The sequence below is a fragment of the Panthera uncia genome, chromosome X, assembly GCF_023721935.1.
Source record: "Panthera uncia isolate 11264 chromosome X, Puncia_PCG_1.0, whole genome shotgun sequence".
In the NCBI taxonomy this organism is placed as follows: Eukaryota; Metazoa; Chordata; class Mammalia; order Carnivora; family Felidae; genus Panthera; species Panthera uncia.
In genome coordinates this window covers 94,433,928-94,505,701 of record NC_064817.1, presented here as the reverse complement: position 1 = coordinate 94,505,701, position 71,774 = coordinate 94,433,928, and the positions used below count along the sequence as shown (strand labels likewise).

The 71,774-nt window shown below is 44.0% G+C and overlaps 2 protein-coding genes across 2 annotated transcripts; one reads left to right on the top strand and one right to left on the bottom strand.

Moving 5' to 3' along the window:
* Positions 1-19,636: 19,636 nt before the first annotated feature.
* Positions 19,637-56,193, top strand: LAMP2 (lysosomal associated membrane protein 2). Its single transcript, XM_049644784.1, is given in 10 exon segments — positions 19,637-19,652; positions 19,655-19,873; positions 32,169-32,287; positions 32,930-33,143; positions 37,510-37,668; positions 39,639-39,826; positions 40,862-40,984; positions 43,643-43,706; positions 44,202-44,366; positions 54,765-56,193. Coding segments are annotated over 10 exon segments (1,407 nt in total). The 3' UTR covers positions 54,905-56,193.
* An 11,808-nt stretch (positions 56,194-68,001) lies between these two features.
* On the bottom strand, positions 68,002-71,021 carry LOC125931375 (testis-expressed protein 13D-like). The gene is made up of 2 exons (XM_049643283.1): positions 70,025-71,021; positions 68,002-69,104 (listed from the first exon to the last, which is right to left on the bottom strand). The coding sequence occupies exons 1-2, from the start codon at positions 71,019-71,021 to the stop codon at positions 69,055-69,057; spliced, it is 1,047 nt and encodes a 348-aa protein (XP_049499240.1). The 3' UTR covers positions 68,002-69,054.
* Positions 71,022-71,774: the final 753 nt, after the last annotated feature.

Here is a 71,774-nt window from a genome sequence, read left to right as displayed (position 1 = left end):
AGAGAGGGAGGTATAAAGGCCCGGTCTTGTCGGCCTGTTGTGGGACACTCTGATGGGCAATACTTGTTCCAGACCTCCCTGTGAAGTTGACCAAGACTTCGTTAGGCTGGCATCCCTGCTCAGCTTTTCCCTCTGCCCAAAACTGCCTCCCACCCATTTCTTTCCCAGATATTGATCTCTAAACATCTTGCACCCAAAATTCCACCTCAGCATCTGCTTCTGGAAAACCCAATCTGTGATACCCCACTTCCTGCCCTTATAGCAACCACAACTAAAGTACACAAAGTCCAGGGCGACACTTCAGCGCAAACTGAAATGCTGGCAATGACCTCAGTGGCCAACCCGGGTTTCCCACACTAGGCGTCCCCAAGATGCAGTACTTTGGCATGCAGGTTATTCTGAGCTGAAAACAAGACCCAAAGACTCAAGAAGAAACTTTTTCTGGGGGGGGGGGGGGGGACAAACAGAGAGGGAGAGAAGGAATCCCAAGCAGGCTCTGCACAGAGCCTGATGCAGGGCTCGATTCCATGACTGTGAGATCATGACCCCAGCTGAAATCAAGAGATGCTCAACCAAGAGCTGGACGCTCAACCAACTGAGCCACCCAGGGGCCCCTCAAGAAGAAACTTCGACCTCCTTCCCTAACTGCCAAAAAGAGTTTGGATAGAGGACCTGCTCCAGGAAGACAGCGATCACCATAGACAACTACTTCATATGATATTAGGGATTAGGGTGACAGACAGAAAAGAATTTAGTCAAGTCTGTTTGTTAAGATTCCTCTCTGGGTTCCGTTGTTTCTAGATGACCCAGCGAACACTTGTTTACCAAACATTTACTTTTTCAGCTTCCTGTGAATTGTTCTCCTTCCCTTTGAGGTTCCAGAACCCTACCCCCTTCTCCTCAGTTGAGGATGACACACACCTCATTTTGCCTGTCTTTGGAATCTCACGTTTGTGTGGATTCCCCACACTTGCATAAATCTTATTTTCTCCTGTTAATCTGTCTCATGTTGACTTAAGTCTCAGACCAGCCAGAAGAGCTCTGAGGGGTAGAGGAAAATCCACCCCACAATGCCTATATCCTGCCCCAGGGCCACAGGAAGGGCCACAGGTGTTGAGCTGGGGGACATGAAGCAGGGAAAGCCTCAGAGAGTAGTCTGAATTTGAGGTGAACAGTTCAAAGGAGAGATGAGCAGGGAGAGAACTAATACCCACTAAGTTTACCTCTTATGTCTCAGGCTATCTGCTAGGAACTTTACTTGTATATTATTCAGTTAATGCTCTGCTCACAATGATATTATGGGGTTAGCGGTTCCACCGCCAACAATAACAAAATAAAAATAAGTCCATCGATGGAGTACAGTACTCACTATCTATTGGGCACTGTTCTGAGCCTTCACATTCATTGTTATCTCACTTATGCCTCAGACATCCTCGAGGCCTGGGAAGCTTTCAGATTCTGGAGACATTCACCAACCTCTACCCTCTAGTTAGTACCAGGGTTCCATGGATTTCACTTAGGATTAACTTTTTTTAAAAGTTTATTTATTTATTTTAAGAGAGAAAGAGAGAGACAAAGAACATGAGTGGGGGAGGGGGTGAGAGAGAGAAAGAGAGAGGGAATCCCAAGCAGGATCCACACTCAGCTTGGAGCCCAACGCGGGGCTTGACCTCACGAACCAAGGGATCATGATCCGAGGTGAAATCAAGAGTCTGACGCTTCACTGACTGAGCCACCCGGGCGCCCCAGGATTAACTTTTGTGTTAACCATCCTACTAGCAATTCCACATAGTTTACTACCATGCAGCCCCCCAGATTTGAGGTCCCGCTAGAGCAGAGAGCCTGCAACCAAATGATCCCTCTAGAACGGCCCCTCCGCTGACCCTGATTCACTCAAGACTCTGTGAGGAAGCTGACGCTCAGAGACAATAGGGAGCGTCCTTCTGCTCCCACAGCTGGATGACAAGAGTTTCGGTTCAGACCTTGGCCAGCCTGACTCCTTAGCCTGGTTCCTGACCCTGGTGCTGTGTTACCCCTTACCGGGCAGTGATGTATCTTTTCTGTTTTGAGGCCTGATGATTTTGTGTCTTCTTAGGTGTCACAGCCGTAGTAAATAAAGTACTAATGAAGTGTCCTCATTTAGGAAAATCTTTGCATTTAAAACCATGTGTCTATATTCACAGAAATTTAAGGCTTTAAAATAAGTAACAGTTAACTCACCAAGAAAAGGCAGGAATGATTTTTTTTCACTACTCAGTGACATAGATAAAAGAAATATACTTTTGTATTTTATCAGTTCCTTAATTCTGATTACCATTTATTATTTAATTCTCTGAATTGTGCTCCTTTCTTAACATTTTAAAAATATTTACTTATTTTTGAGAGAGGGGGGCGGCAGGGGCAGGGAGAGAGGGGGGAAGAGGATCTGAAGCGGGCTCTGGGCTGACAGCAGAGAGCCCGATGGGGGGCTTGAATTCACAATCTGTGAGATCATGACTTGAGCCGAAGTTGGGAACCTAACGACTGACCCACACAGGTGCCCCTGAATGTGTTCTTTTTTAAAAGATTTGTTCAGGTATTATTGACATTCAATACACTATACATACTTCAAGTGTACAATGTGATGAGTTTTGCCATATGTATACGCATGACACGACTGGGGTGTCTCTTAGTTTGGAAGTTGACCATAGCCAACCCAGGAGAGCACTGGGCTTCGGTGCAGGTTCTTGCACTCACAAAGAATACTAGGTGAGTAATACACTGGGTAAAGACTTCAAAGCACCTACTGCCATTGAACTCAGAAGCACCAACTTTGGACATAAAGGAAGGCACTTTATTGTTCTTTCCACCAAGAGGCCATAATTAACTGGTAAGGACCGCATTCTACTCTTGGCGCCAAAGCCAAGAATAAAACAGCATCACGCGGCAAAAAACAAACTGCATTTAGAGGCTAGGCCTCCAGGGGGAGAAAGCTCCTGGAGAAATGCCTACAAAGCGGCAAAGCCTCCGGAGTCACTAGCTGAAAGTACAATAGTCGCTTTGCCGAGCAAGGTCTCCTTGACCGCTGGCAGCCAGCGCAGCCTCCCGCCGCTGCAGCCGGCCCTCCAAAGTTACCCAACGCAGGAGACACAAAAAGCCAATGTCTCGTCCAGATCGATGCGCTGCTGTAGCCGAAACGCTGACCCACAAGTGCAAGGGCGCGCCTGCCGGCCCAGATCCCCCTCCTTCCACCACCCGTCTCGCTCCGGCCGGCTCCCGGTGAGCCCAGTGGAGGAGCCTAAGGCTTGACTAAACCGACGCTCCCCGCGCCTGTAACAATACCAAGAGGGGGTGGGGAGGGGAGGGCTGGCTCACCACTACTGGTTAAGTTTCGTTTTTATTAAAAACTTCACGTGATTGCCCGACTCTTGACTCAGCGATTTCTCCAAACAGCCTTCTTTAATTTATTGGTTTGTCATCACCGCCTTCACCTTTTCTTTTACAGTCCTACCTACCGATTTTGAACATTGAAGCGGAATTCTTCCACTCGATACAAAGAGCGAATAAATTAGCTGTTAAATTCACTTAACCAATTCGTTTCGAGCCCGCAAAATGAGAAGATAGGGGTGGTGGATTAAATAATCACGTAAGTGATTCCTTCGTTCCCCACGGAAGCCACTGCCACACGTTTCATTAAAAAAATCATCAGGGTCTTGTTTTTCACTCTTTTACCAGTTCTGGATTATTACAGATCCATTTTTAAGTAGATGGGAGAATTAGATAGACTTAACAAACAATTGTCCTGGGACTTTTTCTCCCTTCCCCATAGATACATACCAATAATGACAATTCTGAAAAATTTTGTGCAAATTAAATTTTTAGAATACAAACCCTGAATTTTGTTTTTAAAAGTCTATTTTAATCTTTATGACGAAAATAATTAGCACTCATTGTAGAAAATGTGGACAATCAGACAATTCAAAAGACAAAAAGGATATTATTTACAATCTCAACACTTGGGAACAATTCCTGTTAATAATTTGGTGTCTTTCTATCCTCTTTATTATGGAATTTTGAAAACCATTTTAATTGTTGGAAAGAAAAATTTTTCTCGACCATTCAAAGATCTTTTTTTTGGTCTAAGAATTTTTTAAATTACAAAATTACAAAATTTAAATTGACAAAAGGCAGATTAACCCGAAAAAGTGAGACATCAGACAGATTAACGTGAGACAGGTTAACAGGGGGATCCATAAGAATACGAGACCCCTAGGCAGTTAGGCAATTGAGGTTCCTATGCCTTCTAGAGATAAGAAGAAGGGTTTAGGGTTCTTTGATCTTCAAAGGGAAGAAAGACAATTCATAGGAAGATGAAAAAGTGTAAATGTTTGGTAAACAAATGTTCGCTGGGTCATACAGAAACAATGGGACAGAGAGAGGAATTTTGACAAACAGATTTTAACACCGCTACTTCTTATTATAATGTAGGTATCTAAGGTGACCTCTCCCTTCCTGGAGCAGGTCCCCTATCTAAATTCTTTTAGGCAGTGAGAGGGGAGGCAGAAAAGAAAAGCTTTGTGAGTCTTCTATTTCTTTTAAATGTTTATTTATTTTTGAGAGAGAGAGAGAGAGAGACAGAAAGAATGCAAGTTTGAGCTGGGGAGCGCAGAGAGAGACAGAGAGAGAGAGAGAGAAACAGAGAATCTGAAGCAGGCTCCTCGCTATCAGCACAGAGCCCGATGCAGGGCTCGAACTCACAAACCATGTGATCATGACCTGAGCCGAAGTCAGATGCTTCACTGAGTCACCCAGGTGCCCCTTGAGTCTTCCATTTCTTAAAAAGAATCAGCTTAAAATAATCCACATGCCAAAGAGACACATTTTGGGGTGGCAAATATTCCTCTCCTACATAATTATACATTTTCCATTCCAACTTTCCCCCCTCATTACAGTGTTAGCATCTTCCTATCGTATTAAAAACATAACTTTTGGGGCGTCTCTGTGGCTCAGTCGGTTAAGCGTCTGACTTCAGCTCAGGTCATGATCTCAGGGTTCCTGAGTTTGAGCCCCGAGTCACGCTGTGTGGACAGCTTGGGGGCTGCTTCAGATTCTGTGTCTCCCTCTCTCTCTGCCCTCCCCCGCTCGTGCTCTGCCTCTCTCTCTCTCTCTCTCTCTCTCTCAAAAGTACATAAACATTAAAAGAAAGAACATAACTTTTCTGTTTTTAGCAGTCCACTGCATTAATGTAACATGCATCATCTAATCTTCCATTTGGGGACATTCAGGTTCAATATTTTCAGCTGAGCAAACTGTTTAAAATAACCTTTCTGTGGAGTGAAGCCTCTTTTGAAATGCAAATAGCCATTCTCAGACCCAATCTATTTTTAAACGTGTAGGAATGAAAAACTTTTCTCTTTTTTCCTTCTATGATCCTTAGGCCGGCCTAAGAATCACATTGACAGAAGACAGATTAACATTAACAGGAGAAAAACAAACAAAATTATGAGACTCCCAGGCAGTCAGGTACTAGAAGGTCTATGTCAACCTTGGCTGCAGGGAAAGGGGTAGCTAGCGGTCTGGGGCTTCAAAGGAGAGGAAGACAATTCACATGGAGATGAGAAGAACAAATATTTGCCAGCCATGGAGAGAAATCTTTCTGATAGAAAATGTTATCTCTGGTAATAGTTCTCTTCCCAATGCAGGCATCTTATCTAAATTCTTTTTGTTGGGGCGCCTGGGTGGCTTGGTGGGTTAAGCGTTGGACTTCGGCTCAGGTCATGATCTCACGGTCCGTGAATTCGAGCCCCACGTCGGGCTCTGTGCTGACAGCTCAGAGCCTGGAGCCTGTTTCAGATTCTGTGTCTCCCTCTCTCTCTGCCCCTCCCCTGTTCATGCTCTGTCTCTCTCTGTCTCAAAAATAAATAAACTTAAAAAAAAATAAATTCTTTTTCTTTAAAAATTTTTGATGTTTATTTATTTTTGAGGGGGGTGGGGAAGAATGAGCAGGAGAGGGGCAGAGAGGGAGGAAGACACAGAATCCGAAGCAGGCTCCAGGCTCTGTGCTGACAGTTCAGAGGCTGACAGCCTCTGATGCGGGGCTCGAACCCACGAACCACTGGATCATGACCTGAGCTGAAGTCAGATGCTTAACCAACCGACTGAGCCACCCAGGTGCCCCTATCCTATCTAAATTCTTTTAAGCAGTCGAGGGGGCAGAAAAGAGCTTTCCCTGAGTTTGCTGGGTTTTAATTGCCTTTCAGCTCCAAACATCCCGCATGCCAAAATGACACAATTCTACCCCAAGTATTGTATTCTGCTGCCGGCCATAAGTTTCTTGAGTTCTCATTTATTGGGTTTACATAAGGTAAAGCACACCTGGACTCTTTTTTTTTATTTGCTTATTTATTTTGAGAGAGACAGAGACAGTGTGTGGGGGGGAGGGGCAGAGAGAGAGGGAGAGAGAATCCCAAGCAGGCTCTGCACCATCAGTTTAGAGCCTGATATGGGGCTGGAACTCATGAAAATGTGAGATCATGACCTGAGCCAAGATCAAGAGTGAGACACTTAACTGACTGAGCCACCCAGGTGCCCCTGGACTTTTTGTTTTTTTAAGTTTGGGAGTGGTTTGAGGTTTTCCTATAAATGTATGTTTGCCAGCCCCCCAAAACTCTTACTCTAAATACCTTTTGTGTTTTTCCCAATGTGTTTCAATACATCCATAAGCACCTCGACCAGTGGAAGGAGTGATTTAGCTCCCTTCCCACCCAGTCCTTTCCACTGAGAAGAGGAGAGAAATGTGGAGAGAATGGGCAAGCCCGGAAGCACAATTAGCGTGGAGGAGGGGAGAAGGGCCGAGCGCCAGGGGACCAGCTGGAAGTGAGAGAGCAGCCGTGTCCCCAGCTGTTTACAGCCCAGCCAGTCAAAGGGAAATCAAACCACCCCAGGATCTGGCCTAGCACGAGGGCAGAGAAGAGAATAAATTCATTCACTCAACAATAGTTAGAGTATCTACTGTGTACCAGGAGCTGTTCTTGGTGCTTAGGCTGTGTAAGGCAACATAAAAGACATAAAAGCATTTTAATGGGGGGAAGAAGGACCCTAAACAATAAATATTATAATAAATAGATTATAGTTTATATTCGGAGGAGACAAGTGCTGTGAAAAAAAATGGGCAGGAAAAGGGAGTTTGAAAGTGTGTGTGTGTGTGTGTGTGTGTGTGTGTGTGTCTATTAACTAGGGTAGTCAGAATAGGCTTCATTAAGAAAGTGGCAGGAGGGGCGCCTGGGTGGCTCAGTCGGTTAAGCGTCCAACTCTTGATGTCGGCTCAGGTCATGACCTCACAGTTCATGAGATTGAGCCCCCATGTTGGGCTCTGTGCTGACGGCGTAGAGCCTACTTGGAATTCTCTCTCTCTCTCTCTCTCTCTGCCCCCCCTCAAAATAAATAAACTGAAAAAAAGGGGGATGCCTAGGTGGCTCAGTCGGTTAAGTGTCCAACTTCAGCTTGGGTCATGATCTCGCAGTTCGTGAGTTTGAGCCCCACACCCGGCTCTGTGCTGACAGTGCAGAACCTGCTTCGGATCTTCTGACTCTCTGCCCCTGCCCTGCTCACTTTCTCTCTCTCAAAAACAAATAAATTAAAAAAAAACTCTCTTTATTAAAAAAAAAAGAAAATGGGAAGTAAGACTTGGAGGAAACGAGAGAGTTCATCATCTAGGTATCCGAAGAAAGAACATTCTGGAGAACATTCCAGAGAAAACAGCCAGCATAAAGCCCTGGAGTGAGACTGTACCTGAAGAATGGCAAGGCGGTTAACATGCACGGAAGGGAGCAAGTGAGTAAATGGCTAGATTACAAAGGAGGGTGTCAGCAGGTATGAAAACACCACCCACACTGCAGACGGGAGGTATGAGGGCCGGGGAAGCTGCTGAGTTGGAAAGAAGGGATCAGATGGAGGTTCTGGGCAGGCTTCCTTGAACTTGAGTGGTGGAAGGTGGGGGAGGGCGGCCAGGGTGCATAAAACGGAGCCACGGCCTCGAGCTGCCCTACAATCATTGTCAAGACTTTCAGGTTCTAGAGGGCTAGATGAGAGATCTGTCTCAAGCCCACCGAGAACTGGCCTGTGCTCTTATTCTGGGGCTTTTAAGCAGCAAAGGAAGCAAATAAACCACCGCAAACCCCAAAATAACAATTACATTTTCCGCCAGAATCTTATAAATGCCAACTTCAGGGGCAGAGTACTCAGGGACCCACCTCTCCTTCCCTAAAATCTGCTAGTCTTTCATACAAGGGTGGTTTTCTTAGTGTTCTATTGCTGCTTTGGCAGATCACCACAAACTTGGTGGCTTAAAATCGCAAATATTTATTATCTTATAGTTCCATAGGCCAGAAGTCCCCAAATCAAAGTGTCAGCAGGATTACGTTCGCTCTGGAGGCTCTAGGGGAGAATCTGTTTTCTTGCCTTTCCTACTTTGTATCGGCTGCCCACGTTCCTTATCTTGTAGTCCCTTTCCTTTTATGATGTTGTTGTGCTTTGTATTTTCGTTCATTGTAAATTCTCTCCTTGAACAACTACTGAGGCACAAGGAATTTCCAAAAGCTGTGGGATCCAAGTCGATAGAGCACTTAGAGGTCATCTTATCTCATTTTTCTTTCAGTTCTGAAACTCATTCTGCATTTTCTGGACAACTGCTCATTTAGCTTCTCTTTTAAACACTTGCAGTGACTCAAAACAAGTCATTATGAGTTAGTACTTATTAAGGTTGAAAAGGCTTCCTACTGAATCGAATCCTGGCTGGCTCCTTGTAACTTTAACCTTTTGTTTGTTTGTTTGTTTGTTTGTTTAGAAAGAGAGAGAGCATGCGAGGTGGGGGGGGGGGGAAGGGGGGCGGGGGAGGGAGAGAGAGAGAGAGAGAGAGAGAGAGTGAGAGAGAGTCTCAAGCAGGCTCCATGCGCAGCATGGAGCTGGATGCAGGGCTTGAACTCACGAACTGTGAGATCGTGACCTGAGCCAAAGTCAAGAATTGGACGCTTAACCGACTGAGCCACCCAGGCGCCCCTGGCTATTTTCTAACAATGCAGACCCCTGGGGTGTCTGGCTGGCTCATGTAGCATGCAAGTCTTGATCTCAAGTTTGTGAGCTCAGGTACCACGTTGGGTGTGGAGATTACTTAAAAAATTTTTTTTAAATAAGATAAAAATAAAAGTGCAGACCCCTGGGCCCAAGTCAGACTCAGATTCTCCAGTAGTGAGGCTCAGAAATTATCATTTGACATTAAACCACAGGTTATTCTTATGGACACTGGAGTTTAAGAACCCTGCTTTAGGACTTCAACACAGTGATCTACAGCAGTGGGCCTTAACTTTTAAAACCTCTCATGTCAAGACCACACCTCCTATTAACTCAGAATTTCTGGGGGTGGGACCCTAGTATCTGTGTGCCGAAGAAAGTTCCCCAGAGGATTCTCATGTGTAGCCATTACTGAGAAACACTGATTTATATGTTCTACAGTATAGATCTGAGGGTAAAATAATCTTTAACAGCTTGTCAAATCTCAAGAAAAGCCTTTGAGCTCATAAAATGTCACCTGATTACTTTGGACTTTGAGTTAGTTGTCCTAGAGTAAAAATGAACTTATTGTGAGGAGAGACACGAGGTGCCTCTTATTCAGCACTAAAAATCCCAACAGTAATTGCCATTATTATTATTCAGATAGGAGGGGTTGATGACTACGGAATGTGCAGCGCGGGGTTCGGCACTGCTGGGAAGGCTGGGGATAAATAAGCTAGTAGAAGGCATGTTCGTCAAGGACCTTAGTCTAGTTGGACAGTCAAAGTGAACGTGGGGGAATCTAGAGTGAAAAGTTCTATAAAACCTCATCATACTGAAATATCGAATGATAGAGCACACAGTAAACACTGGTTCAGAACCTTAAGAGGGAAGGAGGTTGGTAAAGTCTACAGGTAGCGTCTGAGCTGCGTCTTGAAAACATTTCAAGATTGGAATTGATGGTGAAACAGATGGACGGTTTCCCGGACGAAGGATATGACTTCAGGTGACTTCAAGTCAAGCAATAAAGTTCCCCAACTAACAATGACTTAAGTTTATTATTTATTTTATTTTTTAGATTTCCTTTTTTTAATGTTTATTTTTAAGAGAGAGGGAGAGAGAGAAACAGAGTGCAAGTGGGAGAGGGGCAGAGAGAGAGAGGGAGACACAGAATCTGAAGCAGGATCCAGGCTCTAAGCTGTCAGCACAGACAGAGCCTGACGCGGGGCTTGAACCCATGGACCACGAGATCATGACTTGAGCTGAAGTCAGATGCTTAATTGACTGAGCCACCCAGGTGCCCTGACTTAAGTTTACACGGACATTTGTTATCCCACTTAACAAGAAGTTGGGAGGTGGACAGTCCCAGAGAGGATTATGTAGCAACTCAACGATATTAAAAATATTTTTGTCAGGGTGGCTCAGTCGGTTACGCGTCTGACTTTAGCTCAGGTCATGATCTCATGGTTCATGAGTTCGAGCCCCATGTTGGGCTCTGTGCTGACAGCTCAGAGCCTGGAGCCTGCTTTTGAATTCTGTGTCTCCTTCTCTCTCTGCCCCTCCCCTGCTTGCGCTCTGTGTCTGTGTCTCAAAAAGTGAATAAGCATTTAAAAAATATATTTTTGCCTTTTCGCTCCGACATCCTCAGCACGATGAAGTCTTCCCTCATGGTTCCAATATGGCTGCCACAGCACCATACATTGCACCCTATCTCTCAAGCAATAGGTCGATGGAGGCCTTTCCCAAGTTCATCTCTTTTTCAGAGAAGAAAAATCTCTTTCAGCAGCTCCTTCAGGGTCCTCTTCATGTCTCATTAGCCAGAACTAAGTCACTTGGTCACCTTTATATCCGTTATTAGCACAGGCTTGCATGGCTGGCTTAAAGCAACTGTGATTCATCTCTTGGAGCTGAACACACTGTCACCTGTAACATAAGGTTCTGTCACTAAGGAAGTAGGAGGAATGACTCTTTGGTTAGGCAACAAGCTATGGCTGCTACAGATGTAATGAACATTTGCCATAAATGAATGAAAACTTATGATAACTCATTACAGCAATTCAAACTGACAGAGATGTGCAAGTTATGTCACCTTTCTGGGCTTCAGTTTCCTCCTGTGTAAAACAAAGGTAACAATGCCTGCTTTATACGGTTGTGAGAATTACATCAGATAGTGCATATGAAGGGCCTACCACAGACCCTGGCTTATAGGACATCCTTGCTATTATTGCTTTTTGGGTGTCACCAGATTACAGATGATTCTAGAGGACTGCCACAGACATGCTCTTTGAGTGTTCTTGTTTGAACTTCTATTTTTAGAACAAAATCCACCAGAATCTTTCATCATCAGACAGGCCCATCTTGGAAACTCAGAAAGAACCTAGAATTTTAGACTATTACAGCTGAAAGTGAACATGGCGATTTCCTAGTCCAATGTTTCTGGTAATTTTTTTTAGCCACAGAGCCACAAAAACTCATGCTCTAAAACAAAGAAAACTGGAGTCATTCTCTTCCTTACTCGCTGTGAGATACCTCCCCTGAACCCGAGGACTCCATGGAACACACTTTGAGAAACACTGGTGTAGTTCAAACACTTAAACAGTATAGTGTGATTAAGTGGCCAACGATATTAAGTGGCCTGAATAAGCCACAGAGTGAGAAGTGGACAAACTGGGATCGGAAACCAGCTTTCCTAGCTTTATGCTGAGGAGGGTGAGCGAATGTTTGATGTGAGCGGGGGCTTGATGTGGTATTATGGTGGAACTTCAGTAGGGCCCTGCGAAGCCCATCCCTTAGGTTTTGTCTGGAGGGCTGGTGTCTTCATCCCGCTTTACAGGCCTTCAGGCGGATGTGTCTACCTCTGGAAGCCACCCCGGCTCCCAGAAATCACTGTGTCTGGGGAGAAAAGATGGAGAAGTGTGGCTGGAAAGAAAGGGATGGAATCAAGTGATGTGCACTTATTTTTCTCGACTTCTGTCACATCCCTAATGAAGGGATTGGCTGGCTGGACGGTCTTCCTTCAAGCCCACTGTAAAGCCAGAAAGTGCTTACGTGAACAGTCTGCTGGAGAAGGGGATAAATAACATCTGGAAGAGCGAGGTTGTCGGGAAACTCGCACGCTTGAGTTCGGCAGAGTGCTCGGCTTTCCAGCCGATGAATTCGGTACCAGAACGGAACACAGCCCTCATTGTTTTCCCGGCCTTTCTCACTGGCATGGAACTTTTAATGAATGGGGCCTTTTCGATTACGGAGTTTGAGCTAACCAAGAGTAGAGCACTAGATAAGAAATACAGAGGTGAGAGTTCTAGTCCCATTTCGGCTGCCTACTTGGGCAAGTAACTTGAGGTCTGTGGGCAAAATGAAAAGGTTGACGCAGACAAGGGCCCTTGCGATTTTAAAATGTCCATTATTCCATGGGGCGCCCGGGGGCTCAGTCGGTTAAGCGTCCAACTTCGGCTCAGGTCATGATCTCGCGATTCGTGAGTTCGAGCGCCGCGTTGAGCTCTGTGCTGACAGCTCGGACGGAGCCTGGTGCCTGCGTCGGATTCTGTGTCTCCTCCTCTCTCTGCCCCTCCCCCACTTGTGCTCTGTCTCTCAAAAACAAATAAATGTTAAAAAAAAGTAATAAAAAGTGTCCATTATTCCATATCTCACACCAGAGAGCTGGCCGGGGCCTTCTCAGTAAAAATCTGCAGAGCCAAGTTATTGTCATCACCAATACGGTCCCAGGGAGGGCGGGGGAGTAAGGATTTCTGAATCTTAACACTGTCCTCCAAACTCCTACTGCAAAGGAAGGGAAATGTGACATTATTTCCTAAGTGATACATCATTTCACAGTTTTGTGGGTCATAATGTCCTGGGATCACTCTCCTATATAATCTATCGTGTTGAAAGAGAATGTGGAGATCACAGGGGAGATATAAGTAAGGTAGGCTTGCAAGTGTGTGTATGTGTGTGTGTGTGAGAGAGAGAGAGAGAGAGAGAGAGAGAGAGTCTGAGACTTAGAAAGACAGAGACAAGGAGAAAGTGGTCAAAGTCAGAAGTTTGTCAATGGTCAGCTGGCCAGTCCAGTGGAAAGAAGGCATATAGCCAGCCACTTTCCCTCGTGTGACTCAGATGGAAAAAGCTTGGGAAATATTCTGCTGGGGAGACCATTCCTCCAGCTCGACATTGACGTCATGTAGTCTCCAAAAGCCAGGACCTATTCTTAGATCTGTCATTCATTCATTAATTCAAGAAAACATTTCCTAAGCACTTATGGCAAGAGATTGGTGAAAAAATGGCCGTGTTTTCCACCCTAAAGAAGCTCCCAGGCTACTATGGGGTCTCGGCCAGTGAACAGACGATAACAGCATGACAGATGCCATGATGATGGAAGTCCAGGATATTAGAGGAGCACGTTGATGAAACCCCCCCATTTCAGCCTTGGCTTGTTAAAGAAGGTTTGTTAGGAGAAAGCCACGTTATTTGAAGGAGAAGCAGAATCCAGCCTCGTGTTGGAGGAGGTGGGAAGAGAAGGAATGTTGTAGGCAGAAATAGGACTACAGGTTATTTTAATTTTTCTCTTTGTGCTTAGCAGTGTTTTACAAATATTCTTCACTGGACATGGATTACATTTATATAGAAAGAATTTTAGAATTTGCAGGATAGCAACAGCCCTCCCTTAATCAGTGAGCACCAACGAGAACTTAGGTCTGTGACACACTGGCAGGGAGAGAGGGGGACACGACAATGACCACTCTAATCACAGTATTAGAAATGTTTGTTGAGTCCTTTCTATATGTCAGCATTTTCCATGTTCCTCACTTAATCCTTACCATAATCCTACGTGATAGATACCATTGTTATCATCTCCATTTTATGGCTGGGGAAACTGAGGCCCAGAAGTCACACAATTAGTAAGTGGAAGAAGCAGGAATCAAATAGAGCCAGAGCCCTGGCTCTCGACTACTAGGCTAGACTGCCCCTCTTTAAGAGAGTAAAGCCAAGCAATACACACAGGAGACGAACTAGCGTTTTAAACTTCGCCCCCTTCTAAGAAGCAACTTCTTGCCATCATCTATGTTTCTGTGTCCTCCACGTCAAGGTAAGGGGAACAGGGGCGAGTCTTCATTTGGGCGTGGGCACGGATATCAGATGCACGATGCGTGAAGTGATTTTCCGAAGATTGCATGATAATCTGATGGCTGAATGGGTTCCAAAAACCCACTTCAGTATCACAGCTGCTGGACCCCACGTTGCTCTGGCCACATCAGCAATGCTTATCTTGTGGTAAGTTTCCAATTTTCAAAACTGCGACTTCAGTCAAATGGTTTATTAAAACTCCCATATATTGATGTTGCTCTATGATGCAATTCCTATGTTAACCACAAGGTGATGCTGCAGACAGATGCAGGGATTTGTTTGGAAAGGAGAGGTTTAAGCATATTTGTATTTTGATAAATTATGATATAGCTACACAATGAAATATTAAGCAGCCATTTGAAATAATGAGGTAAAGCTATATGATTTCTAGGAAACATCTTTAAGATATGCCAATAACTGAGAAAAACCAGTCTGTAACAAAATGTAGAGCATGCGCATATTTTTCTAATTAAAAAAAAAGAATATAAATACGTATGCAGGTACATGTATCATTTTTTCCTGAGAGTATTAAAAATAGTGCTAACAGTTATTACTTTGAGGAGTGGGATTGGGGTCTGAGGGAGGGGAAAGGATGCTTCTCCTTGATTTTATCCCTTTTTAAGTTATTTGATGTTTTAAATGATTTGCACTCATTAATTTAAAAATCATTATCACAAAAACAATCCAATTGCTGTAAAAATTTAAATACTGCAGAAGTTAATCAAAGTCCCTCTCCCGTCACCTCTTAATACCATTCCCCAGAGGACAGGTAACCACAGAAATGAGTTTGGGACCTCACTACTCAGGAAACTCAGGTTTCCAGAACAGCAGCATCAGGAACATCTGAGAAGCTGCTAGAAAAGCAGATTCTTGTGTCTCACCCCAGATCTGCTCAAACTCCATAGTGGGGCCCAGTAACTGGTGTTTTCAGAAGTCCTTTTGGTTATTTTGATGTGTACTCGAGGCTGAGAACCACTTCGTTTTAGCAGGTTAGACCATATCTTTTGCGGGGGGGGGGGGGTGTGTCGAGAAAAATCTTGTGAGAAAACTAATAACTCAAAACGGCATGTCTCCATTCACCCAGAGAGCTCTAGCTCAGAGGTTGACAGCCTCTTGAGGCCACTGTGACCTCTCTGCTGGAGTTGAGTGATGACATATTGCCACGGTTTGGAAGCATTATCCAGAAAGGGGGACCTGCTAGAGTGAGAAACTTAAGGGAGGAGGAGTAGGGAAAGGAAAGATGGTGCACAGAGGATGCAAATAAAACCACCACATGATGGCAAAGAGATGACACCAATACCTCAGGGCCACTCAATCATTTATTTCATAAGCTTTTTTTTCCCAAAAAAACGTATTTCTTTTTACATTGACGTATCGTTGAGACACGATGTCACATTCATTTCAGGTGTACAACATAGTGATCGGACAAATCTATACGCAATGCTGTGCTCGCCACCGTCTGTCACCATACAACGCCATGACAATGCCATCGCCTGTATTTCCTATGTTTCATAAACATTTATCACTTTCCCATTCTATATCTCTGTATCATTATGTCCGTTTCCTTGCTCTGACCCACACATTTCATTGTCCGTCATTTACCAAATCTGATAGGGTCATTATTTCTCACACCATTCGGTGTGTTCACATTCAGGGATGTGTTTGCCAGTGATTCCCTGCTCCCTGGCCAAAAAGTCATGAACTCTCAAAGCTGCTCAAAAGAGGAGCGCCAGGGGTGACTCGGTCGGTTGGGCGTCCGACTTCGGCTCAGGTCATGATCTCACGGTTCGTGGGCTCGAGCCCCACTTCGGGCTCTGTGCTGACAGCTCGGAGCCTGGAGCCTGGAGCCTGCTTCGGATTCTGTGTCTCCCTCTCTCTCTGCCCCTCCACCACTCGCACTCTGTCTCTCAAAAATAAATAAATGTTTAAAAAGTTAAAAAAAAAATCAAAGCTGCTCAAAAGAGTCATAAACAGGGGTGCCTGGCTGGCTCAGTCGGAGGAGCAAAACCCCTCTTGATTGGGGGTTGGGAGTTTGAGCCCCACGTTGGGGGTAGAGATAACTTAAATGAATGAATAAATAAAAATTTTAAAGAGTCATAAACTCCCTCTGGGGGTAGAGGGTACGGAGGGGGTGTGCTGAGGAATTTTGCACAGTGGGGAGGGTTGAGGTACGGTAGGAGAGGACGTGTACGTAAGCGCACTCGGGATATAGCAGTTTCAACAATGAAGCCACCCCATCTGAAGCTCAGAAGAGAGGGGATCTCACAGGGTTCCCCAACACAGATGCTGGTCCCCATGCACCGATCTGCCTCCGCCACAGAAGAGCTTGGGGCCAGAGCCTTCAACTGGGGGGCAGGGGTCATGGGAGGCTGCCTGCAAACGGGAGTCGTTCTCAGTGTTTCACATGAGAAGACTGGGAATGTGGAAGCTCAGACCAGCCTAAGGCTCGGGAATGTTTATTGATTCTACCAAGATGCCCCCCATTTACTAACCACTTCAAACACATCGTTGTGTCTCATGAGGTACCTGTTCCATTTACTCACCACTTCAAAGACTTTGTTCTGTCTCCTGACGAACTGCACCCGTTCCCAGTCGGGGAACGAGCGTTTGTTTTCTGGAAGGGGAAAAGGTTATAAGGGGTGGGAGTTAGCTTATAAGGCTGTTCGTATCTCGCTGTGTTCCATTTTTGTAATTTGATGGCACCTGCAGAATGTTAAGGGCAACCATTTATTAAACTGGACATTTGACTAATCGTGACACTGTTTCCTTCTATTTTATTTTATTTTGCTTTATTTTATTTTATCTTATTCTATTTTATTGAAGTTTATTTATTTATTTTGAGAGGGAGAAAGAGAATGAGTGGGCTGGGGCAGGGAGAAAGGGGGGCCAAGGATCCAAGGCAGACTCTGTGCTGACAGCAGAGAGCCCGACGCAGGGCTTGAACTCACGAATGGTGAGATCACGATCTGAGCCAAAGTCAGACGCTTAACCGACTGGGCCACCCAGGCGTTCCCCCTCCTTCTATTTTAAATAAATGAGCATTTACTCTTATAGAGTCTTAGCTGGGGCCACCTTCGAGATGGTCTCTGGGCCATTAATATTTTCTTGGGGAGTCTTGAGAAAAATACAATGCCCACGCCACACTGCATACCCACCGAATCAGAATCTCAAGGGGTGGGACCAAGGTGCAAGGCTAGTTTTAAAGTCCTACAAGCTATTCCAACGCAGCCAGGACTGAGAAACTGCTCTAGTCTCACTATTTTGTTTTATGGATAAAAATACAGAAGTTAAAGAGATGAAGTGATTTGCCCAAGGTCAAGCTGCCAGTAAGTAGATCTCATCCCTAACTTTTCTGACTGCCCATTCACTGTTCCTTCCACTGTGCTCTCTCGTCTCTTCTAGAGCTTAGAGTTTTGCTGAACATTGCAGTTAGGTGATTTTTTTTCTTTCAAGATTTTACTAATTTAACTAATTTAAACTCAAGTTAGTGAACATATAGTGTAGTATTGGTTTCAGGAGTAGAATTTAGTGATTCATCCCTTACATTAATACACAGTGCTCATCACAAGTGCCCTCCTTAATGCCCATCACCCATTTAGCCTATCCCCTCACCCACCTCCCCTGCAGCAACCCTCAGTTCATACTCTGTATTTGAGCCTCTTATGGTTCACCTCCCTCTCTGTTTTTATCTTATTTTTCTTTCCCTTTCCCTATGTTCATCTGTTGTGTTTTTCAAATTCCATATATGAGTGGAATCATATGGTATTCGTCTTTCTCTGACTGATTTATTTCACTTAGCATAATACACTCTAGTTCCACGCACGTCATTGCAAATGGCAAGATTTCATTCTTTTAGATGGCTAATACTCCATTGTGTTTGTGTGTGTGTGTGTGTGTGTGTGTGTGTGTATACACTTATATAGCACATCTTTATCCATTCATCAGTTGGTGGACATTTGGGCTCTTTCCATAATTTGGCCATTGTTGATGGTGCAGTTCGGTGATTTACAGTTGAGGGAGAAGGGACAGAGTCCATCAGTTAAAGATGGGTGGGGAAACATCTAAGGACTCAACTCAATCAAGGGTTCTCCAGGACATGGCTCCTGTCTAGTCTTATTGGTGGTGGGACAGTTGAATGAACTTTCATTGCTAAAAGCAGTACCTAATACTATAGTATATGTTAGCTCCTCATAGAGCAAGTCAGTTGCTCCTGACTGAGTTTCACCCATGAAAGAATACATTCATGAATAAGTGTTCTCACGTTCAGGAATTAATCATGCTAAAGCAAATGATAGGGTATATCAGTGATTGTTCATATTTGAGCAGGGGTGGGTGTTAGGGTGAGGACTCACAGGTTCCATTCGAGAATTTGTAAAAGCTATAACATGCTCCCTCTCCCTGAAAAATCCACATACATAAATGTTGCATGTAATTTCTGGAGATTCACAGACCGCCCCCCCCCCCCCCCCCCCCCCGGCCAGTTCATCCATGGTCACCAGATTAAGATCTCCTGGACTAGAAGCTTTTGAAGCTCTATTTTTTTTTTTTTAGTGTTTCTTAAAGTGTAGTTCAGGAACCACAGAAATCAGAATCACTTGGGGGTGCTTGTTTAAAAAAACGGATTCCAAGGACAGCCACAGAACTACTGTTTCAGAATCTCTTACGAATGAGGTATGGGAGTTTGTATGCTAGTAAGCTCCCTGGATGATTCTTTGGGACACTAACATTTGAGAATTAGTGCTTTATCCCAACGTGAGATTTTTACAGTTTTTGAATGCTTTCATTTGTTTGCTATTTTAGGTTTCATCTATTCAACTGTCAAGATACCAAATAGTATGCTTAGTCTGAATTCATTAAAGAATAGTCACATGTGGATATGCATAGGAAAAATAGCTGGAAGGGTAGATCAATAACCATCTCTCTCTGGGTCTTTATTTTTCCCCTTTACCCTTCTATTTTATTTTTTTTATTTCCTATTATCTTTCTTTCTGTATTCAAAAAAGGTTTTTTCTCTTTCTGAGTTTAACTCCTCCATTTGAAAAACAGGGTGTTATAACTAGGGCGAACTTCGAGGCCACGTCTTGCTCTGGCTGTCCGTGACACCATACTACCCTCAGGGCCCTTGTGCATTTAATAACACGAACTGCAGAGCTAACAACAGTGTTTGGAGTAATAACTGGGTACTATTTTTATATATATTATGTTGTGATGCCTAGCAACTGTTTCACTCCAGTAAAATTACTCTCTTCTTCCTCAAGGAGTTGGAACTGAAATAAACTCTACTATCTGTACCCCCCAAAAGTTAATTCTCTCTTTTAAGCCTTAGAAAAAGCCGTCCGCGCATATCTCTTAGGCGCATAAGAATGATTGTGAACCAAAAAGCCAGGGCGTGGTCGCCCCGCCCACCGGCTCCTACGTCACCACCCTTCTCGCGGCTTTCAAGCGTGGAGATTGGCTAAAGGCAAGAAAGAGCCCCGCCCCTAGTCTTATGACCCGCGCTGAAGCGCCTGTCCTGGCGTTTGCAGCACTTGTGGTCGGTGGTCCGCGCTCCTCTTGCCCGGGTTCCAGCAAGCTTTTCCCCTGGTGTTGCTGCTGTTGTTGCCACCGCCACCGCCACCGCCACTGCCGCCGCGCCGCCGCCGCCGCCTCCTTTGCGGAATCATGGTGTGCTTCCGCTTCTCCCCGGTTCCGGGCTCGGGGCTCGTTCTGCTCTGCCTAGTCCTGGGTGAGTTGTCGGGCCCTCCTGCTTAGTCCCTCAGCCTGGGCCCGGGGCGCCCAGTTCAAAGGCCACAACCTGCAAGACTGGTCCGGGGGGGTGGGGGTGAGAACCTGAAAGGCTGACACTGGGCGGTGGCGCTTGGCCCAGGGAAGCGAGCCGTGACCTAGAGAAGGCCTGACCGAGGGATGGCGGGGAAGAAGGGCCCGTGAGAGTAAGAAGGGGCAAGTAAGGGGGGGTGGGCGCCGAGGGAGTAGGTGGGGAAGAGGGAGGAGTGGAGCACATCCGGGTAGAAGGAGTAACTTGGGGAAGATACTGAGGAGTGAGCGTAGGTACGTGCGATTCTGGGGTGGCAGAGACAATCAGGGGAGCCCTGGTTTCTTAGGATCTTAGGGGCGAGAGCAAAAATTGGGGAGGGGAGAGACTATTGCCTGCGTGGAGAAACTTGGGGGAAGGGGGGAGGGTAGGGGCAGATATGACAGTAGAGTCTGAGGGGGCAGTGAGAGGGCTGGGGACGGTTTGTGGGCAGGAATTTGAGGCTGTGGAGGAAGGGTGATTAAAGAGACGAGGAATGATGCTGTATTTGAGTTTGGTAGCTCGAGTTTGGAGGGGTAGGGACCTCGGGTGGCCCGGGGCAATTTCCAGGCAAGAAAGCACGGAGGTAAGGTCTGGAAACGAAGGGGATGAGGGGGGACTTTGGTGGGGAGTGAAGATCTGACTTGGAACTGTTGAAGATGTCGATTTTCTACCAGTCGGCTATTTCCTCCCAGCCAGATCCTGATTTAAACAAACAAACCAAAAAAGAAAAACCTTAAAAATCCTTTAAAAAAATCTCCAGCTCTTTCAGCTGGGAGGGTCTCCTAGATGTGAGGTTTTGGAGTCTTCGTATACTGCCTCTTTGCCTTCAGAAGGTTGTGTTCGTAGCCACACAACTGGCCTTTCGCTTCATTTTCGGAGGAGGACCATAGGTAACTTGCTCAAGATTGGGGTGTTACCAAGTCCTAAGAATGGCTGGATGAATGTTGGCTGATTGAGTTCTACCACCCTCCCCCAGTGATTGCTGAGTCCCTGAGGGCTTTAATGCCTGAAAGGTGAACCTTGACCAGAAGGTCTCTTCCTGACCTGATTCATCCTGTGCGTGCTGCTATCCCCTGACTCTTGCTGTTTGTGACCAAATAAATGAACAGAAGGAACAGACCCAGATGGGAGTGGGGAGGAAATAGACATAATAGGGGTCTGAGAAGGCACTGAGAGGTACACATTCTAACTCCCATTTCAGTGGAATAAAATCAGCACCTGAAAATAGTGGATTTTCAAACAGTGGACATTTGGCAACATCTGGAGACGTTTTTGGTTGTCAAACAGATGTTTTGGTTGTCAATCTGGGATTGCTTTTGGTATCTAGTGGGTAGAGGCTGGGATGCTGCTGAACATCCTGTAATGCACAGGACAGTGCCCCCAACAAAGACTCATCCACCTCAAAATGTCACTAGTGCCAAAGTTGACAAGTCTGGCTCCAGAGTGATAGTATTGGAAGGGTTCTTGATGATCTAGTCTAGTGATTCTCAAGGATCTTTTTGAGGAGGCGTATGTCAGATACAAACTTATTTCTAAAGTAATACTAGGAAGTTACTTGTCTTTTTCACTCAACACTCTTCACCAGTGTACAGTGGAGTTTTCCAGAGGCTACATAATGTGTGGTGACATCACTGCTCTGATGGCTCTGATGTTGTGTTGTATTCACTTCTCATTTTTGATTTCAAATATGGCCAACGCTAGTAGCCATAACTCATGTAAACCAAAGCTGTTTCAAGTTCTCAGTGGATAAGAGAGTAAGGGGTCCTGACACCAAATGGTTCAGACTCCCTGCCCCTAGTGCAGCTGTCCACACAGGGCAGGAGATGCCTCCATAGCCCTTGTGAAAGGGGGCCATGGAGGCTTCGCTCAAACACAATTCAAAGCTGTCACGTTGGAGTGAAGCGCTTACTGAGGGGCCAGTGACCCTAAGAGAGGATTGTTTACAACGAAAACACCTTATCAGTGATGGAACACATCTGACCAAGGCATCTGTTAATCAGTAGTTCACTGCCAATTGAATCTGCACAAACACAATGCTGTTATTGTTTAGAGAAAGTGAAAAAAAATAGTTGTCTTACTTGTTGGCTTTTGTGTCATTAGATTTCTTTTTTACTGAAAGCTTTTTTGTCTTGTTTTTACAAAAGCAATGCTTGCTCAATGCAGAAAATAAACAGGCAGAAAGAAGCACATAAAAGAACCCATCAGCTCATCTGCTAGTTTGCCATTTATTGATTGGGACTAACTAGATTCATCTTCTTGGAAGATTTCCAAGATCGATTTCCTCCACCTCCAGGTTTAGAACAGGATTTGGAGAAGTAAACGTTCATAATGTACCTAGATTAGATTTTTAGAAGGTATCAGGATGAAATGGGAAGCATTTCTTGTATACAGCTGCTTTTTCTGACAGCTGTTGGTTCAGTGTGGGGCTCAGACTCCTTCATGTGGCTTTCGGTCTAAGAACTGAGCAGATCTTGAGTTGCTTCATGGGTTTGGCACATTGCCTTTTTTTTTTTTTTTTTTTTTTTTTGAGCGAGAGAGAGTCAGTCAAGTGGGGGAAGGGCAGAGAGAGAGGGAGAGAGAATCCCAAGCCCGCCCCAGCTGTCAGCATCAGTGCAGAGCCCGGCGAGGGGCTCTGACGTGCTAGCTGACCAGTGAGACCGTGACCTGAGCCAAAACCAAGAGTCCGACACGCAGCTGCTGAGCCACTTGGGCGACCCCGTGTACATTACTTTTATATATCAGAGTGGATACCAAAAATTTTTCAAGCAGTCAATAAATACTCATAAAAGACCTGTTGTGAATCTTGTGCTGCTCCTGGGTTCGAACGGAGGGGAGGTTCTGTCCTGAGTTTATAGTCTCATTAGCTTGAGCACTCAAGCTGTGCCAGTTTCACTCTGTAACTATCCTGGCTCCAGAGGGTAACTCTTTAAAAAAAAAAAACAAAACAAAACAGCTGCTTTACAGCAAGCGTAGAAAAGAGTTTGAAGGGTTTATGCGTTGGTCCTTTTCACAGAGATTACATTGTGCTGTGTATTTGAGTGAATTCTAACTGACTAGGGAACTTTCTGAAGAAAACCTATATGATTTTTCTGAAGAAAAGCTGTGTAGATGCATTATAAAGAGAGTAGTAGGTGAAACTCATTTCCGAGCATCATTGTCTTAAGGGTCTTTTCTTTGAGACCTCAGAGATTTCAGAATTCTTCTGTGGTTATTGATTTTTGTAACTAGTTTGACTCCTGGTTTTGATAGGGTTGATGCTTCTCAGGGTGGGAAAAACCTCCTATAAATATCCTGACTGTGAACTTAAGGGGTAGGAGCCCCTCCCTCCCTCAAGTGTTTATCCATTGCCTGGTGAGCAGAGACCTGAGTGTTATGGTTGGGGGGGGGCAGCCAGGTGACCATCTGAAGGAATAGGAGTAAATCTTGTCGTTCCCAAACTCTCAGGTTTTTAGACTAGCCTGTTTTCCACTTTGTTTATTTATTTTTGATGTTTGTTTATTTTTGAGAGAGAGAGAGCACAGGAGAGGGAGAGGGCCAGAAAAACGGAGACAGAGGATCCTGAGCTGTGAGATCATGACCTGAGAGCCAAAATCGAGTCAGATGCTCAACCGATTGAGCCACCCAGGTGCACCCCCCATTCTTTTTTTTTTTCCTTAATACCATTGCCAGTCAAGTCTCCCCTATGGCACTGGTCTCCGAGAGTGAAGACTCTTATGGACTGTCATTTCCCATTGCCTACTTAGCACAGCACTTGGTACGTAGTTAACCCTCAGTGAATTTTTGTTGAGGGTATTCATTGGTGGGTACTGGGGATGATTGTAAATTAGACCAGCTTGGTCTCCTTTTTCTTCTGCGAATCTTAAATTATGTTTTGCCAAAACAAATTTTTTTTGTGTCTTTGGACTTAGAACTTCAAGATCAGTGCTAAACAATACAGATAGTTTAAACCAATTTACTGAACTATAATCCCATATAATAATGCTAGTATCTTACTTGTACCCCTTCAGATATACCTACATAGTAGTGAGAGTTAGCATAGAGAAGCAGGAAAGTCCTTGGTGAGAATGAGAATAAGGTTTTCACAAACAACCAGTCTCTTCCCTTTTGCAGGTGGTCTAAAAGAGAGAAAGTAAGCATGGGATCTTTCTGTAACCCTACCACATTTTGTTAACCTGATTACTTTGATTTCAAGGTTCTGCTAAAATTATTTTAGCTGTAACAAAGATACTTGAAAGGACAGGCTTACTGTTTGGCCGTTAGTCATTGGTTATCACATCCGATAGGATTCTGGATATTCAAATATTTGAGTGCAGCTTTCTTCCCCTATATCCTTGGATGGAATTTGTGATCGATGATTATTTCACAGCACTGTAGCTGACCTAAGTGATCCTTCCTGCAGGAAGACTGCTCTTCCTTCTGTAGTGACAAAAGCATTCCGATCATAATTCCATATTAAAGTGATCAGAGATTGCCTCAGATCCAAAAGCACACTTTATAAGTACTTGTTGGTATGTTGCTGTGCATTGCAAAAGAATTCTGGAGGTCTGCCAAACACCACTCACTCAGCAATAAGCACTTTCCATTAGTTGAATAGTGTTGAACCTTACTTCCTTACCCACTCTCTGATCTTAAAAAAAATTATTTTGTAGCTTAAAATCATTTCATTACTTTTCTTTTCAAAAGAGATGTACCAGAAATCAAGAGTATCAGCAACTGAATGGGTGATTGTACTTATATTAGGAAGCATAAATGAGGACTTGTAAATGAGGAACAGTTAATCTGATTTATCAAACCTGGGGACAGAGGAGAAAGAGTACGTAGATACTGTATGCCTATGTCCCTTTTTTTTTTTTTTAAAAGACCCTTTGCCCAACATCATTGTGAACGGATCAGTTTGACTTCAGGAGTTCATAACTTAACATGATGAAAAAAACCTATAATTAAAATTTGGGAAGGATTCCTTTAGGTGCTTGCTACGTTTACTACAAGGGAAGCTTGTAAGCTGGAATATCCAGCTTGCTTGGCAAAGTTCTCTTAGCTCTGAAGGGCTCGAATGCTTTCGAAGAACCTGTTCAAGAAATACACACTCCAATTCTTAGCGAGGATAACTTGCTCAGAGTCTCATAGCTAATAAATTGGACTGACTGATTTGAATTCTAGCTTTTCAGTGCCAAAGATGGGGCTCTTAATCGCCTCATTATATCGCCTCTTAGATTATTGTTTTTTATTGGTTATGTTGTACGACTAGTATTATGTTCCCACCCCGCCCCGATTTTGTTTACGAATATATATATTTTTCAACTATGCTTTGGGTTAGATAGACTTGTAAAAACCTAGCCACTTTCTGCAGCATCTCATGCTCGGAAAAATAAGTTGAGTTCTATAAGAGCCTATAAATGAACTTTTTGGAAATAAGATTGAGAAGATATTTAAATTTGAGAAAGTTGATTTTGAGGCATGCCTTTTTCTTTGGAGAATAAACTCTTAGCTCTGTAATTACACACTCTAGGATATATTCAGCTGTGTGGGTTTTTTTTAAACATTATTTAACTAATTTAATTATTTTTTTATTTGAGTATAGTTGACACAGCCTTGGGCTTTTTAATTTTTTTTTTAACGTTTATTTATTTTTGAGACAGAGAGAGACAGAGCATGAACAGGGGAGGAGCAGAGAGAGAGGGAGACACAGAATCTGAAACAGGCTCCAGGCTCTGAGCTGTCAGCACAGAGCCCGACGTGGGGCTCGAACTCACGGACCATGAGATCATGACCTGAGCCGAAGTCGGACGCTTAACCGACGAGCCACCCAGGCGCCCCAGCCTTGGGCTTTTTAAATTCTTTTAACATTTATTTATTTTTGAGAGACAGAGGGAGCACAAACAGAAGAGGGGCAGAGAGAGAGGGAGACACAGAATCTGAAGCAGGCTCCAGGCTCTGAGCTGTCATCACAGAGCCCGAAGTGGGGGTTGAACTCACGAACCGTGAGATCATGACCTGAGCCGAAGTTGGATGCTTAACTGACCAAGACACCCAGGCACCCACCCTTGGGTTTTTTTTTTAATGCCATAAAGACTTTTAAACAAAAACGATTTAGCTATGCTAAAAGAAAATACAGCAATAAGGATGGAAATGGCTTTCTGGAGACTTTTTAGCAAAGTGTAAATGTTTCAACTATCAACTTGCCTTGTGGGAAATACATTATTCCTAGCTTGAAATTCATGTCAGAATTTATTGAGGCGAAAACTGACTTGGGGGTTGAGGAAGAATCCAGAAGACTGATAGGTTAGGTTCATGATTTGGCAAAACTAGAAGATTTGCCTTTTTGTAATTAGATTAAGCTATATTTCAGGTCCTTGTTGCAGGATATTTTTGCATTGATATAATCAGTCAATATTTATTGAGAAAGTAATATATATTCAGCACTATTAGGAATGAGAGGAGATAGAGGAAAAGTAATAGACATGGTCTCTCCGACCATGGCACCCGTGATGGATGACATTCATATAGAAGGCCCACTCCTAGGGGCTGTGGCATAGATTGGATCATCTGTTGGTAAGGGAGCATATTGGAATTCAAATGAGTGGCAGAGACATTATCAAAAGGGAAACTTGAATCCAGATATATCATTCATTCACAGACTTGGGTCCTTTTTTTATTAGTTAACAAATTACCTGCTGTATACAGTAACTTACTGTGACACATCAGTTGGTTGTGAAGTTACAGTTGAAGACTGCTGTTTTGGAGCTTGTGACAACAGAGGGGTTAGGATTTACAGGCATAAAATAAGTGAATAATTCAGAATAGTACAAAAATATACTGAAAGGTGGGGGTATGCACTATGACTGCTCTTCAAGGCTTCTATAGTTCAGGAGATCTTTGTGGAGAAAATGGCTGCTGAAAAATGGATAGCTTATCATTCCAGGTTCTTAGTTGTAAGCAACAGAAATAAAATCTGATAGGGGCACCTGGGTGGCTCAGTTGGTTGGGTGTCCAACTTTGGCTTAGGTTATGATCTCATGGTTTGTGAGTTTGAGCCCCACATCGGGCTTTCTGCTGTCAGTGCAGAGCCTGCTTTGGATCCTCTGTCTCCCTCTCTCTCTGCCCCTCCCCCGCTCATGCGCGCACGCACGCTCTCTCGCAAAAATAAATAAACATTAAAAAATAAAAGAAATAAAATATGGTAGTTTTTAAGCAGAAAAAGAATTTATTAAACAGTTATCAGGACATATGCATAGCCTTTGATCCCCCGTTTCATTCTTAGATACGTACCCAACAGGCACACATACACACATGTTCACCGACGTGTCCATTTGCATTAGGACCAAACTGGAAACTATCCAAATGCCCATTAGCAATAGCGTAGATAAGTAGTGGAGTATTTACCCGATAATAGAAAGCTATATGTACAGAGTGAGAACGTACACACTGCAGTTACACACACCAACCTGGGCGAATCCCACTAACTTAATATGCAGTGAAAGAAGCCAGACACAAAGGAACATAGCGAGTGCTTCCATTTACATCAAGTTGAAAAACAGGCAAAACTAACCTGTACTGTTAGAAGTCGGGATAGTGGTTGCCCTTGGGAGGGAAAAAGTACCTGGAAGGGGCTTCGGGAGCACTTGGAATGTTCTGTTTCTTAACCCAAGTGGATTCAGCTTGTGGAAATTCTTTGAGCTGTGTGCTTAAGGTTCCATGTAACTTTCCCTTTCATATGTGATAGTGTGCGTCCCTCTGTATGTTAGGCATCAATAACATTTTTCTTTATAAAAACGTGCATATCGAGTGGCTCGGAATTACCAGGGCTCCTGGCTGTGGATGTCAAGGTCTGGCCCAGTTTCCCCGTTATGTCGCTGAACTGCACGAGCGCCGCCAGGCGTTGGACTGCAGTTCGAGCACTACTGTCACCACCGCCAGCTCTGCAGGCCTTGTTGCCTGGGACCTTGATCCTGCTGTAGCAACTGCCACCTGAGGGTGACACTTCCATTCCTGGCTCCATTCCGCCGCCCTCCTATCTAAAATCTGGGGCAGATGCCTGTGTTAGGTGGAGCCTCGTCCATCCTTGCTGAAAGGGAGGCTGGGAAAGCAAGCATCTGACATTTTCAGCTTTTACAGTAGGTGGTGACATCTGCCAGAAATTATTAGAAAAAGGCAGGGTCTGAAGGTGTTGCACATTTGGAGGCAGCCCGAAAGAGAGGCGGTCCTTCCTCAAGTGAACACTTAGATCTATCGGTAGAAGAAAAGTAAATCTCAAAAGTTAGGGACAGTAGAGGTCTAGGGGTAGAGGTTGAATAGAGCATGGCATTTGGGTCCAGTGGAACAAGTTTAACCAGATTAAAGGGTGTGTTCTGGGAAAATGGTTTGAGAGAAGTTGAAGGAATAGGGTGGGATGAGATCAAGGATTACTTTGAAAGTCAGCTGGAGGAATTTAAATTTAATATGGGACTTTTGGAGCTAATAAAAGTATTTGAACCAATGTCCTGACAGGAAGAGGTATTGAAGGACCATTAATCAGGGAGCATTTCTAGGGACAGCTAGGAGGCGTCTGTAGTAATTTAGGGGTGGGGTGGTGGATAGGGAATAGAAGTAAATGGCAGGGGCGCTTGGGTGGCTCAGTCGGTTGAGCGGCCGACTTCGGCTCAGGTCATGATCTCACAGCTCGTGAGTTCGAGCCCCCATCGGGCTCTGTGCTGACAGCTCAGAGCCTGGAGCCGGTGTTGGATTCTGGGTCTCCCTCTCTCTCTGCCGCAACCCACTCGCATTCTGTCTCTGTCTTTCTCAAAAATAAATTTAAAAAAAAATTAAAAGAAAAAGAAATAAAAGGCAAAGTTTGGATTTGAGAGCATTTGAAGGGGAAAAAAACATCAGTAGAACTTCACGAAGAGAATGAAGTAGAAGCTAATTCCCAAAAATTTTTAAAAATATTTTTTTATGTTTATTTATTTTTGAGAGAGCTAGAGAAAGAGAGAGAGCATGAGCACAAGTAGGGGAGGGGCAGAGAAAGAGAGAGACACAGAATCCAAAGCAGGCTCCAGGCCCTGAGCCGTCAGCACGGAGCTCCATGAAGGACTTGAACTCACCAACTGTGAGATCATGACCTGAGCCAAAGTCGGACCCTTAATGACTGAGCCACCCAGGTGCCCCTAATTCCCAAGGGGGAATCCTCAAGGTCCTGCCTTTCCTTTACAGCCAAAGAAGGGGAGCAGTTTAGAGGAAGGAGAAGAGTGAATTTTCGTTTTGGAATTGTTGAGTTTGAGGTGATAGATATGGAGTAAAAGTGGTCCCCGTGCAGTTGGAGATGTAGGGGAAGCCAGGAAGCTCTGTGAAAGGGATAGCTGTCACAGGAAGAAAGGCACTAGAACAGAAAGTGCTGGAGCCCTCAGGGCACTTCTCAGTTCTTATTTTTAGGTTGGCAGCCAGACTATCTTGAATTTAATGTAGTGGTAAATTTGAACCACAACCTGTACCTTCTGCTTCATGAGGTATGAGGTCTCCCACATGGGTACACACTGGTGCTATTACTATTTTATGCCATTTTCTTTCTGTTCCTTTAATATCTCTGAAAAGTAAAAGATTAACTCACGTGAGGCTTTTCTTGGTTATGTCTAACAGTTTTGAATGCTTTGAATACAAGGAGGATCTGTTAAAGCTCGGGACTTTAAACAAGACCAAGAGATGGGAATGTAAGCTGATGCAGCCACTCTGGAAAACAGTATGGAGGTTCCTCAAAAAACTAAAAGTAGAACTACCCTACCTACCCTACCCTACGACCCAGCAATCGCACTACTAGGCATTTATCCAAGGGATACAGGTGTGCTGTTTTGAAGGGACACATGCACCCCCATGTTTATAGCAGCGCTATCGACAATAGCCAAAGTATAGAAAGAGCCCAAATGCCCATCGATGGATGAATGGATAAAGAAGATGTGGTATATATATATACACACAATAGAGTATTACTCGGCAATCGAAAAGAATGAAATCTTGCCATTTGCAACTACGTAGATGGAACTGGAGGGTATTATGTTAAGTGAAATTAGTCAGAAAAAGACAAATATATGACTTCATTCATACGAGGACTTTAAGATACAAAACAGATAAACATAAGGGAAGGGAAACAAAAATAATATAAAAACAGGGAGGGGGACAAAACAGAAAAGACTCTTAAATATGGAGAACAAACTGAGGGTTGCTGGAGGGGGTGTGGGGGGGGGATGGGCTAAATGGGTAAGGGGCACTAAGGAATCTACTCCTGAAATCATTGTTGCACTATATGCTAACTAATTTGGATGTAAATTAAAAAAAAATTAAAAATAATAAAAAAGAGAATAAGCTTGTCTATAAATACAAAAATAAATTTTTGGAATTTTGAAAGAAAAAAAAAAGACCAAGAAAGACAGCATATAAAACGCAGGCTTCCAGTTGATCAGAAAAATTAGAAGCCAGGGGCGCCTGGGTGGCTCCGTCGGTTAAATGTCCGAATCTTGGTTTTGGCTCAGGTCATGATCGCACGGTTCGTGAGTTGGAGCCCAGCGTCGGGCTGTGCGCTCACAGCATGAAGCCTGCTTGGGATGTCTCTCTCCATCTCTCTGTGCCCCTCCCCGGCTTGCCCTCTCTTCTCTCGCTCTCTCAAAAAATAAATAAACTAAAAAATAAACCAAAAAAGAAAGAAAGAAAAGGCAAGAGAAAACAAAAAGGAAAATTAGAAGCCAGAGCCCTCAGTTCCACTACCAGATAGCCTTGGATCAGGGACGACAGCTTCGTTCCATATTGCACTTAGAAAAGAATGGCTACAGAACCTGCTCAGGCCTCGGGAGGTCTGTTCAAGCCTTAACCAATACATTTAAGCACTCAGTAACCACACGCTTCAGCATAATATTCAGGCTTGCAGGACAGCCTGGCTTCCGGAGCATCATGACCACAGGCTTTTGTGTACAACTTGAAAGCTGTTGCTGAGGCACGCCTTCTCGCTAGTCCTCTTAGGACTTGATTCTCTGTAGTCCATAGCATGTCCCTGCTTGTAGATGACGCCGGATTGCCCAGCTATCATTAAAGGCTGTCTTAGCAGGAAACTGCTTTTCCCTTGGGTAATGTGGGAGACAGTGAAGAAAGCTGGTTGCCTGTCATTTATGCTGCTGGTGTGTTTGCTGGCACATAGTATTTTTAGTTCTTGGGCTCTTCAGTTTAATAGGGAATGTCCCTGTGTTGAACCTAGTGTAGATGAGAGCCAAGTTAGCTCAAAAGCCCCATGGCTTTTCTGTCCTGGTAAGGTTTCTCTGCCTAAAGAGGTAGCAGGTTGAGAACACAGGAAGTGACTTTGAATCCATGTCAAAAGATTCATCAGCCTTTCTGATTAGTTGGATTTTAAAATGGAGCCAAGTGATGAATGTTACATTTATAAAAAAAAATCACGTTTTGCTTATGGATCTAACAACCTTTGAAGGTCTGTTCTTTTGGTCACATGGTACACATGCTTACAAAGAGCCATCCCACATCTTCACATCAGAATAAAATAGTTCATGGGGCGCCTGGGTGGCTCAGTTGGTTAAGCATCTGACTTCGGCTCAGGTCATGATCTCACAGTTTGTGGGTTCAAGCCCTGCGTCGGGCTCTGTGCTGACAGCTCAGAGCCTGGAGCCTCCTTCTGATTCTGTGTCTCCCTCTCTCTCTGCCCCTCCCCACTCACACTCTCTCTGTCTCTGTCTCTCAAAAATGAATGAACATTTAAAAAAATTAAAAGAATAAAACAGTTCAACAAGACGTCCATGCGTCATAGGCCACATAGCTTGTGACCGGGTTGAAGGCAACAAGACCATAGAACATCCGATCTGTCATTATTTTTGCAGAGAAAGTTCCATCAGCTGGTTTGAGAGAGACCGTTTAACGCCCCCTTCTGAGCTCCCCCTTAACCTCCTTTACCTTAAAAACAAAAGTCTAATGGGCAAACTATAATTGCCTAAAACAAAACTAGCCAGGCACCAGCGAGTGTGGCTATGACTACTAGGCGGCATCCTAGGTCAAGTAACCATTCCTTCTGGAAGGGGTAATGCTAACTTTTTGAATAGGAGTCCACTAAAAATACAAAGAAAAACCATCACCAAGATACCAAAGGACTTTGTTTCATCTTAGAGCTGGTTGAACTTCAGTGGTGGATAGGGGTCGTTTTTATTTTAGATATGTTTTTGTGGTACAGTTTCACCATCTTATTTCTTTTTAATAAATCTAGGAGCTGTCTCATCTTACGCATTAGAACTTAATTTGACAGATTCAGGAAAAGCCACTTGCCTTTATGCAAAATGGCAGATGAATTTCACAATACGCTATGAGACTACAAGCAAAAGTTACGTAAGTATTTTTCTTTTTTCCTTGAGGTTTCTAGTAGAAACTCAGTTCCATTCTTTATCCTTTACATACACTTCTATGGATGAGATTTCATATGTTAACTGACTTAACGCTTCAGTTCTGTGGGTTTTTTAAAAACCTAGATACCTGAAGGTATTCTGTGTAGTGTTAGAAGGAATATTTTACTTCCTTGGTTCTTTGGAGTTTTCCTTGCAGTTGGTTAAGGGCACGTGATCCAAAGACTGTGTGGTGTTCATGCCTCACCACATCGGTGCTGCTTTAACATGTACTGACATCAAAGCATTCCCATTTCTAATAGTTTGCTGTTATAATCTCCTTTGGGGGGGGTGCCCTCTCAATCTTTTTGTCTTATTTTCTTTTGGTTAAGGTCCTGCCTGCTTATAACCTGATTTAAAAAAAAAAAAAATCAAGAAGAGAAGTTCAGGCCATTTTTCCTTTTCCTTTTGTCCAGAGGACTGGTCTGTAGATGAAGAATCTGAGACTGGTTTCCACAACAGGCCAGCCAAAGGGCAGCCTGGCCATGGGGGGATGTGTAACGTAGACTGAATTGGCACATTCGACGTAAATGCCTGATGGTCATTTCCGCCTATGTGTTCCTTACCCCCAAACTTCTTTTTCTTTTAGAAAACTGTAACCGTTTCAGACCTCAGCACTGCAACATATAATGGAAGCACTTTCGGGGAAGACCAGAATGGTCCCAAAATAGCCGTGCAGTTTGGATCCGGTTTTTCCTGGGTTGTGAATTTTACAAAGGAGGGGTCTACTTACTCGATTGACGGTATCTCATTTTCCTACAACATTAGTGACAACACAACATTTCCTGATGCCAAAGATAAAGGTAAACTTAAGAATTAGATTTGTGTTCTGTTCTCTTACTCTTTATTAATAATACAAATGTAAATGACTTAAAAGTCATCTGTATGCATGACTGTCTTCCTAACTAGAATGGAAAGTTTACGTCTTTGTTTCCGCCCCACATACAGCAGTGTTCAACACAGTGATGATATTTGCTGTCATTGTTTGCGTACTCTGTTTTTTTTAACTTTTTTAAAAATGTTTCTTTATTTATGAGGGCCAGAGCACAAGCGGGGGAGGGGCAGAGAGAGAGCCTGAGACACAGAATCCAAAGCAGGCTCTAGGCTCCGAGCTGTCAGCACAGAGCCCGATGCAGAGCTCGAACCCATGAACCATGAGATCATGACCTGAACCGAAGTCGGCCGCTTAACCGACTGAGCCACCCAAGTGTCCCTGAGTGCTTTACTTTGTACTAGGTAGTACCCTAAGTGTGTGACTAGCTGCGTCTCAATCCACAGCAGCAAGCCTGGGAAGTAGATACTGTCTCAACTTTACAGGTAAAGGGAATGAGGCTTAATGAGATTAAATAACTTTCCCAGAGGTTACACAGCTAGTAAGTGGATGAGCTGGTGTTTGAACCAAAGTCTGTTAAGCTACAGAGTTCATGCACTTGACTATTATCATTTATTTCATTCAGTAGTGGGTAGTTCATCAAATCTGAATGAATGAGAAAATCCTTTAGCTGATAACTATTTTAAATATGTACAAGTTCAGTAACCTGAGATCAGCAGAAATGCTTCATCTTTAGATCTTTTTACCACTTAGATAAGATTTTGACTGAAAGCTAAGTGATTAAGTAAAGGCAAAGTGAAGTCAATTCTGTTGTTATTTTGAGACAATTTCAGGCCAAAACGAATTTGGGAAAGCATTAGTAATAAGGCATTCTTGTAACTCTTAGAATCGAAATGTGTACTAGATTTTTTTTTGTACTAAACATTTTGAAGGCATGGATAGTGGAGGTTTCAGTTTTGTTAGGGATAGAATTCTCTCCTTTCTTTCCCTTCTACTGAGATTTGGGTTAACGTGGTAGCCGAGCATTCTTCACAGATAGGATTTCATTCTGACCCCCAAAACACAGGCAGATGACCTTCAGTTGTGAGGCTTGGGGGGTGAATGATTTACTGGGATTTATGGACATCAAAAGGCCATATTTTCAAGACCCAGAAGTGAATGAGCTCATGTAAAACTTGGGAGGTAACACGGACTGAGACCTGGAAATCAGTCCTAGTTTTCTCTTTCCTAATCTTAGTTTGAGAGGGTAACTAGAGCGAGTCTGTTACTGGTTATCTTACATATTTAGCCTCGTGCCTGACATTGTCTTTTAGAACTAGTATAAGACTTGCCCCTCACCTTCAAGGAGCTTTAAAACTAGTTGGGGACACAAGGCAAAATTATTTTTCCAAGTCATATGGAAAAAAGTAGAAAGCATTGAGATAGTGTGATTTGTTGTTGTTTGTGATTTTGTTGAGGGGGTGGCAACAGGAAGAAAGCTGTAGACCCTCTCTCTCAAAGTACAGAGTAAACTTTGCAGATGGTATATACTTCCCGAGCCCGTCTGTGAGTGCCCATGGTTAAGAGTGCCTGATCTGGGGCTTAGCCGATTAAACGTCCAACTGCGACTCGGATCATGATCTGGTGGTTCATGAGATCAGTGCAATCTCAGTGCCCGATTCTCTCTCTTTTGGGATCCTCTCTCTCTCTGCCCCTCCCCTGCTTGTGCTCTCTCTCCCAAAATAAATAAATAAACTTAAAAAAAAAAAGTACCCTCACAAGTGGTCTCATTAGGAGCAGAGAGAAAGGAGAGGTCAGTGTGCGTTGGAGGGGTGAGAAAGCTTGGTATAAAGAAGGACCCGAGCTGAAAACTCAGCTAATGGTTGAATTTGGGTAAGTGGAGAATTTGGGCAGAGGGTTTCCAGCAGGGGGAAGCGTAGCATGTGGAGCAGTGTTTGGAGAGCTGCCTGACTAAAATAGAGGCTGTGTGTGTAGCAGAGGGGAAATCAGGCTGGCTGGGTGCAGTGGGTCTAAATTATAGGGGGCCTCGGAAGCCAAGGAAAGGCATTCAGCTTGATGGGGTAGGCATCGGGGAACTGCTTTAGGTTTTGAAGCAGGAGGATGCCATAACCAAAGCAGACACGGTAGTTTCTAATTTTCTGCAGGATTAATTTGGAAGTGAGGAGACTGCAGGCAGAGATGCCAGCTTAAGAGGCTGTTCTGGTCACCGAGGGATGACGTAATGCGTGCCTAGACCAAGGGGGCGGCAGGAAAAGGACAGATCTGACAGATCTGAATGGAAAAACTAGGGACTCTAAACACCTAACTCACCTCCTTTTTATTTTATTTTATTTTTTTAATTTTTTTTTCAACGTTTTTTATTTTTATTTTTGGGACAGAGAGAGACATAGCATGAACCGGGGAGGGGCGGAGAGAGAGGGAGACACAGAATCGGAAACAGGCTCCAGGCTCCGAGCCATCAGCCCAGAGCCTGACGCGGGGCTCGAACTCACGGACCGCGAGATCGTGACCTGGCTGAAGTCGGACGCTTAACCGACTGCGCCACCCAGGCGCCCACCTCCTTTTTATTTTAAACATGGGGAGGATGCAGTTTTTTATTACTAACATCTCTATAGTAAGATATTTGAAACTATTCGGAATTTAAAATGGTTTCCTTCAATGGACTGTTGGGTTTTGTTTTAGTGTTTTATTTTTAGGTGTCTGATAATTGAAGTAAGTTTGAAGCTGCTGTTTTCTTTAAAAATTTTTTTTCATGATTAAAATCCAGAAAATTGCAGAGAATAATAGACCTCCGTGTACCCATTACCCAGAATTTATTAAATTGCCTTTTTTTTCTTATTTGCCTCATCTTTTTTACTTATTTGAAGAAATAAAACCTTACAGATACATTTGAGGTTTCCTTTGTACTCACTGCGACCCCAGAGCCATTTTCCTCTCTGCCTCCCAAGAGGCAGCCACTCTTATGAATGTTGAGTTGTAGTCTTGCTATGCATGTGTTCATATTTGACGAATACACACACATTCATAAATAATACATAGTTTAAAGAATTCGTAGTCTAACTGCAGGATGTCTACAGATTGTTTTTAAGGTCTGTCTATGTAAGATAGGTCAAGTGTCCATTCATTTATGTTGACAGTGAGAAATGATTTTGGGGGGAAAAAAATGTTCTAGTCGTTGGTTAAAAAAATATTTTTCCCTGTAGCCATTAGGGGGCGCCAAGACAGCATTATTTGTCTGCCTTGCTACATGATGGAGAGCATGGAAGGCAGCCTGTGTTAGGGACCTTAAATACCTTCCTTCCTTGCCGCTTCTCCGCAAGAAATGAAGCCATTTGGGTGGATGACTGTGATAGTCTTTTAAAGTTTCAAAACTCTTCGGAATGGACATAGCTTATTCCTTTCACATTCTGAAGATTTCCTGAAATGGAATAGTCTTTAAATGCTATCCAGGAAGAGGTTTCAAAAGCTCATTTTAGTTACTGCAACTTCCTCTGGGATAGTAGCACAAAAATAAGGATTTACTGTAAAATCCTTGATTAATCCATCTTTTTTCCTTCCTTGAGCACTAAGCCCTGTTTTTTTTTAAGTTTATTTATCTATTTTGAGAGAGACAGAGACAACACGAGTGGGGGAGGGGCAGAGAGAGGAGGAGAGAGGGAGGATCCCAAGCAGGCTCCGCACCGCCAGCACAGAGCCCGGATACAGGGCTCAAACCCACGAAACCGTGAGATCATGACCTGAGCCGAAACCAAGAGTTGGATGCTTAATGGACTGAGCCACCTAGGTGCCCCAAGCCCTGTTGCTTCTACCTTAGATATGTTTTCAGTTTGGCCTCTTTGCTGTTTCTTCTGCCACTCACCATCCTAATTCAGGCAACCCCTTCCCCTTTTCCCTTAACCGGGTCAGCAGCTTTCTAAGCACTTTCCCTCTTAAATGACTTTTCTTAAAAGTTTTTTCCCCTGCCCAGCCCCCACGATTTTGCCATCTTCCTGAAAATAAAGGATACGTGTGTTATTTATTTCCAGCTTTAAAAACTGGAGCTAACCTTCCACTGCTAACAAAACAAAGCCTAACCTGTCCTCAGCTCATTTGGTTTGCTTCAGTGTGTGGCCACCTGCAGCTCGTCTTTCCTTCTTAACCCCCATCGCGTCTTTCCTCTTACTCCCTATGTTTCAGCCACAGTGACTTTGTCATTTCCTCAACGCGCCATGTGCTTTGTCACTTGAGGATGGCGTTAAGACAGGCAGACGGAAGGAGAAGAAAGTCTACACGTGTATTTACGCTATTGCTTTTCTCCTACCTTCTTGGAAATGGCTGGTGTTAATCTTGTTTTACAGGGATTTTGACCGTTTATGACCCTGTGCGATTCAGAATTCCATTGAACAACATCTTCAGATGCAATAGTTTATCGACTTTAGAAAAGGATGATGTTGTCCAGTACTATTGGGATGTTCACGTACAAGCTTTTGTCCAGAATGGGACAGTGAGCACAAAAGGTGAGTACTTAAAGTATGGATACTTGGGTCCTAATTTAAGGTTGGAGTATACCAGCTGGCTTTAACTGAACTTGTTATCTGAAAGCATTTTTTAATTTTTTTAATTTTTTAAACATTTATTCATTTTTGAGAGACAGAGTGTGAAGGGGGGAGGGGCAGAGAGAGAGGGAGACACAGAATCGGAAGCAGGCTCCAGGCTCTGAGCTGTCAGCACAGAGCCCGACGCGGGGCTTGAACTCACGGACTGTGAGATCATGTCCTGAGCCAAGGTCGGACGCTTAACTGACTGAGCCACCCAGGCACCCCATGAAAGCATTTCTGTCCTGAGATTTGTTCATGGTTTACGGTGGACTGTAAAGTTTTTGTAAAGAGTGACAATTCGTACTCTTGTGGAACTTGCGATTTTTTAAAGTTTACTTATTTATTTTGAGGTGGGAGGAGAGAGAGAATCCCAAGCAAGTTCCATACTGTCAGCATGGAGCCCAATGTGGGACTCGAACTCACGAACCGTGAGATCATAACCGAGCTGAAACCAAGAGCCAGATGCTTAACCAACTGAGCTACCCAGGCACCCCGGAACTTGGAATTTTAAGTTGATGACGTACCTGTTATAGGATGGTTTTTGAAAAATGTTTCACCTATAATGTTTTCAGCTGATCAAACCTAATCTTTGTTTGAACAAATCCTCAAATAGCTTGATCATCAGCTCTTTAGCTTTTGATGATCTAAGACCACAGCTTAGGTTGTGATCTTAGATGATCACAGGATGATCTTAGGATGATCTTAGACCAACCAGAGGTTGGGTCCTACTCAGTTAATAATAGCAATGGTACTTGTCTCCTGGCTACCATGGGGCTGCAGTTGAACATTACTTACGAGAAGGTTAGTTGTCTATTTTTCTTGGTACGTTCTTCTCATATTTCCTTTCAAATACGGTATATCCTACGTCTGGCCCAAGAGTCCTATTACTAGACTGATTCTGTTTTAATATATGTACTGCCGAAGCGAGCACCAGACCGATTCTGGTTTTCGTTTTAAACTTTATTTGTTTTGAGACAGAGAGGGGGTGAGAGTGCGAAGAGGGGAGGGGCAGAGAGAGAGAGGGAGAGAGAGAGAATCCTAAGCAGGCTCCGCGTTGTCACAGCTTGTGTTCGAAGCTTGAATTTTATAAACTGCTTTTGTAACTTATATATGACTTTATGGAAATGTCGTAATTTCTCATTCACGAGCTCTGGAAAACTACCAACACTGCCTAAGGGGAGTTTAAAATGTGTCTGATTTGCTGTAGGGGTGCTACCAAAAAATGGGTTTACCATTTGAACCCTTTAATGATCTCTAAACTTTTTTTCTGGTAAACACTCTCCTTCCTTATAGTGGCTGTGTGCGGGGAAGAAGAGGGTGGGCCTAGGTAGGAGTGGAATGTTTTCAAACTTAAATCTCTTCATGTGTCTGGGTGGGTCAGTCGGTTAAGCGTCCGACTCTTGGTTTTGGCTCAGGTCATGGTCTCACGGTTTCGTGAGTTTGAGCCCCGAGTCGGGCTCTGGGCTGGCATCAGGGAGCCTGCTTGGGATTTTCTCTCTCTCCCTCTCTTTCTCTGCCCCTCCCCTGCTCGAGCTGTCTCTGTCTCTCTCAACATAAATAAGTAAAACGATTTTAAAAAAGCTTAAATCTCTCATCTTCACATCAGAGGCAGGTGAAGTTCTTTGGGAATAAAGGGACTTAAGGGTCTACAAATGGGAGTGTGTGGCCACGTTTAAGTAGATATGGCGTTTGTATGTGTCTGGTGTGTCATAACCCTTAGAGACGGTGTGCATCTGAAGCAGCAGTTGGGGAACCTCTGTAGTATCAAGGTGGCCCCTGCCCCTAATGTAACCTTTAGACTTCTGTTGTGAGAGATATTTTGTTCTTTCCTGGCCTTATGAATTGAGGAAAAGTCCCCTTTAGTTTATTTTGTCCTTTGTTTCTTTTAGAATTTCTGTGTGAAAAAGATCGAACTTCAACCACTGTGGCGCCCATCACTCCCACCACCATACCGGCTCCTACCACAACGCCCATTCCAAAGGAAAAACCAGAGGTTGGGTCCTACTCGGTTAATAATAGCAATGGTACTTGTCTCCTGGCTACCATGGGGCTGCAGCTGAACATTACTTACGAGAAGGTTAGTTGTCTATTTTTCTTGGTACGTTCTTCTCGTATTCCCTTTCAAATACGGTATGTCCTACGTCTGGCCCAAGAGTCCTGTTACTAGACTGATTCTGTCTTAATATACGTACTGCCGAAGCGAGCACTAGACCGATTCTGGTTTTCGTTTTAAACTTTATTTATTTGTTTTGAGACAGAGAGGGGGTGAGAGTGCGAAGAGGGGAGGGGCAGAGAGAGAGAGGGAGAGAGAGAGAATCCTAAGCAGGCTCCGCGTTGTCAGCACAGAGCCCATTGCAGGGCTCGATCTCACAAACTGTGAGATCATGACCTGAGCTGAAATCAAGAGTCTTACTGAGCCACCCGGGCGCCGCTAGACCGATTCTGTTTTAAACAGAGATTTGATGTTGGCTTGTTGAGGTTTGATTAGTTTGGAGTTACACAAAGAGTTAATGTCACTGTCAAGGCCTTGTCTTGGCCAGCAGGAAACCTAGCTGTATCCAGGACTCCTTGGGGTTTGGATTGTATTTACCATCAGCAGATCGGAGTACAAATAGTTGATCTTTATTTCAGTCCGTTTAAAATATGAATCCTTCGCATTTGTATCTGAAGCGCAGTGTAGGTTGATGATGCCAGGAACGGCGCAGCTGTGTCTCCAGCTCTTTGATGACTCAGGTCGGAGAGATGCACTCCTCTAGCTGCAGTGCTCCGCCGAGGCTACAGAGGGCGTGCCGGCGCCCAAGCCCATTCCCGGAGTCTGGCGACTTAAACAAGCTAGACAGATGGCCCTTGTGCTCCATAAAAATGTGTCTTGTCATTTGGCTCATTGCTGAGGAAGCTTCCCTCTTGTTTTTCTCTCTTTTTTTTCCTTAAAGTTGTCTGAGTCCTAGCTTGAGAGCCCGTGCCAACTTTGTTTGAAAGTAAGACACCATGAACCTAGGTATCCAGACAAAAGGAATTTCTGTTCTCCACCGACGTGGCGGATTAGAGTATAAGGTTTTGCCGTGGACTCGTATGGTTAATGTGTACTTTTCTCCCTCTCCTTCCACGACAGGTTGCTTCGATTATTAACATCAACCCCAACACAACCGACTTCACCGGTAACTGCCATCCTCAGAGCGCTCTGCTTAGGCTGAACAGCAGCAACATCAAATTTCTTGACTTTGTCTTTGCCGTGGTGAGTAACAGACTTCTCTAAGATTAGGTTCGTTTTGGGGCGCCTGGGTGGCTCAGTCGGTTAAGCATCCGACTTCGGCTCAGGTCACGATCTCGCGGTCCGCGAGTTCGAGCCCCGCGTCGGGCTCTGGGCTGATGGCTCAGAGCCTGGAGCCTGCTTCCGATTCTGTGTCTCCCTCTCTCTCTGCCCCTCCCCCGTTCATGTCTGTCTCTCTCTGTCTCAAAAATAAATAAACGTTAAAAAAAAAATTAAAAAAAAAAAAGATTAGGTTCGTTTTCTTAGGAACACATCTGAAAGTCTAAACAGCTGTGTGTTTGGTGGGGGGTTGGCTATTTAGCTGTGTTTTCCATTTCAGCACTACTTAATTATAAAGTGTAGTCCATTGATCAGCTTTCATCCCTGAGAGTCACCTCAGTGGTCCGTGGGCAGGACTCTTGTATTAATGTTCACCAAAAGTGACCGTTCTGCCGTCACACAGACTTTAGGATAGAAGCGAGAATTAACCCACCTCCCCCCCGGAAACTCTGTAATCCATCTCATATAGATATACTTAATCATAAAGTATGTGTGAATTTATATGTCATGTATTTTATAAAAGATAAAAAGTAGTTTCCATAATATTTTTCTCTATTACTGGTTAGAAAATTCGTGTTTGCTATAATATCTTAGTGCTTTTTGGAGGCTCTACTGTTTGTCACAGTACCAGCATTGATAATAGTTAACATTTATTGAGTACTTGCCATGTGCAAGGCTCTGGCTTAAGTACTTAACACACATAAATTCATTAAATCAAGATAGTTTATAATGGCAGTGTTCGGGATTTTGTTCATGCTCAAATCCAGGGCTGAGCCCTGGGAACCTTCTGCGGAGCCTGCTTAAAATTCTCTCCCTCCCTCTCTCTCTTCCCTTCCCCCCACCAAATAACTAAACTTAAAGTGGGATGAGTGATAGACCAGAAGAAAATACAAAGCCTGTGGGAGTATAGAGGAGGCAGTGGTTCATTTTGGGTGGAGGAGAGTCAAGGTTTCATGGAAGAGATGACATTTGAGCTGGACCTTCAAGGATGGGTTAGATTTATACATATGGAGCTAAGGGGAGTAAGTGGAAAAGTACAGGTACTTTCTGGGTAAAGGAACACAGTCAAGACCAGCTAGGAGAATGAGGCATGTGGCATGTTTAACGAAAGATGGGTATGGAAAAGTAGTTGGGACAAACTGTGAGGAGCCTTGAATGCCAAGCTGAGATGTAGCCTAAGTCAAGGAGAGAGATAGCCTCTTTTATGCTTCCTCCTGACATTTCTCTGCGTCTCTCCCTTCCATTTTCCTTCCCCATCTGTCACCTTCCTTCCTGGCCCTGATTCCAGCTTGCATGACCTCTTACCTGGATTGTTGAAACAGCCTCCTAACTAGTCCTTCCTCTTCCTCTCCTCCCTCAGTGTTCTTCTGCATCAGTGTAACCTTCCTGCAGCACAGCTCTTCCCCAGAAACCTGCAGTGGTTCTGTTTTACCAACAAGATAACCTCTAAATTCCGCGGCCGTGTATTTCCAGTGTCTCCCCCGGCACCCCCCGCCCACACCATGCAACGTAACTTGCATGTCCGGCTTTGTTTCCTTCTCTCCCTTCTCATGAATCCCACACTCCCCTCACCCTGTGCCCTGTGCACTTTCAGTGAGGTAGGAGAGCATAGTAGTAATCAGTACATAGGCTCTGCAGCCAGGCTTCCTGGGTTCAAACCCCACCTCACTGACTACCAACCATATAGCCTTGGGGAAAATCACTTTAACATCTCCCTACTTCGATCACCCCATCCCAGACCGGGGCATTATAATTATTCGATGTGAAGTTTTAAGAACATTGCTTGGTACTGAGTACGTTTCAAATGCTAGCGTACTTGTGACGATGCTTATTTTCTGGTTACCTTAGCTCATGCTGTTGCCTTCTCGAATACCCTTTCCTGCTTGTTTCCTGATTGAGTCCTACTTAGTTCAAATGGCCTATCCCTAAGCTTGTATCACTTTGCTTCTTTCCTACTTGGATGTCATCTGTCTCCTTTTAATTTTTATAACTTGTCACTGTCTTTTTTTTTTTTTTTTTGCAATATGGTTATTTCTTTATGTATTTATCTTATCTTTCCTGGCAGATTGCAAACATGGTGGGGGTGGGATCTGAGTCTGGTTCACGTGGCCGGCTCCCTGGAGCACTTAGATAATGTTGCCTTGTACATGCTAAGCACTAAAATAATTAGAATGACTGGCTGATCAGATGAGTGCTTCACAAAGATAATAGCAGTGAAGGAAAGATCCCAGCTGGAGAGGCTGAAAAGGCGGGGAGGGAGCCCAGTTAAGAAGAGACTGTCGAGATCCAGGCTAGAGGAGGCGAGGGCTCAGCAAGTGACACGAGGAATAAAATGAGGGGCTGAACTGTTGAGTGTCGAAGAGCCATGTGACTACACCTTTGGTTCAAAAATGGGAACAAAATGCAGAGGAAAAAAGATTCTGTCACGTTTTACTTCGTTGCAGTTTATTCTCTTGGCCCGGGGTCTAATCTGTGGCTTTATTTTCTGGATAATAGTATTAGATTGCTTTTTGTCTGTAGATATTAACTGTACCTGTAGACAGTTGCGATGTGTTGATTAACTCGAAGCTCTTTTCCTAACAGAAAAATGAAAACCGATTCTATCTGAAGGAAGTGAATATCAGCATGTATTTAGTAAATGGCTCTGGTAAGCAAAGCATTGGCCTCGGGGAGAAGAGTGGGCTGGGTTTCACTGAAGAAATAGAAACCATAGCTGTCTTGTTACCAAATAGTACCTTATTTAATGCAACAGAAGACTCTGTGTGGAAATTGTACCTCGACCACACATGAAAATCAGTAACTTAAGTCTCCCTTATTTTCGAAGTGTGGTGGCTAATAGTCAAGGATGTGACTGATTTTTTTGACCATAGAAACCTCTATAGAAAGATAGGAAACCTAGTGGCCATAAGAATGGCTTTTTGTGGGTAGACCCTGTACCCCAAGCTTCCATACTTCCCTGGAAAATTCTGAGGACTGTCCCATTTCTTAGGTCGACAGGATGAGATGTTACTAACAGGGGCGCCCGGCTGGCTCAGACGGTAGAGCATACGACTCTTGATTTCAGGGTCGTGAGTTCGTGCCACACATTGGGCATAGAGCCTACTTTAAAAAGAAGTTACTAACATGTCTGTTTTCCTTAAAGTTTTCAGCATCGCAAATAACAATCTGAGCTACTGGGATGCGCCCCTGGGAAGTTCTTATATGTGCAACAAAGAGCAGACTGTTTCAGTGTCTGGAGCATTTCAGATAAATACCTTTGATCTAAGGGTTCAGCCTTTCAACGTGATGGAAGGAAAGTATTCTACAGGTAAGAGTTGAGCAAGTTCTGTTGATAATTTATGTTCTCATGTTGACTGATAGGTGGCTTTTCCTTTGGCTCATGGGCATCGAAGCATTGAAATACAGAAATATGAGTTCACCTCTTGTGACTCTGTTGGAGAGTTCGCATAGCCTTGAGCAAGTTGTGTGAACTGTATTTGGCTCATCGGTTTGCTCAAACTAGATTTTTTTGCGTGGATCTGAGAACCGTTTGCACCCAAGTTCTTAAGGCTAAAAACTGATGGAAGCTTTCAATGAGCTTAAGTGAGCTTAAGGTATAGACACTCCTAGGTTTTAGTTTGTGAGAAGGATGGCAGCTTTGAGCATCTTGGATCTGTTTTTGGGGGGCCATCTTCTCATCGGAAATGTTTTCATACGCGAATAAAAGCAGTTGGGTCTTATTTTGTTAAGACAAAAGATTATGATTAGCAAAGCCTCAAATACCACGAGCAGTGTTTTGGTCAGCCAGAATGATTTGGAGAGTTTTTAAAAGCATGTGCCAGTGTGAATGAGGTTTTTTTGGAAGATCAACTCAGGGCTAATGGTGGTATTTATCAGATTTTTTAATGAAACCTTTGTGGAGGGCTCAGTTCAGTGTGTTGATATGAATATGAAAGATGCATTTGGCATTACAAGATTAACATTTGCACACAGGGGAAAAAAAAGTACATAAAATTCCTTAATTGACTTGTCCTTTTAGACTGATTACCTAAAATTGGGGGTTTGTGGATCACAGCTCTGCTGAGCAGAGCCATTCAAACCGTCTGCATCCTTTTTAACAATTAATTCTCTGGTTTAGAAGGAAATGTGGAAGCTGTGTTTAAAAGCAAATGTGCCATGTGCCCCTGAACCGCTTTTGCAGTGGTGCTGAATCCCCCTGCCTGACCTGGTTAGGCTAGGGTAAGTGGGGGGCCTTTATCCCACCATTCTCATGACCGGAGAGGTCAGTCACACTTAGAAATTGTTTTGAAGCCTTCCTTTTCCCTCATCAGTTTTGCTTATGTACTACGATTATTTTGATCCTTTCATAGTTTTATTTTTGAGTCTTTATCTAGCTTCCCTACATTGTTACCCTAATTTTAGGCCCAGATTTGTGTTTAGAATTGAAAATCATTTTCAGTGTGATAGTAGCTCGGGTCTGCTTAGCTAGTCAGCTGTAATAGAGATAGAGATGGGCTGCGTTCCTTCTCGGATCTGAAACTTTGGTTTTTTTGTATGTAGAGTTAAAAATGGTACCCAAAGGAATATACAGCATTTAATCCTGGTAATGGATGTGTAATATACTCATGGAGCTAGGTTCTTGACCATGGGTACCCATAAATATGATATACTTGACTGTAGAGGAGGAGGAAATAGACTTGCAGTAAGGTAAAAGAGTGTTGATTGGATTCTACTGGATGGGACTACTCTCCAGAAATAGACAAGCTAGCCCGTGTGGGCTGCCAGCCCTGGGCAGGTTGATAAATGCAGTAAACACACACAAATTAGTAAGAGGTCCCAGTTTCTTGACTTCTGTAGCCATTAAAATCATACACTCTAGGTCAGGGATCTGCAAAGTGTATTTGTAAGGCACAGACAGTAAGTGTTTTTAAGTTTGGAGGCCATATGGGCTCTGTCACAACTATTCAGTTCTGTTGTAGCATGAAAACAGCCACAGGCAATAAACAAATGAGTGTGGCTGGGTTCCAATAGAACTTTATTTATGGATACTGAAATCTGAATTTCATATAATTCTCATGTGTCACAAAATTTCTTCTTCCTCTTTTTTTTTTTAAATCATTTAAAAATGTCGAAAAGCCATATTTAGCTCTTGGGTCAGATTTGGCCTCCAGGCTATAGTTTGCTCTCTGCTCTAAAGGATTCCAGAGCCAGCACGGTTCTAATCCCATGATTAAACTTTTCTGATCTGTGCTCAATTTCCCAAAAGACTCTACCACTAAGAGGCTAATCTGGCCATGTAGAAATGAGCTGGATTAACTCTCTTCATTTCTGGTAAAGTAACATTCCTCTATTTTGGAAAGGACTTGAAATATGAAACACGTACATGTATGTATGTGCTTACTCAGAGATATAAAGGAGTACAGTATATATGTATTCATATACGTGAATACCTATATTCATACACACACGAAAGAAAAGACCAGTAAGTTTTAGGATTTTAATTCTAGAGCAATCCATAATTTTCTGTAGCTTTATCATTACAATATACTTGTCTTAGTTACTTAACGTTGATTTCGTAAGAGCGTTTCTGACTTTTGAATCAACATCTTTTACTTTTGGACATTCATTTTTGATTATACTCATTATTTGTCACACACTTTTTCTCACCTACAGCCCAGGAGTGTTCGCTGGATGATGACACCATTCTAATACCAATTATAGTTGGTGCTGGTCTTTCAGGCTTGATTATCGTTATAGTGATTGCTTACCTAATTGGCAGAAGAAAAAGCTATGCCGGATATCAGACTCTGTAATACTGATCCATATGTGATCTCTGTTACAAAATAACAAAGCAAGTACAAGTTCCAACATGCAATACTGTTCAGTTTGAGGTATATTTTAGTTGCAGTTCTGATCTTAGAATGGGTGGTGTGGGGGATTTCGAACTTAAATAAATAGAACCCCCCCCTCAAAACTATAAACTACACATTAATCACATGATTTTGGGTCTTTCCCCCCACCCAGCCAAGGAATTTAAAACTTATTTCCACGGCAAAAAAGCATGTGTGAAATCACCTGGGTTATTGGTTCTACTCTATTGTCTTGAATTAGTATTTCTGCATATTTGCTGTAGGTATTCTGGTGAGCAATCTACAGTTCAGGAAACAGATTTCAAAAAGAGATTTTTTTTTTCCTACATGGATTCAAAATTGACACAGTGCATCCTACAGTGGATTTGTACTTGCTCCTTTTGCATTTTTTTGTGATTTTGTTTGCAGGTTAACTTAGCTACCTTGGCATTGCTGCATATTTGACCTATGAGAGATATGCCAATAGATTTGAACAGGGTCTGGTATTATGTTCTTAGCGTTGAATGCTTTTCTAATGCCTTTTGAATACATTTGTATTTAATGTGGCTGTAATGACAAAAGATACAAAAGCTGTATAAATTTTGGAATAGGTGTTAATCTTGTTTAATCCTTTTTTTTTTTTTTAAAGAAAAAAGTGGATTTCTTTCAATCTTTTAATGGCAAGACACAAGACTATTCCAACTGGGCATTTCAATCCATTTTCTAGGTGCTTTAGAGATAATTGCTAGGCAGTGCCAGTTTGGGGCGTTAGACCTTTGTACCTGTAAATTGGCCTCTACACGCAGTGCAGAAATCAATGTGGTTTCTCTTTAGCCTTGCAGTATGCTTCTCGGTGGTAGTATGCTCTTTCTTTTCTTGTGTTTTTTTTCTCTTCTCCTTTCCTTTCCTTCTCTTTTTCTTAAAGAAGAAATGCCAGGATGTCCTAGAACCCAGACAAAGAAGTGCACTTACACTTAGAAAGTAACTCGCACCTAACCTAAAAGTCTTGGTCTTCTCTTAGTCCATTAAAAAGTTCTGCCTTCTTCCAGCTTGCATCGATTGCTACAGCATTTACTAATTTGACTTTCACATTTAAATGGTTCTGTGCTAATCAAAACTTAACGTTATTATTGTTCATTATGGTGGAATCATTACTAATTCATGTACTTTGTGTTCAGTTTTGTGCCCTGGAGAGATGCACCAATTGTCCACTTATCATGCACTGCCTAATGTTTATATGAGAAAGCAAAACATTTCAGCTTGATAGTTAACACATCAGGTAGTTTTCACTGCTCTAGGAGACCTTTTTTTTGGTATTGGAATGGCTGAGCAAATATTTAAAAGTTTTTAGTATGCAGCCATATATGGGAGGGAGGTTCCTGTGATTTTGGAGTGGGAGATTATGTGCCCCCACATTCACTAGAAAATGGGATACGTGGGTTCCAAACTATGACTGATGTTAAATTACTTTGGTAGTCTGGCTATATACACCACACACACACACACACACACACACACACACACAGGCAATTGCATGTTAGCATGTGTATGTCTATAGGTATCTTTCGAGTTATGCTGGAGTGGCAAATACTTTCTCCCACTTAGATTTGCTCTCTGCTTAGAGTAGCCTGAAACTCTTACTGGCTCAGAATCAGATTCTTGGCCAGCCCCTCCCTTAAAGCTACATTGAGCTGCATTGCCAGCTTAAGGCACTTTTTAAAGACTAAATATAAATCTGATTTTTAAAAGTTATTTTTTACTTTTAAATAGTGTTCTAGTGTAGGATTGTTAACCTTATATGAATAGATAATGCTTGTAAGAAAATGGGCGTTAGATATTTCTCATGAGTCAAAATAAAGCAGCTTTTTATTTGAAAATAAAAACGGAAGCACAAGTGGGTGGCGCTTGCTTAATGCTGTTGATGTTTCTAAAAGTTTTTACATTTAGATTATATACCTAATTCATATTAAAATACCTCTAATTAGCACTGTTTTGTAGAAAATCTGACTTCATTGAATATTTTTGTATTTTACATGGGCCAGTTTATATCCTCTTACTTACACTATTACTTCCTATAGCCACATGTTCTTTGTACCTTTTGTAGTTTTGTTCTTTGTACTGGGTTTACACCTTGCTGGTCTCACATGCTATTTGGTTCTAGGTGTTTCTCATGTTTTAGCATTTGTATAAAGAAACTGGTCCATGTAAATACTTCTCATGTTTTTTTCTCATATGTTTAAACCACTAGTTGATGTATGGTGTTTAGATATTTGCCTGTCCAATTTGCTCAACATACTGCTTCTAAAACAAACAATAAAGATTCTTTTATTTCTTAAGGAAATTTGCTCACATTTTTTCCCATTGGTTAAAGTAAAACTTTTGTATACTTTATGATGACGATTTCTTCCAAAAGGGAAAACTTTAGAAAAGCTTAGAAGTGGAACTAAGTTATTTCCAAAATATTCTGTGTATTACCATCTGGAAGAGTGGTTCTGTGCATTGGTCTGTACTGATGCTGGGCTGGCTACAGATTAAGAATCACCTGGGAAGCTTGTTAGAAAAATTCACATGCCAGCCTCAATTCCTAGAAGATTTCACTTAGCATATCTGGGTGTGCGTGTGTGTGCATGTGTGTGTGCGCGTGTATGTGTGTGTAAGCGCTCCAGTAAGATCTGGCATGTAGCCAATTAGAGAACCAGTGATCTGGAATATTTATTTCATAGGAAGACCTTTAGAGTATCTCCCTGTTCACTTTTCTTTTTTCCTTTATTTATTTTTATTAAAAAGATTTTTAATGTTCATTTTCGGGAGAGACAGAGAGGGGCAGAGAGAGAGGGAGACCCAGAATCCGAAGCAGGCTTCAGGCTCTGAGCAGTCAGCACAGAGCCCGATGTGGGGCTCAAACTCATGAACTGTGAAATCATGACCTGAGCCGAAGTCGGATGCTTAACCGGCTGAGCCACCCAGGTGCCCCTCTTTGTTCACTTTTCTCAACTCTCTAAGTTGAGGCTGATATTTAATATCTATAGATAGTAGCTGTACATTGCAGCCATACAAACCCAGCTCTTGATCTGAACCAAAATAAGATTGGGTGCAATCACTCTCTCAGATCACCCTAAAATACTTGAATCGTCCAATTTTCACCTAGCTTCCCAGTCACCTAGTACACACAAAAACTTGGCAACCTGGCGTTGCCAACCTAACTTTCCTCTGGATTGCCCACTTCAGCCATGTGACTGCCAGTTAATTGTCACAACTTCCAGCTACTAGCTGCCATGTGACTTTGGCCAAGCTGCTTAACTTCTGGGGTCTCCATTTCTTCATCTGGGGGCTGAGGGCTTTAAAATCCTGTTACTCTTGATTTCTTTGAGTGATAGTTTCCATTTCAGTGAAAATTTTGAGTATTTTTAGAACAAATCTGAAAAGAAGCTACTAGATATAATCAAGAGCATACTTTATATACAGCGTAAAATATACCATCTGAAGCTTCTTGCACTTTTCGGGAGGAATTCTTGTAAGACTCAGATATTTTTTAAGATTTTAGCATTTCATCTTTGTTTCTTTAAGTAGATAATGTTAAATTATCTTGGGCTCCTCTTGCTCCCACCCATCTCTTTTATTCTGGTAACTAGCTTTCTGCATCAATAATTACCATATCTTGTTTTTGAAAACTAGCATAGACATGTTTGGGTAATACTGAGTAGCTTCAAGTATCTTCAGGTTCATGTGATACACTTCAAACAGTTTGTAGAACTAAAAGGTATATAATTAGGTGTCACATAAGACTATGATTCTTAGGGCACCTGGGTGGCTCTGTCAGTTAGGCCTCCGACTTCGGCTCAGGTCATGATGTCACGGTTCCTTTGGTGAGTTCAAGCCCTGCATCGGGCTCTCTGCAGATAGTGTGGGGGCCCCTTCAGATCCACTATCCCCCTCTTTCCCTGCCCCTTCCCTGCTTGTGCACCTGTGCACTCTCTCTCAAAAATAAACATTAAAAATTTCTTTAAAAAATATGATTCTTAATGCTGATTCTTCCAAAGAGAAATTTTGAGGCAGTTGGTTTTTAAGATGAGTTTGTTTTATATTTTGTCACAAATGTATATCTCCGCTTTCCGACTGAAAACTGTTCACTGAAAATAGTTTTTGAAAAATTTCTGAGCTAACAGAAAATTGAGGATTAATAGAATTTTTAATCTATATGAAACTTTTCATTGAAATTTCAGCGGCCGTGAAACCTTTTTATCTTTAAAAATCTTCAGTGCTTCAGTAATTAATTATTGAACTCTTCCACAAATACACTCTTTGTTTCTCCAGAAATATTTTCAGTATGGGTCTCAAGTCTACATTTTGCAAATATATCAGGTCAAAATGACCTGAGAGATTTTCTTTCCTTCAGGATGTGATCCTGTTAAAATTACTGTTTTCCAAAATTTCTTTCCATCACCTAAAGAATTTTTAAAGGCTGAATTCGTAAAATCAATAGTTATTATAAATTAATACTTCACATACTAATTGAGAGCATTTTAAGTAAGTGACAGCATCAAGAAAGGTCTTTGTATTAGTGGAATTGCCTTTTTGATCTACTCTGGGAATATTTGTCTTACATGAAAGCCTTATTGGCAGTATTTATGAAAGTCGTTTCAGTACTAGGTCAAATACCCAATTTGGGAAAGAGAGGACTATGAATCCATTGCCAGAATAAGAAATTAATCTGCTAATGAATTTTTTAAAAACCAAGTTATATTACATCCAAGGCATAATACTTTATGGTTCATGTCACCTCATAGTTTATATGCTGGGTGGTAATTTGGGAAATTGAAGGGGAGGAGTCAGCTCACCGGGTGCTCCTGCCCATATACTCACAAGTCACATCTGGCAATCTCCGCTATCTGGATCTCTAACAGAACCAAGAAGCAAGTAAAAAAGATCATTGAGCTGGCAGCCAAAGCCGATATCATAAAGTCCATAAACTCCAGGATTGCATCCTGTTCCCAGTTATTGCCCCAGAGGCTAGCAAAAGCCTGGCCCATTTCTTAAATGTAGGCACAATCAGAATTGCCTTGTAGCCTGTCCATTCTTATTTCGACACAGTTCTAACGAGCTTAAGTATCTGATTTCTCAAACCCTGGTAGATTGCAAGCTAGGGCAGTAAGAGGCAAGGAAATGGAAAGTAGAAGTGATGGTTCAACATCCCAGCTGCCTTCCTCTGCAGGTGTACCTCCATCTGTACCATTGCTTCCTCCTCTCCACTCTCGGTCGCTTTTCTTTTCCTGCTCGGTGCTTCCAGGATCACATTTCACCTGCCTCCTAGGCGACTTTGTACCATTGTCTTCAGTCAATTGTTTGTTTTGTTGTTGTTTGTTTGTTTTAACTTTTTTTAAAAAATTTTTTTAATGTTTATTTATTTTTGAGAGAGAGACAGAGCATGAAAGGGGGAGGGGCAGAGAGAGAAGGAGGCACAGAATCGGAAGCAGGCTCCAGGCTCTGAGCCGTCAGCACAGAGCCCGACGCGGGGCTCAAACTCACAGGCCGCGAGATCGTGACCTGAGCTGAAGTCGGACGCTTAACCGACTGAGCCACCCAGGCGCCCCTGTTTTAACTTTTTTTAATGTTTATTTATTCTTGAGGGAGAATGAGAGAGACAGAGTGTGAGTGGGGGAGGGGCAGAGAGCGAGGGAGACACGGAATCCGCAGCAGGCTCCAGGCTCCGAGCTGTCGGCACAGAGCCCGACGCGGGGCTCAAACCCACGAACCGTGAGATCATGACCTGAGCTGAAGTTGGACGCTTAACCCACTGGACCACCTAGGCGCCCCGTCTTCAGTCAATTGTTAATGGCTCTTTCCCTTGGTCTACAGACTGTATTTAAGTCTCTTCCACCCTAAAGCTAGCCTTTGTTCTTCTAACTACCTACTTCCTTGTCCTCTCTTCTAAACTTGTCAGAACGACTACTGAACGGTTCCCCATCCCAAGTCGTTGATCTCCCAACCGATCACTTTCCTTTTGCTCCTAAACCTATAGCAATTGGACTCACAGCCAACACCTTCCATATTGCTAGAGATCCAGTAGGTTCTCTAATATTTTTCACTATTCTTCCATGCTGATTGAAGCTGTTTCCTTCCTTGGCTTCTGTGGCACCACTTTCTACATGCCTTTTCTATTTCTTTTCCTTGCTCCTTTATTCCTCAAATATTAGTGTTCCCAAGGGTTTTGTCTCTGGTCCTTTTTAAATTCTGTTTGCCCTTGCTGAGACATGAATGTGTCCCTGGTTTTTATTGTCACTTAGGTTCATCAACCACTCGGTTGGGACACAGGCAGGCATCTTAAACCCAGAAGATCCAAAACTGACCATCTCCCTCTTCCACATATTTCTCTCCACCCTGCCCACACTCACAAAAATAAAATAGATAAATTAAAAAAACCCAGCCCACACACATAAAAATAACTACAAACAAATCTGAATGCACAGATTCTCCCTCCTGTATTCCCTATCATGATGAACGGCACCAGTATCTACATAATCACTCAAGTGTGGAATTGAAAGCCATTTTATTACCTCCTACCACACCCCCAATATCTGTGTGGTCAATTCTGCCTTCTCATTGGATCGCTAGTCTGTCCCTTTCTGTATCTGTGCTTCGTTAACCCGGTTCGGGACCATATTATTGGTCTTCTGGCCTCTAGCAATAGAGACGCCTCCTCACTTCCAGTCCTGCAGCTGCCGTAACTTCCAAAACAATATCCTGGTTAAAATCTTACTACGCTGTTTTTTTCCCCCATCAGTATGAGGCCAGGCTACCTAGAGCATAGAATGCCTTTGTGAGCTGGTCCTGGAGTCCTTTTTCTGCTGCTTTTCCAGCCAAGAGTACCTCTTGATCCATCCTAGCTATGCCAACCTGCTTGCATTTCCCCTGAAATGCCATGTTTTCTTGCCCTCCATATTTTGGTATGTGCTGTTTCATATACTTGGAATGCCCTTCCCGCATTATCTGCATGGTTAATTTCTACTCATAAATTTTTTTTGGAGAGGGAGGAGAGGGGCAGAGGGAGAAGCAGGGGGAGAATCCCCAGTAGGCTCTGTGCTCTCAGCACAGAGCCCAACACGGGGCTCGATCTCACGAAGCACAAGATCATGACCTGAGCTAAGAGTCTGATGCTCAGCTGACTGAGCCACGCAGGCGCCCCGGTTCCTGCTCATTCCTCAGTCACCAGTGTCACCCCTTTCAAAGTATGCCTTGTGTAACAAGGCCGAGTTGAGTGTGCCTCTGAAACACTTCCATGGCCCTTTGTGGGCTGCCGCCCCATCACAGCACATTTTGAGATCCTAACCCCTGCTTTTCTTGTCTGACTCACACCAGAGGCAGGCAGCTATGCTATCAGGGTCAGCTTCTCCTTTCTGCTCAATGACCTCAGGTTGCTACGTGTTGAGTTCATATGTCTGCTTTGTATGGCTGTTCAGTTGGCTCTTTGCATTAATGCTTCACAATCTGCAGTGTTCTGGGCACTCTGCTGCTTCTACATTATAACAGTTGGCCTCTGAAAGCTCACAGCCTGGTCATCAAGGAAAGATTCATTCTGTGTATCATTATCTTCCGTTTAAGAAACCTGGGAAGTGTATGTGATCAGTTTATGTACCTTTCATCCAAAATGACTGCATTTGCAGGGGGGCGGGGGAGGTCCTTAACAGTGTACGATTTGGTTATTTGGAAAATCGCTTTGGTGGAACATCTCATTTGCCGATAAGGAGTGCCAGTGACTTGTTCCCTTGGCGTCAGAGACAAATACGCGTGTCAGGAAGTGCTGTCATTTTAACCTAACATTTGTAGATTTGAAATTTTGTCACTGTTTCTGTTCTCAATTGTCCTTTCTCCATGTCTAGCTCAAGACTGCAGTGCAGATGACGACAACTTCCTTGTGCCCATAGCGGTGGGAGCAGCATTGGCAGGAGTACTTATTCTAGTGTTGCTGGCTTACTTTATTGGTCTCAAGCGCCATCACGCTGGATATGAGCAATTCTAGAACCTGTAGTTTGATTGATTATATAAAAATACATGCACATAAGATTTTTTTGCCTTTCAATTTTGAAACACATTGCTCTCTTAAGACTGATGTGTTGAAACTTTTGAAATCAGTCCCAGCATTTAGAGATAAGTCTTTATGAATAAAAACTATTCTCTTTTATCAGCTTAAAATTAAATACTGTATTTACTGGTCCTGAAGACAAGCTGGTTAAAAACATTGGTGTGTGGTGTGTTAAGGTCTACCCTTTTAGAGGCCTTGGCCAAATTTTGATCCTAACCTCAGATGCCTTAAACTTATTAACCTGGCCATTATAAGAATAAAATATGTAGCTGTCTCTTAATGGAATTAATAAATCCTGTTTCACTACCAGTGTTCTGTTTTAATATTAGAACTATCCTGATTTAAACTCATCACAGTACTTTTGCATATAGCTCATTCAATAAATATCGATGTGACATAAATGCCCATCAAATATGCTCAAACTTGGTTTTTAGTCGAATGTCCTCAGGACCATCAACATTTTTTAGGTTATGTGACTTGCTGTTTTCTTTGAGTTTGATTTAAGGATGAAGCCAGGATCTCAGGCTTGTGACTTTTCCCTGAGTGAAAAACAGACCCAAGAGACCACAACAGAACTTTAAACTGGCTTCAGAATTAAAGTTAAAAAAAAAAACTGCTTCTTTTTCTGCAACATAGACTGAAAAGATTCAAGCGTATTTAACCACTTGCCTTGTTTTTCCTTGTGTTTTTCTTTTCTTTGGATGCCTGATTAGCATTGAAAGATAGAAATATTCTATGAACTAATTAGGACAGATTGTGTTGTGTTTCTCTACCTCATCTTGTTGATCTCTAGAGCATTAAAATCTATTTAGTGTTGTCATCAGACTGGTACTTATAAAATGTAAGCTAACAGCAATCTCAGAAGGGAGGCACTGAAGCATAGCAACTAGGCTCTTGCTTCTTCGAGAAGGCCCCCGTGGGGCAGAGCATAGATAGGCGGGTAGAGAGAAGCTGTTGCCATTAAAATGAGCTAGATAATCAGCCCCTATTGAAGCATACTGCTCATTATAAGTACAGCGTGCATATTGAATGTATAGACAAATGAGAAGGAAGTTTAACCAATGGACGGGAGAAGACATTCACACTGAAGTGATTATTTTATTAATTCATTCTGTGTATATATTGGCTTGTTCAGAATTTCTGTAACTCGCTGATGACAGTATCTTCGTACCCAGCCATCTGTGTCTGAAGGCTTTCAGTGAAATATAGTAAATCCTTCCAATAAAAGCTATGGTCATTACTGAAATTCATGTACTCAGTACCTTTAGCAACTGGTTTCTGTTTTGTTTTGTGTGTGTTTTTTTTTTTAATTAATGACAAAAACACAAGAGGAATAAAAGGTAAAATTAGAGGAAAAAGTGCAAGGTATTACTCAACCATATATCACACCAAATATGTCATGTTAATCGCATTAGGTTTATACTGGAAAGGACCCTAAAGACTATTTACTCTAACCCTATGATTTTATTTTATTTTATTTCTTAAATTTTTTAATGTTTATTTTTGAGAGAGAGAGAGAGAGAGAGAGAGAGAGCATGAGTGGGGGAGGGGCAGAGAGTGAGGGAGACACAGAATCTGAAGCAGGCCCCAGGCTCTGAGCTGTCAGCACAGAGCCTGACACGGGGCTTGAACCACAAACCACAAGAGCATGACCTGAGCTGAAGTCCCAGGCTCCCCTCTAACCCTATAATTTTAAAGTTTTGTGGGTTTTTTTTTTTTTTTGAGAGCAAGAGAGAGCATGAGCAGGGGAGGGGCAGGGGCAGAGTGAGGGAGAGAGAGAATCCCAAGCAGGCTCCATGCTGTAGTGCAGAACCCGATTTGGGGCTTGAACCATGAGATCATGACCTGAGCGGAAACCAGGAGTTGGACGCTAACCAACTGAGCCACCCAGGCGCCCCACCCTATAATTTTACAGAAAAGAGGGTGACTTCATTGAGGTTAAACCATTATTATTAGCATTTTGATCAAAATTGTCCCAAGGAAATCTAGTCACTCAATAGTAAAACTAGTTTAAACATAAAATTGTGACATTAGAATGGGGCACTTTGAGCTTCTCTACTAACTACTTTCAATAAATAACACATGATACCAACTTTAAGTACTTTTTGAAGGCACTGAATATTGGCTTTTCCAATAAAAATATAGTGAACACTCTTATTTTGATCCCTACTTGCTGCTTCAAAACCTAAACCTTGGATGGGATCATAAACATGGGAGGAAAAGAGAAGGGAATGAATACTTGTTGACCATCTGATGTGTGTCAGATGCTTTAGAAATCCAATTGTATTTAATCCTCAAATACCTTAAAATACAGGTATTATTATCCCCCTTTTACTAAAATACAGGTATTATTATCCCCCTTTTACAGATGAGGAAAAGTGAAGCCCAGTTTAAATAACTTGACCAAGATCCTTTAAATCCTTATTGAAGTAGTCGAGATTCGAACTCGGCTCTGTCTGAATCCACAGCTCAAAACCTACACCACACATTGCCTTCCTGGTGGTCCTGGAATGGACTGCCATGTCTCGGGTTCTACTGTTCTTCCAGGCCACTGTTCACTACCTGATACCTGTGTGAAAGAAACATTATGCTGCATTTTCTTGATCCAAAGTCCTTTTTAACTTAAATTGTATTACTCCTACAGAATTCTTACTTATATTTTGATGATAGTTGTGGCAAGGGAGAAAGGGAGTGGGAAAACACACAGGCGGTGTGTTAAGTGCAGATGACAGCTCTTTTCCTGGTGCCATTAGACAAACAGAAAAATTTCCCGTGTTAGGCAAGTACAGTTCTTTTCTTGTTCATCCCTTAACTTCTGCTTTCTGTACTGAGGAATTAGATGTGATTTGAGATGAAGTGAAAATGAGAGATATCGGAAGATCAGTTCCTTAGAGATATTTGGGTGAATATCAAGAAGATAAGGACGTGGGGGTAATGCTATTAAAGACTAATCTACATTCACTTTCGAAATGCTTGTTTCTTGTTGGCTCATTTCTGCTTAATTGCATTCCTTACTAATTTCCTTGCTCTCTGTCTGTTCTTTTCTAACAGCTGAAGAATGTTCTGCTGACTCTGACCTCAACTTTCTTATTCCTGTTGCAGTGGGTGTGGCCTTGGGCTTCCTTATAATTGTTGTCTTTATCTCTTACATGATTGGAAGAAGGAAAAGTCGTACTGGTTATCAGTCTGTGTAATCAATTAAATCTAGTGCTTTTTTTGCCATCAGAAGTTACATTTCCCTTGGCGAGGTGCCAGGAAATGCTGTGCAATTGATTGTTGAAGATATGCAGACTAACTTCAGTGAATTGCTAGCTAACTTGGGCATGAGTAGCACTTATTTAAGAAAAAATGTATTAGGACCATTCTTTTTTCTATTTTTTTCTTCCTTTGTTAAAATGTAATTGGAAGAAAAATTGTGGGTTAGAGTATGTTTTTTAGTAAATAACGATTTTAAGCCTCTGGATTCAATTATGAAAGCATTTCTACGGAAGAATAATTTTGTATGTTGCGGTTACTGGTATCTTGCTTACTTTGTTTGACGTTATTTGCAAAATCAAGGCTGTTCGAGAATTTAACTTGCTTCAGGAAATAAATTCAAGAACATAATGAATTCATTTTCATTGGTGGCAAGCATAAAATTTGGTTCATTAACACTTCTTTTCCTTACCTCCTAATCATGATTATTTAAATCTGTTTAGTATTTTTCTGTTAAAAAAGAAAGTAAGAAATGGCTTCAGAATATTGTGCTTAATAGCAAAAGTCTGGCTGTTTTCATCACCGTTAGTGGCTACCGTATTTTAATAAGGATGTCTTTTTTTTTTTTTTTTTTTTTTTTTTTGCCTTCTGCAGTTTGGACTAGATTGATTATCTCAGACTTGACATTTATGCTGAAGGATGAATGAAAATCTTCAGCTTTAAAAAAAAGTGTTGATATAGGATGGCTTATGGTTTTTTAGGGTTATGATTTAGAATTTTTTTTCCCTTGAGCCTTTACTTGTTCAGAAAGTTAATTCATCCTCAAAAAAAAACCAACCCAAAACTTACATACTTCGTGTGCCTCCTGCAGTCTCCCATTCCCTATACGAATACGTTCCAATGGACATTTTTAATGTATTGATTTCTCTGTTCACGCAGCAGCAAGTGCTAACTCTAGAGGCTAGTGGGCCCTGAAGTGACATCGGTAAGAGGAATGCCTAGCCAAAGCTGGACTGGGATTATACTGTAAATTTGTTGATCTTGATATAAATTTGTTGATATTGATATAGACTTGTATCCCTGTAGGGACCTCTACTGACTCTGGCTTCTGGAGTAAGGTACTGGGAACCATTCATCCCAGGGCCTGCTTGATGGGCTAGGCTGGTGAATTGCCCTCTGATTTGGAAGCACAGTGTTGTATTCCTCCAGGGCCCAAATGGCTGCTTTGCATACCTGTTATTAGCCTAAGGCAGATGTTTATTTTATCAAGCGGTTTTATCTCTAACTAAAACCCAAAGTCTCCAAAGATCTGCCTTCACTTCAGAAATGTTCCATGGATTAAGAAAATGAAGCCTAAACCTTGAATAAAGTTAGTTTGTTATTAAATTTTGTTTAAAAGGAAGAAGCTTCATCCACATCTTTCTTTATTATCTTGTCTATATGTTCGTCTAGAAAGCATATGTTCCAATGTGGCATAGAGTCAGCTTGCTCGATTACCTCTCCCTTAGAACTGTCTAGCTCTGACTTGCAGATTCCAGCTCTCCTCTATTTGCTAAGGGTAGAAAGAAAGTTTTCTCTTAAAATGTTCTCCCGCGAAAACAATTGCTCATTTGTCATTTGGTCAAAATGATGGCAGCATAAAGAACAGTGGCTTCGTTTCAATAAATATTTTTGAGATGATTGTCTAGAAAGCCCGATTATTTAAATCAGCTTGTGACCTTGCTAATAAGTATGTGAACTGGAAATTGAGAGACATTCAAAATTTTGGCTTCATTTAAAAGTTTTCTACCTTCTGAGTAGATAATCAGCAAACGTGTTTAATTCTTGTTTGAGAATGAAGATTAAAATACAAAATATTAATGGAGGGTTCAAACAAAAGCTGCTTCAATTCCAGTCAAAGACAGGAAGCCCCCAATCTATGAACTGAGTATTAGCTTTGCTCACTGGGGTCATTTTTATGTCAGTACAACAGCGGATCAGACAGTAGGACTTTGAACTAGGGTATAAAGGATTGTTTTTCACCTAAGCTTCTTTGGAAGAACTGATGCTTGCTGCTGCCTAAAGTTTTGATTATATCAATTTAGTGAACTAATCAGTACCTGCAAAATAAAGCATTCTTGTGGTAGTCCTGTTTAATCTGATATGTGTGATTCTTAGACCAGTGGATTAAAAGACAATAAAGATTATGCAATCCGTATCACTATGGATAACTTCATTTTGATTCCATGTGCTCAGCCTTAAGAGCTTGGATTGATTTGTATAATCCGAGTTCCTCAAATTTTAGTCTCTTGAATTGTCAGTAGGAATCGTATGATTTCATAGGTCCTGCAGATTAACCAAGTGCCATCGGGAAGAAGGCACCAGGAACCTTTAGTACAGACGCTTCAAAGATGGGGGCCTGTGTGGTCATGAAAATTCCAAGGAAACACTGAAAATAAAACATGGAAATCTAACAAATATAAAAGTTTCCAAATAAACATCCTTTCAGCCTATGTCTGCTTTTCCTTGATGCGCTGTACTCATTGTTGAAGTTCATGGCATTCTGAGCAGGGTAGACCTCGGGGATACGGCAGGGGCAGAGGAGGAGCTATCCAGTTTCTGAAAATTCCTTTACATTCCTTAACCTGGTCTAGATGACCTGACTAGGTTGGTTACTTAAGGGAAGTCACACAGGAAGTAAGTGACAACACCGACATTTGAGCTCAGCTCTGTCTGCCTTCAAGACCGCGCCCTTAACCCCTAGGCATTCTGGTTTCTAAGAAACCATAGATTTAAAAAAACAAAAAACCAAAAACCGTGTGCCTTACATTAAATGCTTCCAGAAATCTGACTTTTGTACTCTTCTATCCTGTGTGTGGTCGTTCTGTAGATGTTCTTCAGTATTCTTAAAATAACTTGAGTTTTGTCCAGCCCCCTTTGAGGGGCGGACAGATGCTGTGGCAGCGCGCCTTCTGAAAGATCAGAGCAAGGCCAGTTCGTGCTGTGCCTAATCAGTAACACTCAGCCCTGAATGTCGCTTTTTTCAGAGGAGCCCCATCTAGTTATTCTGATCACGTATCATTATCATTCTGCCCTCAAACTGTTCTGCACCGTGAATCATTTTGACTGTGCATTAGTGTGTTTAAGAGACTAAATGGAACTGTCTCTCCCCTCACTTTGCCTAAATTAATACCATCCCCCCCCCCAGGCAGCCGTCCCCAGGCTTTAAGTGCGGTGTAGCCGTGACACCCAGCGGCCCTCGCTAGGTGGTTCTGAGCCCCGGTGTGCAGTTCCTACTCTCAGATCTGGAGCCTGTTTTGAAAAGATTTCAAGAAATGTGTAGCCGCGTACTTAAATCAGTGCCCCACTTCTTAGCTCGTCCGTTGCCCCTCTGTACCCACCCCACTTCAGCCAGATGGCCCGCCCGCTATTCCTCAAAGCCCCTAAGGGTGCTTGAGGCCCCCGCACCTGCTCTGCCTTAACCTGAAAAGATCTCCCCTTAGCTTTCCTCAGGGATCACCCTGTCATCCCACTCAGCTCTCCTTTCGAATGCCCCACGGTCCGTGAAGCGCTCCCTGACCACCCTATTTAAAATGGCGCTCCCCACCCCACCCCCACTTTCCACTCCCCTTGCTCTGGTCCCCTTACTTCTCATCACCCATCTCACCACCTGACACCCTGCACATCGTACTTGCTAATCTGTTTCATGGATGTCTCCCGCTGGAAGGTAAACTTCACGAGTGCGGGAATTTTTGCTGTGGTTTACTATTCTGCCCCAGTCCCTAGAATGGTGCCTGACACATGGTTCACACTGAATAAATATTTCCTGAACATATGAGTGGTCGTCTTGCGTAAGCGCTAAACATTTATTAAGCACTTAATACTTGCTTTCATCACATCTACGATGCCATCAGTTGTAAGGTAAATGCTGCCAGTTAAACTGGTTGTGAGAACCCCATGGGTTTCAGATATAAAAGTGAACAAACGTGGGGTGCCTGGGTGGCTCAGTAGGTTAAGTGTCTGACATTTGATCTCGGCTCAGGTCGTGATCCCAGGGTCACGGGATCAAGCCTCACGTCAGGCTCTGCATTGAGTGTGGAGCCTGCTTGGGATTCCCTCTGCCTCTCCCCCGCCCCTCTCAAAATAAAGAAATAAACATTAAAAAAAAAGAACAAATGTGCATCTGAAAATTGATGTGTGACAGGCACTGTGGAGAGTGCTACACCATCTACCTGTAGTCCATTGAGCGCATCTGGGATTCAGACGCAGAGCTTTTTGGTACTCTGCCGTGACAGCCTCCCTGTAGTATGACAGGGTTCTTGTGTCGTTTTCAATTCCGGAAACAGAAGCCTATGTCTGGTTGCCGTACGTTTCACTTTTAAAGCAGACAGCGTTTAGCATTCAGTTTCCTTTCTTTTAAATGCTTTATGGTATAGCATGGCAGGTGTGCGAGAACAGAACCCGAGTCCTGGCTCTTACCACACAGTGGCGGTACGACCTTGGGCAAGTTACCTAACCTCTAAGCCAAGGTTTGTCCATCTGTAAAATGGAGATGGTACTATTAGCCATCTAGTAGGGTTTTAAGGAAAACTAGATAACACGATGCCACCAAATACATTAGTAAGGCAATAAACATGGGTTTTTAATTTTTTTTAATTTTGTTTATTTTTTAATTTTTTACTGTTTATTTTTGAGAGAGAGACACAGACCACGAGCAGGGGAGAGGCAGAGAGAGCGGGAGACACAGAATCTGAAGTAGATGCTAGGCTCTGAGCTGTCAGCACAGAACCTGATGCAGGCCTCGAACTCATGAACCGTGAGATCATGACCTGAGCCGAAGTCGGACGCTCAACCGACTGAGCCACCCAGGCGCCCCAAACGTGGACTTTTTAAATGATATAGATGGAGATCTTCTTTCTAAAGATGATAGATGTCAAACAAAATATTTAGTTGGTAGATGTTGAATTTTTAGACAAGATCACAGACACAGGAAGTAGATTAGGACTGAGATAAAAACTCTGGGAACAGAAATTCACTCAAACTGGGTTTAAAAACAGAAGAATGAACTATGAAGTTATAGGGTAAGTCTCCCAGAATTCAAATGAAGGAAGTACACCTGGGATTCAAAGGAACAGAGAGTTAAATTACAAACCTTCACCTGAGAGAATATACAGGTGATGACTCCCTGGGAAATTTAGAAAAAGATCGATGAGTGATAACTTGCATTGCATTTTTTTTTTGAGAGAGAGCGAGAGCATGAGCAGGGGAGAGGAATATGGGGGGAGAGAGAGAGAGAGAGGGAGAGAGAGAGAGAGAGAGAGAGAGAGAGAGAGAGAGAATCTCAAGTAGGCTCCACACTCAATGCAGAACCCAACACAGGGCTTGATCCCACAACCCTGAGATCTTAACTAAGAATAGACCAACAGTTTTAACAGACAACAACTTGTGTGTGTGTTTGTGTGTGATGTTCTTTTCAGATCAGAGGGGAAAAAGTAGAACATTGTAGCTGAGGTACAAGGTTAATTACATTTAGACATCTCCCTCACAATAAGTACCAAAATAAATTCAAGACTGATTAAAGGCTTATATTTTGGGGGGAACCTGGGTGGCTCAGTCACATTACGTGTCCGATTCTGGATCTCAGCTCGGGTCACGATCTCACGGTTTGTGAGTTTGAACCCCACGTCGGGCTCTGCACTGAGATCTCGGGGCCTGCTTGGGATTCTCTGCCCCTCCCCACTCATGTGGGCACTCTTTCTCAAAATAAGTAAGCTAAAAAGAAAGACATTTTTGAAAACTTTAAAAGATATAGAATCAAATATAGATGGCTGTAGATCTTACCTCAAAATAAAGAAGGCCTTCCTAAGAAAAAGAAGAAATACCAGTGGAAAAGATCTCAACATCTAAAAATTTAATACTTCTGATCATCAAAATGTCACCAGGCACAAATTTAAAGACAACCCAGAAACAAGGAAAAATACTTGCAATCTTAAGTATAACAAAAGGTTAGGTTACTATCAAATACAGGGTAAGATGAATATTCCACGAGTGAACTTGAATAAGGACATGAATAGCTAAATCATGATAGAAGAGTATAAATGAATAAGTAACTTGAAATACTGTTCCATCTTCCTAGTAAGCAAAGAAAGAAATTAAAACAAGTATTTTTCTAACTCGTTAGGATATTTTTGGTGATGACATTCACTTTTAGCCATGGTACAGAATATCGTGCATACTAATACAATGTTGAGTGTGAAAATAAAAATTTTAAAACAATCTAAATGCCCAGTAAGATAGAACTAGTTAAGTAAATGGAAATATTCACGTGACCGAATGTTACACGGTCATTTACAGTCACATTCTTGGGGCTCCTGAGTGGCTCAGTTGGTAAAGCATCTGACTCTGGCTCAGGTCATGATCTCCTCATTCGTGGGTTCAAACCTCACGTCAGGCTCTGTGCTGTCAGCTCGGAGCCTGGAGCCTGCTTCGGATTCTGTGTCTCCCTCTCTCTCTGCCCCTCCCCAGCTTACACTCTCTCTCTCTTAAAAATAAACATTAAAAAAATTTAATAATATCACATTCTCAAGGGGCGCCTGGGTGGCTCAGTCGGTTAAGCATCCGACTCTTGGTTTGGGCTCACATCGTGATCTCCTGGTTCGTGGGTTCGAGCCCCACATTGGGCTCTGTGCTGACAGCGAGGAGCCTGCTTGGGATTCTCTCTCCCTGTTTCTCTGCCCCTCCTCCATGTGCTGTCTCTTGCTCTCTCAAAATAAATAAAACTTAAAATGTATTTAAAGTCACATTCTCAATATGAATATGAGACTGCTCATGTCTTACTGTGAAGGGAAAAACAAGTGTTGGAAAGAACTACGTACCATTATTCTGTTTCAGTAAATAAATTCATATATATCATGTCTGTGAGGGCTTCTCGCCCTCCTCCCACCTCCGCACCCCACCCCCCGCCCCCGTGCTGGGCACAGAGTCCACCACAAGAGGGGTCCAGATTGGAACCAGCACTTGTGCAGCCGAGGAGGCTACCAAAAAGTACGTAACGTGTCCCATTTGGTGTGTGTGCATATACATCCATGTACATGTGTCTGTATGTATATCAAACAAATACATTAAAATGTAAACAGCAGTCAGCCCCAGGTTTGGGGATTGTGGGCGGTTTCAGCTGCTTTTTATATTTCTGTTTTGGTCAATCCAAGAGAGCGAGTGTGGAATCTCCTCGGTTCTCTCTGGCCATTCTGCTCAGAGAGGTGAGCCGGCTCCGTGAGGGGACGAAGCCTCTACTCCTACCGGATATCAGGACTCTCCCCTCATGGGGAGCACATTTAGTTCAAAGAAACATGCGTTGCTTTCCCACTGTTCCTTAGTGCGGTCACCCGGCCTCTCCCGTGCTTCCCGCGCGGCCCTGCCATCCCCGGAGCGAAGCAGAGGTGCGTTTCTCGTGGCCCGCCGCCGCCTCCTGTGACCCCTGAGCGGCCATGTCCCCGTCTCTCCACTGTCCCCCACGCTGCCTGCAGAGGCCCCGCAGGAAGGGTGCCACGCGAGCCGTTCCCTCCGCAGCCGAGATGAGTGGCAGTGGGAGCGGGGACGGCCCCGGGCTGTGCAGGTGGGGCTGCGAGCCGCAAGTGCCCCGCAACGCTCGTCTTCTGTATCTCTGTCCCTGCACGTCTCACCAGGCTGACGCCCGTGGGAGCCATGGCCACAATCCTCTTCTTCCAGCACCTTCTTTCCTATCACCAACACTCCCTAGCCACCGAGGCTGACTCGTGCCTTCTCCCGCCCCTTCCCCCTCCAGCAGACTGCCTCTGTGACTTAGGGTCCTTTCACTACGGCCAATTCTACCAGTCAAGGTATTGACAGACCCTGTCAACGGCTATTAGTTGGGAAGGGCAGAAGTTTGAGGCTCGGTAACATGGTAGAAAGGGCATGGAGTTTGGTGCCAGGCAGATCAGGACCTAGGCTTCACCAACTCCCACCTGAATGGTTTGGGGTAAGTTATTGACTTGCCATATCTGTAAAATGGGACTAAAATATCCTCCTCGAAGAACAATTAATAGAGGAATCTACTATACCTATACTTCACAGAGCAGTGACTGTCACCAGTGGGATAATGGCCATAAAGTGTCACACAGTCGGCACTCAGTGGTGTCAGTGGGCACTCGCTGGGTATCCTTTACACCTGTTACCCCATCATCACAGAGCAAAACAATAAGGATAGAAGAAGGGAGCCAACACTTTTTGGGGGGTCTGAGAAATTCAGTAGTTTGTTCAAGGTCACACAGCTAGTAAATGGCAGAATAGGTATATGAACCCAGGTCTCTCTGGCCCCAAAGCCCAGGCTCTTCCCTTAAATAGCTTCACTGCTTTTACGTGCATGTGCCCGGCCCAGAATCAAGGGATAAGTGAGAGCCAACCTCAATGATTCTGGCCAAAGATTTCTGGAGGTTTTTATAAAAAAAAAAAAAAAAAGCCCTGCAACAGTGGGTAAATCACACAGAGCGTTGGAGGAGCTATTCCCAGGGAGGAGTCTGCTTTCGCACAGATCTGAAGACATTCCGATGGACAGCGGAGTGAGTTGTGAAGCCCTAAATCAACCATAATGAAATCTAGGGTGATTTGTTCACATTACGCTATGGATTACAAACAAAGTTTCTTGAACTTCAGCAGGCACCAGAAACCCCTGCTAGGCCCTACTCCCTGAACTTCTGGAGTCAGGTCTGGGGTGGTGCTCAAGAATTTGCATTTGTAACAAGTTCCCAGGTGATCCTGATGCTGCTGGTCCAGAAACCACCCACTGAGGACCACGAGATAAAAATGTGCTGTTGGGGCACCCAGGTGGCTCAGTCGGGTAAGCATCTGACTCGATTTCGGCTCATGATCTCCCGGTTCGTGAGTTTGAGCCCCAAGTCGGGCTCTGTGCTGACAGCATGGAGCCTGCTTGGGATTCTCTCTCTCTTCCTCTCTCTGCCCCTCTCCTGATCGTGTGCACTCTCTATCTAATAAAAAGGAAAAGAAAAGAAAAAGAGAGAAAAGAACAAAGAAAAGAAAAAAGAAAAAGAATATACTGTAACATTCCCAAGTCCCACCTGTGTCCCATCCTCCCCAAATCCCAGGGAGCTATGAGCACACACGAGTATCACAAAACCAGCCCGTAACCCAGAAAACCTAGCTCTGGGTTGATGTCCTTGATGGTTCTCTTCCTCCCTAGGGCTCCCTTCTAGTAAGCAAGGCCTGCCGGTTATCAGGACTGAGGGGAGAGAAAAAGCTGGTGGGGTAGGATCAGTTCTCTGCCCCTTCCCTGTCCCTATACCAACCAGGCAGCCAGGCTCCGCTCCGTTTGCCTCTGGGAACATTTCTGCCAGAACCTGGCTGTCTTCCGGAATCTGAGCACCTCAATGGGATTATGCATAGGAGGGAGGGGACAGTGCCTTGCGGGACAGAAACGCAGAAGGGAAATTTCTGCTCGTTGGACGTCTAGGAGACGGGGCCTCGGGGAAATGGCTTCTTGGTGCACACGGGGAGCCTGGACACAGGCATTCGGGCTCCCGGCCTAGACAGAAGCCCCCTCTCCACCTCACCTCTAGTGCCCCACGGGCCCAGGAGCAGCAGAGAGGCCCGCCTTCAGGGGACTGTGAGAGGACGCGGACAGTGAGAGGCGCAGGGACGATCACAGTGGACTGAAGGCCTCAGGGACGTTCCTCCTCCTCCCATTCTTGGGTGACCGGCCGGAAGAGGAGAGGCCCCCTAATAGTCTGTGGGATCGAACTTTCCCTCACTTCGGTGGGACCGTGGGAAGATGCAGGTTTCAACTGCCTGCCCCGAGGAGACACAGCACCCAGGAGACACGGCAGGCCGGTGCACGCTCTTTATTGTTACGATCAGAAACCTCTGACAAGAGTTTGAGCTTGGTGGGCCGGGATTTCCCGGGGGAACTCAAGAACACCTTTTGTTCAGACTGGAGACCGTCGAACTTCCCACCCCCGGGGCTCCCCCCACCTCAGGGGAGTGGACAGCCAATGGAAGAGAAGGGGCCCGGGGGCGTTCCCAAAAATGTTGGTGCAGTTCTTTTTTAATCCAGTTAGCCTTCCCGAGAGAAGCACCGTCCATGGCACGACGTCTGCCCTCGGAATCCATTTTGTTCTTCATCCACTCTTGACTGGAAAGGGGCTTGGGATAGGGAGGCCCGAGGCTGAGGGCTCAAGTATGCAGCCCTTTCAGACAACCCGGAAAATAACGGTGCTTCTCAAGGGAGGGAATCAGCTGGACTGTCAGAAAAGTCCCGCCTTTACTTTTGTGAGGCTAATTTCGCCATCTTCGCCACCGCCTATCCATCTCCGTTGGGATTGATGCACTGGGCGGCACAGTCATTCCAGCCCTGCCACGGAAGTGTCTCTGATGACGCCTCCAGAATCATCGAAATGGATCTTGATGTTATTTCCACCGGGTCCGCCCCAAAGCCGTACTACGTGTGGGGCAAAGACCCCCCGCCCCCCGCCGGTGTATACGGGCTCTCAGATTAGGCTCTTCTGTCATCTAACCAAAGTCGTTCCGTTGGTTTATAGTGCGTGCACCAGACACCTAACATATAATTGTACTTACTAACAGATACTGACCAATTAAGAACTGTTTGTTCAATGAATTAATGAATGAAATTCAACAAACTCACTATAACCTATAAAATTTAATACTATCCTCCCACTGACCCTTTGAAATCTGCTGCCGCACCCTTTTTTGCAACAGAAGCCTCCAATGCTAACAAAATCTGTCTGCTTTCCCTTGTTCCAAGATGTGTGCCAGAATGTCGCCTTTTCCCTGATTTCTTCACACTCTACTAGCTCCAGGCAGTGGAGGTCTCACTGAGGTGAGGCCTGCTGGGAGCCAGCGGGTATTTCAGGAGGGTTCATTCACACGCTGGGAGCTGGGGTTTCTTCGACTTCACGGAAGGTTCCTGGAGCTTAGAGACACAAAGAACAGGCCCTCAGCGGTGAATGTTGTAAAAACAAATCAAGAAACAAATACGAACCCTGCTGCAGTTCACGGCGTAACAACAGCATTCTCCAGGAAAAGCGTCCCGGGTGTGTGTTCTAAACGTGTGATTGTTCTTAGCCGCAGGCCTGCTATTGTGGGAGAGAGGAGGTTAATGAGAACACATAAAAGAGAAAAAGAGTGTTTCCTCCCGACAGCCTCTCCAGGGTGTCAACCAGTCGGTAAGAGCCATCCAGGGTCCGCCACCTGTGAACTTAAATGCAGCCGGAGGAATTTTCCTTTAAATGATTAATTAACATATTCAATAGAATCTGGGTGTTGTATGGAAGCGATGAATCACGGGACTCTACCCCCAAAACCAAGAGCACACTGTACACACTGTATGTTAGCCAATTTGACAATAGATTATATTTAAAAAGAAAACACACATTACACACACACACACACACACACACACACGTGTAATATGAAACTGGGGAAAGAGATCCACCTGTGGAAATAGCTAGATTAAGGAATTAAAAATGGTTATTGCTTGATGGTAGGATAAAGAACAATTTGGGGCGTTTTTGATTTTTCTATGATATAAATAAAAGAGGCAGTTTTTGATCAGAGGGGGCTTCCAGAAATTGATTTCTCTTTGGAATATGTCTCCATTCTTTCCTACTTGCCTAAATTCGGTGAGGAGCTTGTTTGGGGTCAAGGCTTCTCACGTGGCTTAGTATACAGACTTCCTTGCATTCTTTCCCCCCCCTCCCCCCCCCCCCCCCCCCCCCCCCAAGCCAAGCATCCCGAAAGCTTAATCGCGCCCTACGCTATGGGCAGTCCCAATCCCTCCTCCCCAGGTCTCAGGCGGGTTCTCCTTTCACTGGGTTTCAAAGGCTTTCTTACCATCTTCTTGCTCGGGCATCAGGCCCTGCGGTGGTTGCTTCATCGCGTCTCCGTGGCTCCAGTTGTCCCCTGAGGGGTTTACCAAGTGGGACCTCACGGGACCTTCCTCCTGGACGTGGCTCCTCTGGTCCCACGGCAGGGACGTCTCCTCCTGGGACCCCAACGCAGGCCACATGCCCGGGGGGCAGACGCCCCCAGGAGAACTCTGGGGTGGGAACGCCGCTCCTGACGCTGCTTCTGCCACGACTCTGGGTGGGGGAGGTGGGGGATGGGGGAACGCCACCGGGAACGGCATGGGGAATGGCATCGGCACAGGGGGTTGAACAACCTGGGCCCAGGGATACGGCGGTCTGGGCACGTGAAGCACGCCGGGCATCGTGGTCGCCGTCATCGAGGCCGTCTGGGCCTCGCTCTGCATCTCCGCATCCCGCTCACGCTGCAGCCGAGCTGCGGCCAGCACGTCGCTCCGCTCCTCCAAGGTCAGGGGCCACACCTCGGTCGCGGTCGCGAGCTGCTGTGTTTGAGGCCAGACCTGCGGGGGCCGCGTCTGGGTGTGGAGCAGCTGCCCGCGCAGGGCCTCGCGCTCGTCCAGCGCCTGCTGCAGGTGGTGCTGCGCGCCGCGCAGCTGCGAGAGCGCCTGCTCGCGCTCCTCGCGCAGCCGCTGCAGCTGGGAGGCCAGGGCCCAGGTGGTGGTCTCGCGCTCCTCCAGCTGCTCCTGCAGCCGCTGGATCCGGCGCCCCTGCTGCTCCTGCTGCCTCGCGGCCACACGCACGCTCAAGGCCAGCGCGCTCCAGGAGTAGGCCCTCTTGACGGCGCGCGGCACCTGCGGGTCGGCCACGACGGACAGCAGCTCGTCTTCGATCTCGTTCCAGGGCCTCGAGCAGAAGGTCACGTAGAAGTCTGGACCGCCGCCATTACTGAGCACCTCTTCGTTGATGAACCCCACCACCTCGTTGTGGCGAAAGCCGCTCTTGGGGTCGCCGAAATCCACTGCCATGGCCGCTGCGGCCTAGTCAGCCGACCGGGCCGCCTCCGCCGCTGGAAGTTGGCCTCCGCTGCCGTTGGGCTCCGGATCCGCCCCTCACCGCCTGCCCCGTCGGTCCTACTTCAGTCCTCGCCCAGTCCTGGCCTCCCCTTCGGCCTTCCTCTCTCCCCCACCCGTTCTCCTGACACGGCGTGAGGCCGACGCGCCACCCTGGCCTTTGTCAGGGCGACGGAGTAGCACGTCACAGACCTGGGCTCTGAGTCATGGGCCGCAAGGCCTATTGGGACCCGTCTCTCGGGAGAGAGAGCCCCCTGTCTGGCAGGCCGGTTGGCGGCCGCACTGGGCTCTGCCCGCTTTGCTTGGCACAACGCCTCCTACAGGACGGGCTGGGCGGGCGGCCGTGCAGGAAACTGCCGAGAGCACGGAGGCGACTCTTGCTCCCAAGGGCTTCTGAAGGACAACACCCGGATGCGCTGAATGAATTTCTAACCTGGGGGTCGGGGGTGTGCGTGCATGGGCGGGGGGGCTCCTGTTTGGTTCAGCTCCCCCTCCCGTGGCTCTCGGGTGCTGTATCAAACTTTCCGTGGTCTCAAGGGGTCTGCCCTCTACCCTCCTCCTCCTAAGCGGATGACCTCGGAGTTCCTCTCCTGGAGAAAATCGAGTGACCGAGCCGTGGAGTCCCTCAGCTTTCCTTGCCAGACCCTATCTTCAAGCTCTAGACCCTAGTCCTTCCTATTTTATTTCCTCAGCGACTTCGATGCATCT

Excerpts from the sequence above, each read along its gene's own strand:
- LOC125931375 (XM_049643283.1), bottom strand. The coding sequence starts at position 71,021 with ATGGCAGTGGATTTCGGCGACCCCAAGAGCGGCTTTCGCCACAACGAG. Across the intron at positions 69,105-70,024 it reads GATGCCCGAGCAAGAAGATG|CTCCAGGAACCTTCCGTGAA; the intron begins GTAAGAAAGCCT and ends TGTGTCTCTAAG.